This window comes from Saccostrea cucullata, unplaced genomic scaffold, assembly GCF_032062105.1.
Source record: "Saccostrea cucullata isolate Sc308-1 unplaced genomic scaffold, CSIRO_AGI_Scuc_v1 ctg3623, whole genome shotgun sequence".
In the NCBI taxonomy this organism is placed as follows: domain Eukaryota; kingdom Metazoa; phylum Mollusca; class Bivalvia; order Ostreida; family Ostreidae; genus Saccostrea; species Saccostrea cuccullata.
The window spans coordinates 1-53,334 of NW_026932618.1; the positions used below are offsets into that span (position 1 = coordinate 1).

At 34.5% G+C, this 53,334-nt stretch overlaps 2 protein-coding genes across 2 annotated transcripts; one reads left to right on the plus strand and one right to left on the minus strand.

The window, feature by feature from the left end:
• Positions 1-2,563: 2,563 nt before the first annotated feature.
• Positions 2,564-16,342, plus strand: LOC134235600 (attractin-like protein 1; the record flags this gene model as incomplete). Its single annotated transcript, XM_062717738.1, has 27 exons — positions 2,564-2,764; positions 2,928-3,056; positions 3,335-3,507; positions 3,754-3,913; positions 5,541-5,634; positions 6,142-6,370; positions 6,827-7,010; positions 7,138-7,292; positions 7,536-7,620; positions 7,743-7,819; positions 8,016-8,159; positions 8,495-8,616; positions 9,250-9,412; positions 11,731-11,931; positions 12,093-12,290; positions 12,490-12,564; positions 13,011-13,076; positions 13,266-13,359; positions 13,513-13,565; positions 13,772-13,866; positions 13,995-14,064; positions 14,164-14,318; positions 14,610-14,668; positions 14,873-14,951; positions 15,112-15,237; positions 15,395-15,548; positions 15,889-16,342. Coding segments are annotated over 27 exons (3,439 nt in total), but the record flags the coding sequence as incomplete, so codon positions are not given.
• A 3,821-nt stretch (positions 16,343-20,163) lies between these two features.
• Positions 20,164-29,154, minus strand: LOC134235599 (E3 ubiquitin-protein ligase MARCHF5-like). The gene is made up of 3 exons (XM_062717737.1): positions 28,902-29,154; positions 22,448-22,611; positions 20,164-22,155 (listed from the first exon to the last, which is right to left on the minus strand). Exons 1-3 carry the CDS (start codon positions 29,152-29,154, stop codon positions 22,027-22,029), a joined length of 546 nt encoding a protein of 181 aa, XP_062573721.1. The 3' UTR covers positions 20,164-22,026.
• Positions 29,155-53,334: the final 24,180 nt, after the last annotated feature.

A 53,334-nucleotide genomic window follows, 5' to 3' on the forward strand; every position in this document is an offset into this window, starting at 1 on the left:
TTTTAAGAAAGTTCATCTGTGTAAAACCATTTATTTCATGCACTTTATGCTCTTGATTGCCGTATACGTCTCTGAAATTTACAGCCTAGACCCTATATTTCATAAATAGTGAAAAAATTACTGTAAACCCTATATTGATCACATGTTTATCAAAATGTTGTTTTTCTACGTTTTTATCACTCTCTGTCATCCTGCAATAATTGAAGACAGATAGAGGATGTCAGAGAAATACATCTGAAGATGTTGATTTGGTACGTTATGTACCTTTTGACCAAATGACTTCATAATTAGGTATTTTAAAAAAAAGGTATAAAGAGAAGAATCCATAGGTTTTAGGCCACTTAATCAAAATTCACTTGCAAAATATGGAGATAATTCTGTTTGCTGGATGATAAAAAAGAACATTTATATTGATGTTATTTTTTTTTAATTTAATATGATCATGTATATGATCAAGGGGCTCAGGGATGGTGTGACCGGTCAACAGGGGATACTTACTCCCCTATGACACCTGATCCACCTGTGATGTTTTTAGAGGTCCATGTTTGCTCTGCTCCCATTTTGTATTGCTTCAGTTGGCTTTTTGGGCTATCAATTGTCAATACTTTTGGCTATGAAAGGCCTCATTCCAATCCTAAATTGAACATTCAGGGCTCTCACACCACTTTTTGGGACTGGGGCCGGGGCCGTTCAAATTGGGAAAATTATCGTCATTTTGGGAAAAGTTGGATGACCAACATTCATTTTAAAAAATTCTCCAATTTTCCTTTTCTAGCATTTTGTCATCAATTTAACTCTAGTTTTGAATAAACAGTTAACAGAACAAACATTAGTAAGGCAATTTATGAAAGTACATTAGCTTTGTCATAACTGTCTTTGAGCTTTGATATTGCGGTTATTTGTCATTCTGAGTGACAGTCGCTAGTCACATAATCCCGAATTTCCTCAATCACATGATCATCGTTGCTTACCAAATTCAGCACAATAATGAACATGCTGAATCGTGGGTATGTTTCTAGGTGTAGCTTACTAATGTTTAAATGAAATGTCTATTTTTGAAACCAAAATGATGTTTTTTTGTTATACATAGTATAACATGTATATTCATAGTTATACATTTCTGTAATAACACTAACCTGGTTCCCCTAACCAGTTTACGAATGCACTTGGCGTGGACTAATTGATAGTCGTACATAGAACTAGTTTGTTTCACTTTCATTTACAAGTGTGTTTTGTTTTGGGGTTTTTTTTTGCAATTAAGTTTCATGGACTTTTATTTTTTAATTAATATTTTGCTATGGAATTTTGGAAATTTACACCTTTCTTTTGGGAAAAAAGGTACCTTTTTTGTCTTGGGAACGAGCCAAGTATCGAACCATTTTAGAGAATCGAGAGCCCTGGACATTTTTTTCCAATTGAATGCAATAACTCTCCAATAGTCATTATCCATTAAAATTTAAAAAATAATATTTTGGATAAAAAATAAACATGGTAAATTAACCTACTACTCAAGCTTCTGCATGTTTCAGAATGTAAATGTTGGTAAAATCAAACAATAGAATCCCCAATAATTTTGTAATAATATATTATGTTGTTTCTCCCAAAATTCTCAAAAAGTCACCCTGGCCCTGTATCAAAAAGGATGTGAAAGCCCTGACATTGGAGCTTGAGTTTTGCTTATTATCTCCATATTTTACTGAAATATGTCGACATTTTTCTGGAATGTCAGTAAAAGTATATCTGTCAACACTTTATTCTCGTTTAAATGTGTACAACATTTAATGGTAATATTTCTGACCATAAAAATTGATTTTATCATTGCCTTAAGAACAAGGGTAACGGGGAAATATACTACCTGCTATCTACTACATCTCTTATTTATTGAAATCAACAGGGTAATAAGCGATCAACAAAGAACAAGGAAAAATAGCACCACACACTTAAATTCTTCTTACAATTGAGGAAAGCAGCTCCTTTTTTTACTTGAATTTTTAATCAAATTTTTACTTAAACTTGAAATTCAGGACAATTTTTTATTCCTCCAATAAAACTTAACATCAGGTTGTGTAAATGACATGACATTTATAACGTTGTAAATTCTCTGATAAAACATCTGGAGATCGCTGTTTTTCATAGCTGTCATTATTTAGCTGTTTAAGGACAAATAGTATTTGTCTCAGTGATTAAGTTAACATGGTCTGTTTAATTGGATCAGGACTGAATAATTCAGTGTAGACCTCTGTCAAGCAATATTGATTTTCAGGTTTTATTATGAAATTTTTCATCATATGTTTACCTGAGAAGATCTTTATTTGTACTGTCAGCTTTTATGATTACCATTACATGCTGTATATTGAGGGAAAAGTCATCAATAGTGCCAAGATATTAATTTACATTTTGGGATCATCAAGAGTTCCTATATCTAATTATGTTAATTAATTTATTACCAAAAGATGATGATAAATAATTTTTTTTTTTTTTTTTTATGTTAAGTTTTTTCTACTCTTACTTGTATTTCTCATAATTATAGTTTTTTTGTATTTTTCAAATCTTCTATTTGTAGATTACAAAATACGGACGGGATAATCTCGGATGGTCACGGTAATTACTCGGAGGACAATAAGTGTACGTGGCTCGTGGACACGGGGCGGGAGAACATCTCTTTGTGGTTTCAGTTCCATCAGTTCTCCACCGAGTGTGGCTGGGACCACCTCTATATCTACGACGGAGACTCTGCATTCTCTCCACTACTGGCAGCTTTCAGGTAATGGAACTATTAAAGTTTTTAATAAATTTTGTTTCCTTGTTTAAAAGGGAAGAAAAAGCTTTTTAGAATAATTTTTTCCGTGTCAAATATAAGGGATATTTGACTTGTATATGATAATTCTCTACCATTCTATGTATTTCTTAATGAATTATTGTTGTAGTGGTCTAATACATAAGGATTACACGTCCACCACTGAATTACAAGAGATCCGTACCAGCTCAGGCAAGGCTTACCTGTACTTCTACAGCGATGCGGCGTACAACATGTCGGGGTTCAATATTACCTACAGGTACATACACTCTCAAGATTGTCAGGTCTGCTTCATTTCCTGACTTAAATTAATGCTTCTCTGTAGGAAGCCCTCTTCCCCTCCCCCACCACAACAACAAAGAAACTATGGACACAAATAATCACTGTCCAGAATTTATACTATAGGAATAAGTTTATGAAACATTGCATATCTAATGATTGAACAATTATTTAATCTGATAAAAGCCTGACAAAATCTTGATTTATTAACAAAGTTTTAAAACTTCCAATTGTTATTGTGATTTTTTTTATTCCTAGGACTGGTGGTTGCCCTAAGAACTGCTCCGGGCGGGGGGCCTGCTCAGGGGATATTTGTGTTTGTGACGCGGGGTACCAAGGGGAGGATTGTGGTGACATCATCTGTCCCAGTAACTGCTCCCTCAATGGGGACTGTGTCAACAACCAGTGTCAGTGTCACGCGGGATTTACAGGTTTGTTATTAATTTATTCCGTCTCGCCTTTGTTAATGATGGCAAGGTAACATGTCTGGCATTTTTGAATAGAAACTACAATAAATGAAATGAATGTAGTACCTAACAATAAGAAATGCAGAATAATTGAGGTTCCATCTTAATTTTTCATAAAGCACATACATATGCTTTGTTTATAATATCATGCACATGGTATATAAAACATATAAAGCAGTTTTTTAGATATACATCCAATTGAATTTGCAGGAGCTGACTGCAGTTTGACGGCTGATAAGGCCTCCTGGCAACTGAGGTATCTGGAGAATGACCTCCTGGCCCGAGTGTCTTCGGGGGTGGCAGCCATCGGGGAGGATATTTATCTAGTCGGGGGATACTTCTTCAACAAATCTCAAGAATTCCTTGTTAAGTAAGTAGAGCAAATGTACTAGTGAAATCAAGTCCATGAAATAGTCCCCCTGATCTGATTTAGTGAATGATTCCTTAATTTAGTCATCATCCCGTTATATTGGACTTCAGATTAATTTGTTATACCCCCGCAAACGAAGTTTAGGGGGGTATATTGGAATCAGCATGTCCGTCTGTCGGTCTGTCTGTCTGTCTGTAGACAAGATTTTGTCCGGACTGTTACTCAGAAACTATTGGATGGATTTGTCTGAAAATTTGTACACTTATTATTCACCATATGAAGTTGTGCACCTGGTGTTTTCATCATGATTGGGTAATTTTTCTGCATTTTACAGGTGTTTTTTCTTTTTTATTTTATGGTTTTGTTTGGCTCATAACTAGAAAACTATTAGACTGAAAATCATCAAACTTGGACAGTTTATGCATCTTGGGTAGAAGGTGTGTCATGACCTATTTTAAGGTCACCGTGACCTTTAATTTAAGTGAAATTTTAAAAAGAAACCTGTCTTTTACTATTGAATTACACAATCCCAAAAATGTAAGAGTGTTTCTGTATCCCTGTTTATAAAATGTTAGATTAAGAAAATAATATTTTTTCATTATATACTTTACAGCAATCCATATCAAGTGTTATTTTATAAGAGATAATCTACCTCTCCCAAGGGTATAATTATCAAGCACTGGTCAAGGAGAATTTTGATAACAGAAAATTGCATCCCTTGGCATTTATCGGTGGACATGCATCCAGTCAAAGATTAATTAATGAGTTCAATGTAGGAAAGATAGCTGTCTCAATCATTTCTGTTAGCTGTTATCTCTGATTAAGGTCCTTTGGGAATTAGACAGAGGAACTGCTGGTCAGTTTAAATAGCATATGTCATTTGATGGCCAGCCTTCTATTTCTAAAATCAATTTGTTATAGATTAAGTTTTTAATACTAATTAGTTAAATTGATATATTAAAAAAAAAATTAAAATATCAAGTAACAAATTTCAGAGCATCACCCCACATGAAAGATATATGCATATGTGTTTGTTTGTGGGGGAGGAGCATTTGTCAAGCTATAATGCAACCATTTGATGATTTAATGCTTTCACCACAGGAGATCTTTAAACAAATATCAAAAGAAAAAAAAAATTATGGAAATCCTTTTAAAGGTTGCCATGATTTCCTCACACTCTAAACTGTTTATATTAATTGAATGAACAATATTTGACTGGAGTATCATGCTGTGTTTGGTACTTTATTATTTTTAAAATGAATTTAATATAAAGTTATAAAGATTAATTTGATTCTGTATAATATTTCTTTTTTCAACAATTATTTTTCAGAGTAGCATGACAAATAATTGCAATTTCTTTTTTTAATGAAATTAAAAAAAAAAAAACTGTTACAGTGTATTAGTATTGATGTTTTATTTGGTTGCACCTTAGATTCATAAATTGAAAAAAATTAATGAGCATGCAATTATATTTTCACTGCAATTATATTTTCACTCGATTTGTTTTAAGACAATAGTGAACACCTCTTAATAGATCCATAAAATATTTGTGAATTGGCACCTACTCTGAAAAAACACAGCGGGGGTATTTGTCCCTATTGGACAGTTCTAGTTCTTCCTGTTACAGGTATAAAACATCCTCCAAAGATTTAGAGGTTGTCAGTCCGGTATCATTACTGAGCCCCCCTCCTCGGTATGGACACTCAGTGGTGGCATACCAGGTATGTTGTTCATAGTTAGGTCTCTCAACACAAAACATTTGACAAATTAGTCTCTGTAACATCTCTTTTCCTTACAGAAATTAATGTAGATTTTTATGTTTCAGTCTGTTTTGAATTTGCAGAATTTAGTTACATGTAAATACAAGTTTGCTAGGAAATTGTTTTACCGTATAAGTGGAAATATTAGCAAGATGCATATTTAGCAATTTCTACCTAAAATCTGGTATTTTATTTTTAGCGAGAAGTAATTTTAGCGATTTTAAAATGATAACTAAAGAAGCTATTACAAATAATACGTAATTAATTTTTTGCGATATTCAATTTTAGCGATGTCAGAACCCTCACTAATAATGCCAAAATTAAATCCTCGCTAAACATTCTACTTATACAGTAATTGTTTACAGCTGTAGTTTTGATTGAAGGTTTATGATAAGTTAGTAGAAATGAACAGTTTCTTGGTTGAACAGGAAGATAAAACCCTTTCATGTAATATACATACATTTACAGAACAAGTTGTACGTATTTGGGGGAGTGGAGGGCAATGTAACGTCCCGCGATCTGTGGATATTTAACACGACAGCCCTGACCTGGTCCGTACAGCATTACAACAGTACCGTACCCATACCAATGGGGGTGGCAGGCCACACAGCTCACATTGTCAGGGGGGTTATGTATGTCCTCTTTGGTTACAGTCCAATCTACGGCTACCAAAACAGGATCCAGGAGTACAACATAGGTAGGCAGTATGGAGGTACAGATACCTCTGTCTGTGTGTGGGCGTGTATCTGTGCAGGGGGACATACCTTGTAAATTGGGTTCAAAATCTAACATACAATGTTTTGAAAATATTTCATCGTTAGTGTGGAATTGAGTTATAAAACTTAGCTGGTCATCTTCCAAACCGGTTATTCATACATACATGTATGGCTGTTTGGGGAGTGCACCTGTTCATATGTAGAAGTTGAATGTTGATAAGGGCACCTTAAAGTGACCGTTGATTTTCTCTTGTTTGAAACTTATGGGAGCATTGTAAAATATCTGTTATAAACTTTTGTAAATGGCATCTAATTCATGATGATAACTACATGTATATTTGTCAGTGTAATGTATCTCATGGTTAAGAAAATAAATTTCACTGTTTATAGGTTTCTTTCTTGTATATAGAATATTTATTTATTAAAATTAATTGTAGCCAATGAGAGCTGGAGCGTTCCCCGGACACGAGGAGCGCTGGTCCAGGGAGGCTACGGTCACTCTAGTGTGTACTACCCCGCCCTGGATAAGATCTATATCTACGGGGGGTATCACGCCCGCAGCACCTCAAACTACGACCTCACTGATCAGCTGTACTCGTTTGAACCCGCTACAAGAACCTGGTAAGTTGGGTTCCTTTTTTGGGGAGGAGGGTTGACAAAATAGGTCATTCATTTTCAAATTGTTATTTTCAATGCTTTAGATTATGTCCAAGTATGACTACTAATTAAAAAATATGTTTTAAAACAGGATAAAATTACGTCGTAATCAGCTTCCCCGATACCTACACTCGGCGGTTATTATTGACGGTATGATGATTGTGTTTGGGGGGAACACCCATAATGACACGTCTATCAGCCTCGGGGCCAAGTGTTACTCACCGGACGTGTTACAGTACGACATCAGTAAGTCATACGGACATCAAGAAATGAATAAAATTACTTTGTAAATACTTGATTCTGCATTTTGCAGAACAGTGTATAATAAAACTTGTGTACACCAGTGTTTACTATATCATCATTACTTTCTGCACTAGTGATATTAACTCATTGTTTATGTATAGTTGAATTATGACTTATTTCTCTTAAAAGAGATCACAGTTAAGATATGTAATGTAACTGGGAAATATATCTCTTTTCTTACTTCAGAGTGTAACACATGGTCCCAGCTAAACTCCTCTGTCCTGGCGTCACAAGGGGCTCGTTATGGTCATTCAGCGGTCACAGTCCACAGGTCAGTGTAGAAGTAAACTCAAGATTAAATCCCAAAGGCTATGTTGTTAACACTAATGGAAATAAGTTTCCTGTTGATATAATTGAAATGTGAAATTCAGGACACTTGTGTATTGATTATAGGAATGGTAGGACAGAGATGCTGGTACTGGGGGGATTCAGTGGAATCATGGAACCTAATGCTCTTCTTCTATCACCAGGTAAACCACAGTGTATATTAAACACCAGAAATCGTAGGAAATTCAAGATCATATATATAATTATTTAAACCAGTACTTGAGACATTCTTTTGAGAGTGCCTCCAGAAAATTATGTGATTTTTACCTGTACTTCTTTAATTAAGTTTTATTCACCTGTATCCTATAAGTTTGGTTCAGCTGTACTTTTTTACTGCAGGGAATTGCTCCTATTACACAACAAGAGAGGACTGTTTGGGGTCGGTACAGGGAAGGTCATGTGTGTGGGCAGGGGGACTGTGTGTCTCCTTGTCTGACCCCAACGCTGGCGGCGCCGAGGAGAAGCAGTGCGATCCCACGGAGGGTAAGTAACAAATTAGGGATGATATTAATGGGCAGAAGGGCTGCGGAAAAATTTCTCTTATGAAAGAGGAAATTTTATAACAACTTTCTGGGTAAATTTTTTTTATAGTTTCAGGAACTTCAGTTTGCATAATGATGTCTTGTTTTACATGTATAGTGATATTGTTTTGTACTTAATAAAAGTGTATGAATTCATGGACAAATAAATCAGTAATAAAAAGTTGGTTTTCAAACAATCGTCAGTCATTTGACTCTTTTGCTAGAAAAGGTTTAAATCAATGTTAATGCAGGTGATGATAATGTACAATATATATTGTGGCTGTATACTGTATATAGGTGGTGATAAGCAATGTGGTTCCTTCACGACGTGCCCCACCTGTCTGTCCACCGCCTACAACTGTGTGTGGTGTGTTCATAACTGCACTGCGGCAGACCAGTGTACCAACACCAATCAGATGGTAGGAAAATATATATACACAATTGAAATAATTATCATAGAGGCTAAAATTTAATTTTTTATATTTGACAATTTTAAGTTTTCTTAAAATGATCTAAGTGTATATGAAACCAAAGTTTTACTATTGATATTTTATAAGTTATCTACTGCGTAAAGAAAGAAAAATGCCAATTTTTATGACTTGTGAAATTGTAAATAACATTATGGACTCTGATCCCTGACTTGAGAGGAGTAACACTCAGCCTAGCTTTATGTTGTACATGTACTTATTTATAAAATTATATACACACCGAAACTTCACTACTTTACAGTCAAGGGGGAAAACCTGTCTCCATACATCCATTTAAAAAAGCAATGTACTGCACATGAACTTTTTTCATCAAAAGGAGACCAGCACCTTTTAAAATTTTACAACATTGTCAATCTTTATTCACTTGTTATTCTTCATTTGCATCAAATAAAGCTCCTTCCAAACAGAACACCATTTAGATACCCCCCATAGCCTTGAAAACATATATCTTGCTTCATTAGCTGTATGTTATTTTGTTGTTGCACATTTGAGCATGTTGAGTTTGTGTGGCTGTATTTTTGTTTTTTGGGTTGCTTTTTCTTTTTCTTTTTATTGTTTCTATAGAAACCCGAGTCAGCCAGCGACCTTTCCCAGTGCCCCATTCAGGGAGAACCACCCTGCGCTGAACAACACAAATGTCAGGGGTGTAACTCCTTCCCTGACTGCCGGTGGGGGGCTAGTGGATGTACCAAAAATGACCAACCCAAAAATGAGAAAAATGACACCGGTTAGTATTCTAAAGGACCAATTTTTATCTGTGTGGATCATTAATGTTGGTGGGGGACCAAAGTTTGTGGATTTGGTGGGGTCATCCTTACCCACGAATTTATATCCCTATGTTGTAAATATATTGATTCACTGAATTTACTGGTAAATGAGTAACCCACAAACAAGTAAAATTTTGATTGTCCACTAGCATTGGGCAATCAAATTTTACAAATTAAAATAATTCTACTGTGTTTCACTATCATTTAGAATAATTATTGAACCCTAGTTTTCTTTTGTAAATTATTAGTTTTGTAAACCCTTGAAAATAATTATGAAACTTTTAAAAACCTCTTATCAATCATACTTTTCTATGGCTAATTTTGCTTCTGGATTGAGTCTTCACAATTGGTTAATTTCAAATATGTAGGTTAATTTGACCTGAAGATATAAGAATGAATTTTTGGCCCAATTTCTTCTTTACAATAGGTCTTGATCTTGACCTACTGTAAGGTGTAATACTCTGTGACTGGTTGTCAGTATATGGTATGGGAGATAAGAACAGTTTCTGTTTGCTGTTCTGTATTTACTTTAGTCATTTTTTTCCATGTTATGTGTAGACGATCATAAACTTTTTGTGCAAATGGAAAATCAAGTAATCTGAATAATTGTATACCATGGATTGAGCTTAAATTGTGATTTCCTGGAAATATACCATATGGGGAAAAAGTGCATTTACAGTGGTTTAGTTGCATATCATTTTTCTCTTTCTTTAGAACCCCAGTATGTTTCTTGATTAACTTCGGCCAGTATCAGAAGTTGACCCATTTTATCACAAGTCTTAGTTTATCTGGGTTTTTTTTCTGTAAAAATATCAGCCTGCAAACTTATGATAGTCATAAATCCTCATATTTCCTTTTCAAAAACTGTTTAAATTGACACAAACCATCCTGATTTAAGAAGGATTTAAATTTATAAAGTGAAGGGTCAGAATCTAAGGGACATAAGTTTCAGTTTTCCTCGGGAACTAATATATGCCGAAAACTTCCTATGATTAGTTCTTCAGTTTTCCTAAAGATAATGCACTGAAAGCCTCTACCTGATGTTTGTCAGCCATGCCTTAAGATTTCTCAGACATTTGACTTTTCAGTGAGGAAAATACAATAACCCTAGTCAGTGTAAAGCTAAAAAAAAAGTCGTCCAAAAAGTTTTACTAGGGGGATAGATGAAAAAATGTCTTTAAAATTACTTCAGTACAGTGTGTCAGAAAATTATGGAAGTATGTGGTACAATGTGTATGTAATACGGTTTAAAATTCTTCAAATCTGAAAAAGTGAAGTGTTTCATACTTCTATTATATTAAATATGCTCTCTTCTTTGTATATATCACCAACTTTTAAGTTTTGTCACAGTTTTTGTCTCTTTCACTTTGGTTTAATTGCTTTTGATGTTGTGTTTTTTTGCATGATTTTTTGGAACAATTATTTTGTGGTGTTAGTGAGGAAAAGTAAAAATTATCTTCTGAATTAGAACAAAAAGAAAACTTTGGGTTTGTCCAGCATAAAGTCTGAGATCGCAGTGTTACTCCTCCCAGGGATTTAACAAGATCCCACACGGGTGTTGTTAGTTCCGCTTGACTGATTTTTAGATCACTTCTGCCCACACTGGCCGGTGTCCCTCTAAATACAGCAGTGTCTGTTCTCTCTTCCACAACTGTGTGGCCTGTGTACAGTCCAAATCCTGCAAGTGGAATCAGACCGTCAAAGAATGTCAGAAAAGATCACATACAATTGGAACTCACTGTAAGAATGGGTAGAGGTTTCAGTTTGAAGGGGGGATAAATCTTTTTAAAGGGAGATAATTCTCTAAGTTGAGAGATAAGTCTTCTGTGAGTAAGGTTTCTAGGAATCATTTATTATCCCATTCCTCACTAAGGACATACGCAAGGTACCTTCCCTACTGATAATTTTTCAAGATATTCTAAATTTAAATTTATAATACCATTACATTTTCTTAGACAAAAAATCAGCATGCGTTACCAGGGGTTTTGAAAAGATATCAAATTATGAAAATGTTTGCATTATTCAAAGAAAAATAAACAAAAATTTCAAAACATAATTTCCAAATATTTTTTCCATCAAAATTTATATTAGAAGAGGTGTACAAATTCTTGTATAAGGGCATTAAAAGTATTACACACAGGTCCTTCATTTAGTGGAACTCTTCAACTCCAGGGAAGAACCTAATAAAGTCCAAACTACATTGGGTATGACCTTAATATTAAAACACTTGAACATTCATGAAATTTATTTACCTTGGTTTTTTTTTCTGTTGACTCAGATACATTCAATGACTTTGATAACCCCGAGAAGACACCATGTCCTACGCCTTGCTACATGAACACCACATGTGAGTCGTGTACATCACAGAAATGTATGTGGTGCAGCAATCAGCAGAAGTGTGTAGAAACCAATGCCTATGTGGCCACATTTATATATGGCCAGTGTATGGAGTGGACCACAGACAAATCTAAGTGTCCAGGTAAATTTGGTGATGTCAAACCTAGAAGTTAAAGATAATCATTGAATTTTTTGTTCATTTTGAAGAAACAGATTTTCTGAGCAATGAAAGTACAAGAAATATGTTGAATACAATATTATGAATGCCACTCCAAAGTAACACATTATAATTTCTCTTTATAGCAACCCGCTGCTCTGATCTTCACTCTTGTAAAGATTGTCAGTCTAACCCTCTGTGTGGGTGGTGTAATGATCCTAGCAACACAGGGATTGGTCGATGTATGGAGGGCGGAGCCTCCGGGCCTGTCAATCAAACTAATTCCCACCTCACTGACCTTAGCAAATGTCCAGCCAGTCAGTGGTTCTTTATCAACTGTCCAGGTAAGAAGACCAAAGAATAATTAGAATCTTTCATTAATTGTAAAAATTAATTCAAGTCTCCTCCATGATCCTTGTGCTAGATCTCAGATCCTTATTTGAACGCATTGTATTTTCAAGGGTTACATACTTGTATAGTGTAATTATTGAATATGAGATTAATTGTCAAAGAAATAATTTTTAAAATCTTGTTTCAATTTAGATTGTCAGTGTAATGGACACAGCACATGTCTGAATGTGACAGGAGTGTGTGACAGTTGTCAAAACATGACGGAAGGTAAGAATGGGAGAGAGCTGAGGAAGAATGGGAGGGGTGGGGTAAGAATGGAAGGAGGCTGGGTAAGAATGGGAGGAGGCTGGGTCAGTTAAACTGACACTGAATACAGAGGGTAAGTATGGGAGGGGGTGAGTAGGAATGGGAGGGGGTTCATTAAAACTGACATTGGAGACGTGAGAATTGGAGGGGGCTGGGTCAGTTAAATTTACACTGAATACAGAGCATCAAAGGGAGGGGGATCTATCTGAATACTATAGTAATGACAGCGTCTGGTTCAGAACTATTCAGAATTACTAATGACAGTAATTCTGACATCTTTATCTTGTAAATTATTTTAGAAAATGCCCTTTTCATCTAAATTCTCCTAAAAGAATAAAGTTTGATAAGACTCCTGGTAAAGTGTGAAGAAAACAACAAAATTACAATTGATTGTTTAATCCTTTTAGGCAAGTCCTGTGAGAGATGTGTTGATGGTTACTATGGTGATGCCAGTAATGGAGGCAGTTGTTCTGGTAAGTGTATCACTATTAGACATTGTAATATGTCAAGCATGTATGGATTTTCCTCCTGAAAAGTTTCAAATTATTAAATGAAACACAATCTAAACAAGGATACCAGACAGTGAAGCATTGGATTTACAAATAAAAAGATCAAGAAACATGAACCATGTCACCACTTGTAAAGTTTGTGTTTATTTTTAGCTTGTCAGTGTAACGGCCAGGCGGACTCGTGTGACAGGAAGTCGGGGGCGTGCTACTGTAGAACCAGGGGAGTGATCGGGGATAAATGTGAAAAGTTAGTATGGAGGGACAATACAGTTCAGAAATCTTAAGTTCTAAATTCAGAGTCCAGGAAAAATACTGACATGATACGTAATTTGAATAAGAGCCAAAAAAAAATTTTAAGACCAAAATGAGCAGGTATGCATTATTTTGAATGTATTTTTAGGTGTGATGAACCCCATAAATATTTTGGAAATCCCAAAACAGGAACCTGTTATTGTGAGTATTTTAAGACAGCATTGTAGTTGTGCAAGATTTATAAAATACATTGATAATTTGTGTTTTATCCTGGTGTAATAATAATATTCCATCAATTCGTAATACTTGTAAATCAGTTATGTCTTAATTAATACATAATTTGTAATGTCCTTTATAAGAAATTAAATATTTATTTCCATAAATACAATAAGTGATTTAAATTTCAGATAACTTGGTGACAGACTACCAGTTCACCTTTAACCTTTCTAAATCGGAGGACAAATCGTACACCCAGATCAACTTCATGAACATCCCGTCCTCCGTAAGGATAACGACGCTGAATTAAGATAAATGTCTAACAATCTGCCAAAAAATGTGCACAATTTGAAATGATTTTTTTCATAATAGCGATTTTAAAAATATTTATAATGTATTCTGTTTATGTTGCAGAGTGAACGTGATGTGGATTTTAAAGTAAATTGCTCTGGTGTAGCCTACTTAAATATAACAATGAAGAAAAGTAAGGATTTAAATTAAAAAGCAATTGATTATCATTGCAATTATAGAGTCAGTTGCTTTACTTTAAAAATAATGATGTGTTTACTTTGCCTGTTTGTAGAATCTCAGGGTGACCGGGAGACGATGATCGTCAAACAACACTCGTGTAATTACTTCAGGGCTAAGTTTGATCACGGGGAATATTCCTTTGGTCCCTCAGAAAACACTACATTCCTTGTCTATGTCTACGGGTTTAAAACCCCATTCTGGCTACAGGTTTGTCAAATTTGTAAATTCCAATGTTGGAACTTTTTGAAATGAAAGCTACTTTTAGTACCTGAGTCACGTGATAAAGAAATAGAAAAGAATATGTATGAGAAAAGATAAAAAAAATCCAGATATTAGTATATGGTACATGAAGAAAGAAAAAATATGAGTTGGACATAAATTTTGAATTAAATGATACAGAATATTTTTTAAAGGCTTTTCTATGATTGTTGTCCATCAATTTTAAATTATGCCAATTTTCTACAAGCACAGGTGAACACAGATTTGTTTTCCTTTCAGATCTCTTTCTCACAGTTTCCTAAGATAGATTTAGTTCACTTCTTTGTGACATTTTTTAGGTAAGTACACTCTCTATAATTTGACATACTTCACATTACCTGAGTGTATCATGAATAATTAAAATGAGGAAAACCTCTGTAGAATTTTGTATTTTACCGCAGCCTGGGGGTAGGTATTAAATGTCCTCTCAATGTAATGCATTCCAGAAGGTTCTTAAACAGATAGAAGTCACACCATGTAATGAGTTGATATTTCCATTTCAGTTGTTTCCTATCGCTGTTAATTATAGCAGCAGTTTTATACAAAATCAAACATAAGTATGACATCTACCGTCGCAGACAGGTGAGTGATGATTGATTCTTATTTACTCTTTATAACCCTTGGTTGAAATAATTTTGTAATTGTTTGAGAGTGAAGGTATACTCGTAATAACAGTTTTCAAGCAACCAAGGTTCAATTGTCTAATAATTTGTACCTAAATCAGAATTTTCATTGTTTTCAGCGTATGATGGTGGAGATGGAAGAAATGGCGAGTCGGCCATTCTCCTCAATCACTGTGGAGATCGACAGAAAGTATGATCCAGTCGGAGCAGAGAAAAAAGAAACAGATCTCAGAAAACGGAAAAAGGTCAGAAATCTCAGTTAATGATTAAACATTTAGCTTTTATTAAGGATAGAACTTCTCAAATAATTTACAAACTAAAAATAAATTTTTAGTATGTTATTAATACATATTAGTAGTTATTGGGTGAAATTACATTTACTTTTTTGGTTGTCCTTTTCAGACTAATACAAAACCCAGTCAGATTGCATATGAGCCATTAAATCACCAGAAGGCTGCAGTTATATCACTGATAGTCCAACTACCAACAGGGGATGATGAGTGGACCCCTAATGGGGCCTCAGGGGTAGCCGTAGCTAGTGCTTTGGTCACAGTTGGTAAGTTTATACCCCTAACGGGGCCTCAGGGGTAGCATTAACTAGTGCATTTGTTACAGTTGGTACATCTAGACCCCAGTGGGGCCTCAAGGGTAGCCATAGCTAATGCTCTGGTAACATTTGATAAGTGTAGATTCCATATTGGGCCTCAGTGACGCTAACAGCAATTGTTCTGACCACAGTTTGTCTGGACCATGAAAGAGATTTAGACAGCAATCACTGTTTCATTAATACATGTATACAATGAATATCCTATAGGGTGTAGCTGTGAATCGTACTATTCCTTGTATGAGTTGCAAAATTTTCACTGACTTATGAATTTGAATTGTTATTTCTTCAGGCCATCATCGAAAGCAAAGCTTAGAACACGGAGGAAAAGGGGACAAAAGTAAACATAAAAAAGTGTTGTTTCCTGGGAACCAGGATATGTGTGTCTAGTATCCGGAACACTCCCAGGGATCCACCCTTGTGTTCACAGGGAGTGATTATTGTGTGTGACTGAAAGGGAGAGGTTATTATTCAACCTTCCTTCATGAATCTTACAAAAAAATCAAGGTGCTAATGTGAAATTACAACAAAAAAACATACTTTTTTCATCACTTTCAACAATGCAGTTTTACTTACAAATAATTACTTACTGATAGTGTATATTGTGTAATATATTTAAAGATTTTAAAATTTGTTACAAAGACATATTCCAGTGTAGGACAGTCTTTATTTCCTTTATTTTTTCTTTAAATGGAGTCTGACTTGTGTCGGAAACATTAAGGGCGAGTTTGTTTCTCAAAAACTGGGTTTAATTTTGAACCGGTTTTGTAAACTGTTCATTTGTTCCACAAACTAGTTTTGAACTAGTTTAAACCCAGATCTGGTTTTCCATTTGTTTTTTGCTGTAACTGAAACCAGTTCGTTAAACCAACCAAACCACCTCCGGTGGTGGTTTATTCGGTTTACGAAAGGGCGAGAAGTACTCCAGTATGGCGGAGATGAAAGATTGTGACTATTTTAATAAAGAAAAACAGATATAAATAATTGTTGACTAAATGCCACATTCTGATATTTGATGTTTTATATATAGGGCTTCAGAGAATAGATAAATGCTGCATATTGAAAATTAATAGTGTTTGTATAATGAACAGAATATGTTAAAATTTTCCTTTTCAAAAATAAGTTTTGAATCATTTGGACAAACTTCAACATGTATGGTAAATTGTAGAACATACTGTAAAGACAGCTTAAGTATTGGGAATCTAAAGAGCAATTATAAATACTCGGGGTTTTTGTATTTCCATGTGTTAAAAATGTGGAAATTGTTCATTTGATTAATCTTTGAGACATTAAAAATATAAATACTGCACTTTAACTATAAGTAAGATAATCAAAGAATATAAAAACGTCATAATTTCTTAGATTCTTTTATTACAAAAAAGATTTTAACAAATTGATTTGCATAACGCCATCTTGTATAAACTGTTCATTTGTTTTACCGAGGTAAACCGGATTGAAATTTAAACCAGTTTGAAAAACTAGTTTTAAACCTTAAACTAAAACCTCAGCCAGTTTATGTGCAACAAATTCGCCCTAATTGTGTATCTGAATGAGCATGGTTGTTTTCTAGAGATGAGTCAAATTCTCACTAGTCATTTGATCTTGATTTTTCACAATGCTCATTATTTCAGTCATGTTTTAGATGTATTTTTTAGAATTGACAAACTTTAACACTCTAAGTTACCATAAGTGCTATCAGTTTCTTGTACTTTTAGTCAGTCTAGACATGGATTGTAAGGTTCAGAAGTCGATTGATTCTTGTTACGTTTAAGTGGCATTTGATACGACCACCCTCAACACATTTTACCCTTATCATCGTCCCCATGTCATCTCCGTAATCCTATTTTTCTGTGATATTTTTCCCATTTTATTTTGTTTTTTATTTGTAAATACTTCTTCACAACATTTCAAAGTATGATTGTTGTATAATATGTAAATAACAATTAACTTTTGCTGTCTGTTGTACATAGAGACATGTTTTTTGACTCGATGGCTTTGTCACTATTTTCACAATTATTTGTATGGTACTTAATTATGAAAAACAAATATGATTTACAAAACGGAAACTGAATTCCTAAAATTAAACTCTACATGTAAGTAATATCATGTAGTAATGATCTGTAATGTTTGAGCCCGTTCTATGTATTTACTATCTGTTGAGAGATGCTTGATTTTTTACAAGCCCTTATATTCAATCTTGTCCTCAATTTTTTCATCGTAGTCATTGATTTGATAGCAGCCAGCAAAGCATTCACAATCCTGTGTTTGTCAGGTGGCCAGATCTACCAAAGTCCTGTACAAAATTCTGTATAATCAAACACTGTAAATACTGATAATTTATTGATTTTATTGATTATTGATATCTAATGTTTGTGAATGTGAGAGAGAGAGAGAGAAGGGAGAGAGGGAGTTGCACTTGAAGTGGTGAGTAATATGATGTTGTTTACATATCTTAATTGTGATAAATGATGTGATTTTTTTCCGTGAATTTTACATGCATTCCACTCATGGATTATCTATCTATTTTTGATGTTTTTACAAACTCAAAAAGATGCATTATTAAATTGGAATCAACATTTATCAAACATACTAGTACATATATTGAAACAGACTGGAAAGGAAATGTAAACTGTAAAGTCATGTTCAAAAAGTGTCAAGTTTTTGTTATAATTAGAAGTATTAATAAATAGAATTTTTCAAAAGTTATTTTCTTTTTGAGAAACTGTTTTAAATGGTCCTTAGAAATATATCATTTTGATCTACTATGTTGTTTATATATGTTTCCTTGTAATGGGGTCATATTTTAATGACATATTATTAATGTTTTTGTCGTGTACCGGACACCGGGGTATGTGTTAACTAAAATTTTCCTGTTGTGTTAGGGCCCATTTTTATGGTTCAGCGTGATATTTTTTTCTTAATGCTAAAGTTCTGCTTATTTACATTTTAAATTTGTCATTCGTGAAAATGTTAGACATTAATTTAATAATGAAGTCCATTCTGTCTTTACTTTTAACAGATTTTGTTATGACAATGGCAGTTTAATCGAAAACAAATCAAAGTAATATAAAGGATTATCTACGTTTGATTTGAAAATTATATCCTGTTCATTTTATGTTTACTAAGAAATTCCATGTAAATTATTTATTGATTGCGAATGATGAGAATGCCTCCTGGCATTACATGAGAAATGATCTGCAAGTTTTCACCAACATATGACTGCGTGAGAGAGAGAGAGAGAGAGAGGGCTGTACATGTGTTCTTTGCTTATCTGTATGTTGTAGTTGATCACGTCGGAGTACACATGTAGTCTATGGAATGGTGGAAATAAACAGAAAAACAGATATTTTTGTCTTTTTCTTCGCATTTATGTTCCAGTCTTATTTGCCTACCAGTGAATGAACTCTACCTGCTGAAAATGAGATGAATTTTTTTTTTCATATTAACCACTGGAATTCCACATTGGCTTTGGTGTTCCTGAAAAGAGGAGTTAAAAAAGATTTTTCCTTTATGAATGTGTGAGCATCCACTGTCTTGTGTATAGAGGGATCAGCAAAAAGCAATCAAAATATTACACAGGAATACATGTATATTGGGGGGGGGGGGAACAGCTGGGTCAAAGTGACTCAGATGAGCATTGTGATCCATGGACTTCTTGTTTATAAACAGTACACCTTAGGTGGCATATGATACCCCCATAAGAAAAACTGGTGATTATCAATTACTTCAGATGCACTATGTCTGAAGACTTCAATGAATTATGGACAGATCCAGATGTTTCTTAATCACATACTGAAAGATCCAATCAGAACAAGCTCATACTATAAATAGCGAAATTGCGGTTAAAGTGAACTGTTTTAGTATTGATACAAGAATTTCATGCAATGATCAGGAGTCAATGTTTGATGATTCTAGGTCCAACATTTTTCTAATGACACTGTCCACCAGCCAGCTCTATGTCTGTATCAGTTTTGTTTTCCACTGACCAAATCACCATTGATTCACTTGCAAGCCAGACAGCCTTTATCTTCTACGAGAAAGTAAGACTTCCAGATTGCATCCACAGAAACATCATCCTTGCACATTTTGTTGCGGATGAACTTGCAGCAGCTACAATAACTGGGTCAAATTTTCGAGGTTTAAAGGGAAAAAGAATATTGGTTTGTGGGAATTTGATTTTATTGTTGGACAAGGTTAAGTAGTAATGCATATAAAATATTACATTTCGTGGTGGACATAAATTCATGGGTCTTTCCATACCTCAAAAAACAACAATAATTAACCCCCATGAAAGTTAGTGATTTTACAGTACTTAAGAACTAACCCTGCCTTGTAAAATTTCCTTGAAATACAGACATATGCTTGTGTCATGGCGGGGTTCTACTCAAAATACCTAGGCATGTACATACATGTATAGATCAATTGCTCTTTTGAATTGAAAAATCTCATACCACAATTCAGAAAAAGATCTCATTATAATTTAACTGTTTATTGAAAATAAGCAGATTTCATATAAACATTGATGCAGCATTGTATAGTTAGAGAACTCTATTTGCTGCCAGCTCAACATAGCAATGTCACCTAAGATCCAACTTTTTTAAAAAATCTATCATAACCATTGAATAAGTTATTGCTTGATGTGGCATATAAATCTTGCTATAGATTCAGATATGTAATAAATATACACACTTTTCTGTTTGACATTATGACACGAACCTTAAGAGGACCAACTGAGGTTCCCTGTACTATTCCATCTAATGTAATTGTATTCTGAGATGGTCCATAAATATACCCAGACTGTAAATCCTGACACTTAACATGTGCACGGATGTCAGTGTAGGTTATACCTGGTGTAAAAGTCAAATTTTTCTACTTGACTGTTTTTAAAACACAAAAACCCCAGTTCGCTCTCTTACAATTTACAATGATTACAGTTTTCATTAATTCACACACTTCTTTTGATTACAAGCAAAAGCATGACAAAAATGTCACAAAACTAATGCTTCATGAGCTATGTTTCTATTCCAGAATTTAGACAGAAAATCCTATTGTTAAAATGATAAAACTTTCCTTTGTAACAGCAAAATCACTAAAAATAGTAGCAACTAAGTATCTTTATGTAAGTACTCATCAAACTATATATGAACAAAAGGCAAATTTAAAATTAAATTAATTTTATTATAATGAACATGATACATATGAACTAAATGAGCTAACCTGAGTAATAATGTTCAAAGTGGGGCTATAGAAATGAGGTTTAAGGTGCCCTCCCCCTTTTTTTTACTCTTCTTTGGGTCACACTTAAAGAAACTTTGTGTTATTAAAATCTAACACATCTCAAGTCGACTGTAGCTCTTACATTCTATTCAGTTCCCTTCCCATTGTTTTCCCCTATATGCTTCTCTTGACAGATTATACAAATTAAATAACACATTTTAAAATGGAAAAAAAAAATGGTTAGCCTCCTGGGGAATACAATATTCACCAAGCCAAAAGGTCGAGGTGAATATTGTTCTTAGAGAAAGCCTAAATCATCATATTGACTTCAAAAACAACAATAATTGTAAATTATATGATTCAATAATTATTAGTTATAACAAACCTAGCAAGCAAAGTTTTTTTTTAACCTTTCCATTTTTCTTGACTGTTCACATTTGTGAAAGTCCTTATTAAACACAGCATTACAGAGATGCAAGAATAAGAATAACATAGTCTATTGTATTAATTTGAATTTCTAAAATTAGAATTATAGACCTAAGGAAATTTTTGCTAGATTTATGTCCCAATCAAAAATTAATTAAGACGTGGTTGCCAGTCATGATCAAAAGTGATGCTAGTTTAATTTACAATATTCAGAGTTGTTCACCAATTTAGGCAACATATTATTGTATGTTTTATACATTTGACCTTCATCACTTAGAAAAATTTCAACAAATCTATAAATATACATATGAATTGCCAAATTGTTAGCATTAAACGAGACATTGATATAAGAAGCTAATTACATATTAAGACTTTACTCAGTTTATCCTGAAAATACTGAGAAAATAAAATTATTACAGTATCACTGGTCTGAAAAGTGAATACAAATGAATTAACACAGTTATAAAAATACTGAGAAAATATCAGACAATGGTATCATAATATCACAATGTCACCTATACTTGTCACTTTCTACAGTAACTTTATCAACCAGGTGCAGATTTACAGGACACATCACAGCAGAGTTATCTCCCTTCTGCTCATTCTCTACTGTACGAGATGATCATGTGACCTTGCTATTTGTATCCTGTATAGTTTACAATAAAACTGTTGGGATAAACTTCTAAACACTAGTTAAATGTTTTTCTTTTTGTTTGATTTGTTGTTTTTTTCTGTTGGCAATGTTAGGTCCAGATAAGTCCACGCATACATGTATTACTATCTATAGTCACACAGACGATGCCGTGTTTTCCTCGGTAGGGTAGTCTTTGATAACGCGATTTGCCTGGCGTAGATACTGCTGTTGTTTATAGTAAATCTTCAGTGCTCCTTTAAGTATTGTGAAAGCTACACCACCCTAGAAAAGAAAAATTGATAATTTACTTTTTTTTCATTAATGAATAGTGAAATTTCATGTTGTACTAAAAACAAATTGATTTCAGAGTGTTATGAATGTGCTTAACATATTCTGCCTTTGTTAGTAAATGACATTTGTTTCAACTCTGATACAGCAATGTACTTTAGAAAGAACGTTATAGAAAGAAAATGAAATGTCGATTTTTTTCTTTTTAACTTTTAGAATGTAGAATTCTGGACTGTGTTTCTAATGTTTTACTGGTATCTATTTTTGATTGAGTGTTTCTATCTACCAGTAGCGTGCGCTGGAAGTTGGAGTGGACAGATCCAAGCATGATTTTCCCCATGATGGTGGCAATGGTTGGCATGATGAGGGCGCCACACAACATCCTTGTGGCGGAGATTGGATCTGAGAGTGGTACTGTCTCCGCAGGAACACGCAGATTTCTGGCACCGACTTAAAATAATATCCAATAATTAAAATCTACCCAAAATAACATCCAATAATTAAAATGTACCAAAAATAACATCATTAAATTAAACTTCCTAAAATAAGAACCATTTATTAAAACCCACTACATGTAAAAATAACATAAGTATTTCTTTTTTGTCTATTTTTACCCTACTGAAATTAGGAATGTTAAAAATCATGAAAATAGAGCTAAGATCTTTACATTGTTAAACTAAATCCATGTCTTTAGAAGAACATATGTGCAATTACTTTTCTAAAATAAATGTTCATGACCCACATTAATTAACCTAATCTTGAAAGTGTCTATGATCTCAATGCAAGTTATGGTTATAGTATACATTGTACATGTATTTGCAAATAAAATGGTTTAAAATGTAAAACTTTCCCCTAGTGAGGTATGGGGGGTGATACACACTGTGGTATGAAAGTCCACCAGCTCTCTCTCTCTCATCAGCTGTATATAATAATAACCTAGATAATCTGACCCAAAGTTATCTCAGTAGTCTAGACAAGCCTGTCATCATCAGATGTGTATGACAAAGTCTGTCCTTTATAATATCACAACTATATTATAAGTACTTCATATGTACTTTGTACTTCTCTTGGTACCTATGGCTATAAATTAAATACTGCAGTGCCTATAGTTATAAGTACTGCAGTATGTTACTTGACACTCTGTATCAGTTGATCATAAGTCTAAATCACAGTACTTGTGCTTAATTAAACAAGAGATGTTTGTAAAACACTTATGCCCCCTCCCCCCCAAATAACTGGAATTTTTCTAAGTCCAAGGGACATAACTCTGTCAAAAATGGCCTGATTGTACCCAAAACAGAACTTCACCTAGATATTTTTATGATAAATCTGTAAACTGATTTTCATTTCAGTATGTGAAACCTCTGAAGAAAATGCATGGAAACTGCAAATAATTGGAGTTTTTCCAAGTCCAAGGGGCATAACTCTGTCCAAAATGGTCCGATCATATCCAAACAGAACTTGATCTAGCTATTTTTATAATCTGTATACCAAATGTGCAACTTCTGCCAAGAAAATGAATGGAAACTGCAAATAAATGGAATGTTTCTAAGTTCAAGGGGCATAATTCTGTCCAAAATTGCCCGATCATACCCAAAACACAACTTGATCTAAATATTCTTATGATAAATCTGTATATCAATTTCATTTCAATATGTGCAACTTCTGCAAAGAAAATGAAAGAAAACTGATGGTGGACTCACAGACAGGCCAACAAACAGACAGATTGACAGACAGCAGCAAAGTAATATTCCCTCCCTTCTTCGAAGAGAGGCAAAACAAATCTTGCATGAAAAAGTTAAACTATGAAAGTGAATGGAAGCAAAATCTTCATTTCCACTAAAAACAGAATACTTCAGAATTCCCTAACTCCTGACACATTGTACTTAATATGGTTAATATTTCAGTAGCTTACTAATATGTAGGGGACTGGATCAGGCTACACCAGAAATAATTCATATCTTCTCACACATCTGGGAAATGCAGACTTTTTAAAAGCCCTGTTATTTTTTCTCCGTTTTTCACAAGCTGACTTTTACTGTACTTTAAAAAAAAATGATTACTTTGTAAAGTTTGGAATTTAAAAGAAGGTTAGTGTAGTATGAATATTTACATAAATTACATTATTATAATGGTGACTTGATCCAAGTTTGACAGTATAAGCTCTTCAGAACAAGTTACTGTTATATAGTACTTCTGGTTACAGCTAAATTTATCATATAACCCGGGCCCATATTATAAGCTAAATATCATTAATTAAATTCTAGATTATTGTCATAATTCTTATGGGAAATGTAGGGGGGGGGGGAATATTTTAATTACGTACTGTTAGTAATACATTATCAAACAGTTTCTGAGAGTGATATGGATTTCGTACAAACAGAATGTAGTGCTTTTGGAAATGATTGCCAGAAATCAACAGTAAAATTGGGTGATAAGAGTTGGGTATATATAGAAGTGATGCTGAATTTATCCATTACAGAACAAATAACTGCACGGCCTCACTGCTAGCGAATGAGCTGATCCCTTCAGAATCTCCTGATATTTGTCTTAGTCAGTCAGACCAATCATTAACAATAAATCAACAGATTAAGATGTTCAGTGGTGCACTTAAGCACCTTAGTATTGTGTTCCTCCTCAGTCCCCCTTGAACTGGAATCAAAGAATGTCTAACACCCTTAATTCAGCTGCATGCACCAACAGAATCTGTACCATGCTGGGTCGAGGAAAACCTCTTTACAAAATTAAAATTCCTTCTCAAAATAGCTAAACAAAGTGGATAGGAAGATGATTTCTGATTATCTAAGCATGATTCCCATTGTTTACTTTAGACTGATTCTGCACTTTCTAATTTTTCTTTGTTGCAGCTGATCAAACTCTACTTAGAACACTGAATTCCAGACAAGCCCAGCTGCTGAGCTAGGATTACCTCCCTTTGACATGCTATCACAGAGCAGTGAGCAAAAAATAGCATCCTAGCTAAGCTTAAGCACAGTCACTGCTTACATGACATGTGATTATGAAACATTTTAAAATCAAACTTTTTATAATACTTTATTGGAAAATTGAGGTCAATTGGATAAAATACACTTGTATATGGCAATTATTGTAATTAAAACAATATACATATACACAGTCCTGCTCTGTAATTTCATATTACTCTATATTCAAACTTATCACTAACTGCATGTGTAGTCAGTTTACTTCACACCTTAAAATTATTGATACCCATAAAATTCAGTGCAAATCAAATGAAATCAATACTACTGCAGCTGCCAACTAACATTAAGTTTATTGCACAGATGCACTAAGTAGCAATCTGACATTACACTTCATCAATGGGTACTTTTTTTTACTAAGATAAGGTCTGGATTCCCAATTCTAGGATATACCAGGTTGTACATGAATTTGTGACCTTGACCTTTGAGTGACTTCCCGGCAGTAAATTAAGCAGACTGTTACCTTTAATTCATAAGACTTGCTTGATGTATCACTGAGAAACGCTCCCTGTCTGGAGACTAAGAGACATAATATCTGAATTTCCCTCTATAAGGAATTAACTGAGAGATAAGTAAATGGCCTGCTTGTACTGCCCTCTGGGGGATGATAATTCTGCAGCACCTCTTATCTATCTCTGATCTGTGAACAATCTCCTGTCACATGCCACTGAAAACTATACCCTCTTGAAGTCTACATATCTTTAGCTCTGACAATGCCATGATTTGGTTTCTTACAAACACTAAAACTCCTATTTGCATTGTCCAATCTTTTTTCATTAATAGGTATCAATTTGGTGAGTTTAGTGTGTTTTTCTAATATAACCTATATAATGTTGAAAAGAAGGTAGCAGCAACTTTCGTTTTAAATACAGTTAAACTTGCTTTCATAGAACTTTCTTATAAGGAAGCCTCAGTAATAGGAAAACATTAGATGAATCCCATAGAATTTTCCTTATATGGATATAAAAATAGATCTCCCAATGACTTCCTTATAACCATGTTTTACATAAGATGGTACTGGATACCATCATTTTTATCTCTTGACTTTGACCTAACAGTTCAACTTGCATTTTAGAAACTTCAACCTTTGCTATAAGCTGCTAACCCTTGGTATATATGTGTCACAAACATATTTTTTGTTTATAAAGGGTAGGCAGCTGAGGGTGGGGTGGGTGATCAGGTTTATGATTGCTCCCAAAGTCACCCCTGTTCTGACGGCATCATTTAATTCCTGTTTGTCAGGTAAGCTATTCAAATTACCGGTACAAAATATCTCTAAGTAACTGCTAGACAATATATGGCAATTCATCACAATTGATCTATCATTTAGTAAACTTCTTTGACTAAAATGACTGTGGTAATGTTTTCTTACTACAATATACCTTTTACAGTTTCCTTGTCATTTTTTTCAGATAAGGAGAATATTTAACCCAGGTATTATTCTTAACAATTCTTCTGTATAACATTTAACTACACTTTGTAATCTAAGTTGTAACTCTGCTCTTGATTACTTGATCAATCTATTAATCAATTGTTCTTGGATTAAAAATGAATATTGTATGAACTGCATGTATATCACTCTGAGTCCTCTAGATGCTCTTTTCCTATTGTTTCTGTCAGATGATGATAAAGAGTTTTACAGACTTTCATTTAATCACCCCGACACTGGGAGAGCTGACTATGGCCAGGGTAAGGATGATGAAAATGTTCGTGTCACATTCTGAAGGTCACAGCAGATCAATGAACCTCAGAAGAAGAATATTGATGTCTGAAGCCCAGGGTCGTAACAGACAGCATTCTGTGAATGAAACCTAATAGAAAGGCTTCATTCAATGTACCCTCACTTTTATACTGCACTGAACACACAAATTGATTTATTCATATTGACTACAATATCAGATACAAAAGACTCTCCTTTCAGAATTCTAATGTAGAGACTGTATATGTTAAATGATATGACTTTATTTTTAATGTTTACTGGTGGTATAGAAAAATATATCAATAGCATGAAATTTCTCCTGAGAATACAACACAGAATGGAATGAATGAGAACCATGCTTGAAATGCAATAAAAAAACATTTTAACAATAACATGTACATCTACTGAACTATCTATTTAAGTAGATTACTATGCAGTATCTCCTCAGTTTTAAATACTTTTTGTCACAGATAGAATTCAAACTGATGCATCACAAATAAAAGTTGCTATAAATAATAGTTAACTTACAGTAAATAGTAATGTCAAAGGTCACAGTAAAGGTCAAGGTAAAAAAATTGTCTAATTCTGAACAATATATATCAGGTAAAACAATGATGCTTTAATAGCTCTTACCTACATGCATCAGCAGAGGAAGTTTGACAAAATACTTAGAATAGTTTCTTTGAAACACAAATTCAAGATAATAAAGGTCAAGGTCATAACCTTTGTTGAATAGTTCTTACCAATATGTATCAGTATGTGAAGTATTAAAATAACTCAAAGACATTTTTTCTGAAACTGAAGTGTGATGGGTGGAGAGATAAATAGATGGAAAGATGAAAAGACAGAAGACCAAATGGATGATAGACAGACATGACTCTGTCCTAGTCTTATTAAAAATAGGTCTTTAGTTTAATGATATGAACTGAAATTCTGAGGAAGGTGCCAGTAGACATGATGTAGGGGATGGTCAGTTAAATGTAGGTAAAACACTTCAGTTATATACAAAGCATAAATGGAGAGCATGTTACAATACACTCCCAGAAATGTTCACAGACAATAAAAACACCCAATGGAATTTGGAACTCAAACTCTTATTCTAAGGAGTGGGTATTCCAAAAATCAATTTATAGCGATTTGCCTACGTGTAATAACTAGTCAACTAAGGGCCTCCTCAGCCTTTATTAATTTCCCTAGTGAAGAAAACAAAATAATTAGGTGTCAAAGTGCCGTTTGTGGTTAAGACTATAGCTGCAGTGTTTTATGGGACTGCAGTGGTAGCACTGGGGATAGTATCATTAAGTTATACTGAAACAGACACTAAGTGGTAAATATACACCTACACCCACAAATGTACATCTCTATACCTAACAGGTACCAGTAATGAAAAATACAAAAGAGAATGACCATGGCTATCTATTTAACACAAGTCTACAGGTAACAACATATACGGGTATCAGTCCAACATGTAAACAAATCTAAATGTAACAGTCCTACATGTATCCAACACTACAGGAAACAGTCGGAGGCCTAACTAACAAACTAACCTAGGTACCAGACCTACCCATCTATAGATCTACAGGCTTACATGTAATCATATCTACAGGTACAGACAACATCAAAAGATCTACAGGTTTAAACAATCCTACAGGTAAAATATCTACTGGTAACCACACCTACACCTAACCACTTTTACATGTAATAGTCATATAATTATGTAACCACTCTGACAGGTAACAGTCCTACAGGACATATTACATAACACATAACTTACCACTGGATAAGATGATGGTCACATGACTTACCACTAGATAAGATGATGGTCACATGACTTACCACTAGATAAGACGGTGGACATATTTCTTACCACTAGATAAGATGGTGGTCAGATGGCGGTCACACGACTTACTACTAGATAAGATGGTGGTCAGATGGCGGTCACATGACTTACCACTAGATAAGATGGTGGTCACGACTTACCACTAGATAAGATGGTGGTCACATGACTTACCACTAGATAAGATGGTGGTCACATGACTTACCACTAGATAAGATGTTCTGTAGGAAGGGGATTTTGGCCACATGCTTCCTCCACAGTCTGAGAACGTAGTCCTCCCAGCGACACATCTTACCCAGGATAAGCACCACGGGGATGATGGGAAGGCAGATCAATAAAAAGATTGGATCCACTCCCTCCATTACATTTAGACCCTCCTTGTGACCCAAAACCTGCAAAACACGAATGTATATTTTGAAGAGAACATAATTAAATATAATACAATGTACAGACAACATTTTGAGAGCAATCAAAAAAATAAATGTGTAGCATTGAAGACAAGGGTCAAATAACTGGCCAAATGTCATCACCCTGTCCTACAATTACTCCATAACATTCAAGGAGAACATTTACTCAGTTCCTTATCAAGAGTCAATAAGTTTTTTCCTTTCTTTATTTAATGCTGGGGAAAGGGGAATGGGGAGGGGGAATCCAACACCAGATACTCCTTAGATAACATCTAAATTTTACGATCAATACATGTATTCTATGATCTGTAGTCATTATCATGAAATGACATGTTGAACCTTAAGCCACATGGATGACATGTAATGGCTGATGGCCTTGATGCTTTGTTTGTGTTGATTTGGGGATCATAAACATTTTCAGAATTCCAGTCAGACTGATTTGATAGTGGCCACAAAAGGCCCTAATAATCCCCTACAATAGCTGGACAAATACGCCTGATTTGTAATACAATCAGGGATCTTTTCTACTAGCCAGCCATCTTGCCAGTGTAAGCTTATGAATCCCTTATCCCGTGAGCAACTGAAAGATATCAGGAATCTCTTCTGGATGAGCCACTGTCTTTACAAACAATAGTATCTGCATTTTGATCAGTGAGAATCAATACTGTTTAACATATCTGACACTAATTACTGCCCTACCTCCTAATCCATAATTAGATGTCACAACTTGTTAAAAAATTGGGACCAAAAATTACTATCAGTCCTTATATAGAATTCATCAGAAACATCAAAAACATGACTTTACCACATTTACACAACACTCCCCAAATCCCACCTCACCCCCTAATCAAAATACAACCTTCATAAACACAAATGTCAAAATCAAAAAAATAACCTATGCTTTATAGAGGTCCATGGGTCACAATGCTCACCTGATTATACATGTATAAAGGTCCCTCTGTTTTTCATCGGTGAACTCTTTTTCCTGTACATTCTTAATCAAGTAAAATATGGACCACATGTTATGACCCAACTCTGAATGGACCAGTGGTTCTATTATGTAAAATTACCGCTATATAAATTTTAAAAAAAATACCATGACTCTTTCAACAATGGTGGTGACAGACAATTGACAAATGTTGCTCAGAAAAGCTTACTTGTGCCTTCAGCTAAAAACAAGAGGCCCATGGGCCACATCGCTCACCAGAGAAGCTTTGACCATTCCATTCTTTACCAGTTTTCACCCTTGTAATACATATTGTTATACCCTTATAATACATATTGTTATACCCTTATAAATAGCCTTCTATATATTTATTATTAATAAAAAGTCCAACAAAAGAAATGTTTATTACATTGGTCTAACAATATCACTGTTGACTGGCCTGCCGGTCCAACATAAGAATTGTTAGACCGCAATGTCACTGCTACGTCACAAGTAATTGATAATCGTTCAATATCGGCAACACAGAAATATCCAAAGTTAAGAGCTGCAAGAGTTGTTGCAACCAGCAAGGTAAGGAAGGAAGGAAGAGTATGTTTTGTAATAAATAATATTTGTGATAAAATAAAAATATAATTAATTTTGTTCTTTCTCAGCTATTGTTATTATACTTACTGTCAGATTAAGCCATAATATTCCATATAAAGTAATTGATAATATAGTGTGTATTGATAATATCTTAAGTGAGCAGTGAAGGGTATAACAAAACAGTTACAGACAGGGATTCGGGCAACATATGATTTGTTGGACCTGAAGGTGAAAATGTTGCCCATGGCCTGCGGCCTCGGGCAGCATTTTCACCTTCAAGTCCAACAAATCATATGTTGCCCTCATACCCAGTCCATAACTGTATATTGTGACCTCACCCTACCCCACTGCTCATAATTAAGACAATTTGAAATATACACTACCCCAAGATGCTTCCACATAAGTTTCAGCTTTTCTGGCCCAGTGGTTCTTGAGAGGAAGATTTTCAAAGATTTTTCCTATATATTTCTATGTAAAACTTTGATTCCCCATTGTGGCCCCACCCTACCCCCAGGGGTCATGATTATTTAGAATCTACACTATCCCAGGATGCTTCCACATAAGTTTCAGCTTTTCTGGCGCAGTGGTTCTTGAGAAGAAGATTTTCAAAGATTTTTCCCATATATTTCTATGTAAAACTTTGATTCCATATTATGGAACCGCCCTACCCCCAGGGGTCATGATTTTTAAAATTTAGAATCTACATTACCCCAGGATGCTTCTACTTAAGTTTCAGCTTTTTTGGCCCAGTGGGTTTTGAGAAGAAGATTTTTAAAGTTTTTTCCTATATATTTCTATGTAAAACTTTGATTCCCTATTGTGGCCCCGCCCTACCCCCGGGGGTCATGATTTTAATAATTTAGAATCTACACTACCCCAAGATGCTTCCAAATAAGTTTCAGCTTTTCTGGCCCAGTGGTTCTTGAGAAGAAGATTTTTAAAGTTTTTTCCTATATATTTCTACGTAAAACTTTGATTCCCCATTGTGGCCCTGCCCTACCCCCAGGGGTCATGATTTGAACAATTTAGAATCTACACTCTCCCAAGATGCTTCCACATAAGTTTCAGCTTTTCTGGCCCAGTGGTTCTTGAGAAGAAGATTTTCAAAGATTTTTCCCATATATTTCTACATAAAACTTTGATTCCCTATTATGTCCCCGCCCTACCCCCAGGGGTCATGATTTTTACAATTTAGAATCTACATTACCCCAGGATGCTTCTACTTAAGTTTCAGCTTTCCTGGCCCAGTGGTTTTTGAGAAGAAGATTTTTAAAGTTTTTTCCTATATATTTCTATGTAAAACTTTGATTCCCTATTATGGCCCCGCCCTACCCTCAGGGGTCATGATTTTTAAAATTTAGAATCTACACTATCCCAGGATGCTTCCACATAAGTTTCAGCTTTTCTGGCCCAGTGGACCTTGAGTCGAAGATTTTTTAATGACCCCATCCCTATTTTTGTCTTTTCTTGATTTAATCTCCCCTTGTGAGAGGACCTGGCACTTCATTTTTACAATTTAAATTCCCCTTTACTCAAGGATGCTTTGTACCAAGTTTCGTTAAAATCGACCCACTGGTTCTTGAGAAGAAATTGAAAATGTGAAAAGTTTACAGACGGACGGACGATGGACAAAGTGTGATCAGAAAAGCTCACTTGAGCCTTCGGCTCAGATGAGCTAAAAATACATGGAAATGATAATGAACAATTTAAAGCTTGCTAAATATCAAAAAAACAGAAAATTTCATTCTGTTTATTATTATCTCCCCTTTAGCATCCAGACTGCTGTGGGAGTCTAATGACTATAATTAGGATCTTAACAAAGTTATATGAAAATGTCCAATCCTTTACTTCAGTCTTTTGAAAAAACTAAAAGGTTGAAGTCTGCAGAGAGAAATATGAAAGGCTAAATTATCTCCTTGTGTATTGATGAGGTAAACAATCCAACCTGTATTTTACAACTTCTTACAGGAAACTGAGATCATTGTAATTTATGGGGTCAACCCCCAGGTTAACCAAAATTTTACTTGTTCATGGAAATATATTTTGGTAGCTAATTTGCATATATCAAAGATTCAAAGAATATGTACATTGACAAAGTCAATGCTCAAGTGGTTGTAAATTCATGGGTGACCCCAAAAATCTAACAAGGGGCCCATGGGCCACATCGCTCACCTGAGCATTGTGGCTGGGAAAAGAATAAATGGGTTCATTATTGAAAAGTTTAAATCCAAAAGCAGTCCCATGACCAATCATGGCTACGCTATTCTTGAGCAGATGATTTTGTAAAGAATTTTCCTATATACTTGGATTGGCCATTTTGGCCCTGCCCTTCCCCCGGGGGTCATGATTTGAACTATTTTAAATCTACACTACCTGAGGATGCTTCCATATAAATATGAGCAATTATGGCTTTGCTATTCTTGAAAAGAAGATTTTTGAAAAAATTTTCAATATATTTCTATGTAAAACTTGGATCGGCCATTTTGTCCCCGCCCTACCCCCGGGGTTCATGATTTGAACAAACTTGAATCTAGACTACCTGAGGATGCTTCCATATAAATATGAGCAATTATGACTTTGTTATTCTTGAGAAGAAGAATTTTCCTATATATTTCTATGTAAAACCTTGATCGGCCATTTTGGCCCCGCCCTACCCCGGGGGTCATGATTTGAACAAACTTGAATCTACACTACCTGAGGATGCTTCCACGTAAATATGAGAAATTATGGCTTTGTGATTCTTGAGAAGAAGATTTTTAAAGAATTTTCCTATATATTTCAATGTAAAATGTTGGTCTGTCATTGTGGCCCCGCCCAAGTCGGCCCGACCCCCCGGGGTCATGATTTGAACAAACTTGAATCAAAACTGTCTACCTGAGGATGCTTCCATATAAATATGAGCAATTATGGCTTCGCTATTCTTGAGAAGAAGATTTTTAAAGAATTTTCCTATATATTTCTAGGTAAAACTTGCATCGGCCAGTGTGGCCCCGCCCTACCCCCAGGGGTCATTATTTGAACAAACTTGAATCTACACTATCTGAGGATGCTTCCATATAAATATGAGCAATTATGGCTTTGCTATTCTTGAGAAGAAGATTTTTAAAGAATTTTCCTATATATTTAGGTCTTTCCACCTTTCTGTGGAAAGACCTATTGATTTCCTTCTGTTTCTTTTTTTCCTTTTTATTAGGTCTTTCCACCTTTCCGTGGAAAGACCTATTGGTATTCTTCTGTTTCTTATTAGGTCTTTCCACCTTTCTGTGGAAAGACCTATTGATATTCTTTTTTTTTTTATTCTTTTTTTTTATTATTTTTCCGCAGCATGTTTTTGAGTTTCAAGATTTATCGAAAAGATTTATAGACCAAAAGAATGTACTTCGTAAATGATTTTCGCAGTTGACCCTGCGTATATGAACCTTGACGTCTCAAGGAGTTATGACCCCTTTCGCAATAAATGTTTGTTATCGTTTCTTCTCCGAAACCATAAAACGTAGAGTCACAAAACCTTTATTAATGTCTACGACTAATTTAGTAGATGCTTCAATCTGTCTTTTCGAAAGAATTCGTAAACTCCTATTATGAATTATTGCCCCTGAATGTTTGCGATGTTTATGAATGTCAAGATCTTTTCTTAAACGACAAGTCGTAGAGACATGGGACCAACTGCAAAAGGTTCATTGACCCTTGACCTTGAAATTTAGGTCAAGGTCAAAGGTCAAGGTCATTCAAAGTATGAAAAATTAAGCTCTTTTAATAACTCTTTTGTTCTTCACCAAATTCTTAACATCTTTGCATCTTTAATATGTACTCTTAAAACCATTTTAAAGATTTCAGTCTTGTCCCCTAGGATTGAATCCCCTAAAAGTTAGTGCCTCTTTCAGTGTAAACCCTTGTTATCGCTACTCCACCGAAACCGTAAACCGTAGAGGTACGAAACCTTCAACAATGTCTGCGACTAATTTAGTACACGTTTCATTCCATAAGTGCGAAAGAATTCGTAAACCATTTTAAGCAGTTTTTGACACTGACAGTTTCTCATGTTTACGAAGAACTGAAAACTTCTTAACGACAAGTCGTAAAGACATGTGGACAATGCATGAGATCTTTCGACCTTTGACCTTGAGGATAAGGTCAAGGTCAAAGGTCAAGGTTATTGGGAAAGTATCCAAATTGCTTATAAACTTTTTTTTTGGGGGGGGGGTGTTTAAATGATCTTGACCCTTGATCTTTGATCTTGATCCTAACTCAAATTTATTTCAATTTGATTTACATTTAATATCAATCGAATAATTAAAAAAAAAAAAAAAAAAAAAAAAGCGAATTTTCCTCTCAAATAAATTTCCACGCTCTCAGTGACACAGTTTTCTTCATGAAAAGCATGTTTCAAGTTTAATTTATGCTGATAACTATTAATACAATCCAAATAGAGATGATTATTTAATCTTACCTATGAGTTCACCATATCTGTCAAAACGAACGCGCCTATATTTTCATAAATAGTAAACACATTGCCGACACGGAAGTTCGAATGTATCATAAGCTCTGTATGATTAACTCAATCTATTCAAAGTATAAACAAACTCAAATGATTTTTTTTAATAGGAATTCGGCATTTCCATTATACACCAATCGTGTTTCTCAGAACTATTCATTATTCCTCTCTATGTTCCATCACAAACAAATAAATACACGTGTTTCTGTACTATTTAAAAACGCACGTGTGTCTATTTTTGTTTAAATCCATGTGCTTTCAATTCGCCTGCCAATCTGAAGCTCCCGAGTTCGAATCCGGCGGGAGGCACATTTTACTTTGTTTTTTTTTTTTTTTTTTTTTTCCAAACCAAAGGACACGGGAACACATAAAAAGGTGGAAATACGTATCATTGTTCTCTAAAACAATTAGTTTACTAGTCTTTTTATTAGGTCTTTCCACCTTTCTGTGGAAAGACCTATTGATATTCTTCTGTTTATTATTATTCTTTTTTTTTTTTATTATTTTTCCGCCGCATGTTTTTGAGTTTCAAGATTTATCGAAAAGATTTATAGACCAAAAGAATGTACTTCGTAAATGATTTTCGCAGTTGACCCTGCGTATATGAACCTTGACGTCTCAAGGAGTTATGACCCCTTTCGCAATAAATGTTTGTTATCGTTTCTTCTCCGAAACCATAAAACGTAGAGTCACAAAACCTTTATTAATGTCTACGACTAATTTAGTAGATGCTTCAATCTGTCTTTTCGAAAGAATTCGTAAACTCCTATTATGAATTATTGCCCCTGAATGTTTGCGATGTTTATGAATGTCAAGATCTTTTCTTAAACGACAAGTCGTAGAGACATGGGACCAACTGCAAAAGGTTCATTGACCCTTGACCTTGAAATTTAGGTCAAGGTCAAAGGTCAAGGTCATTCAAAGTATGAAAAATTAAGCTCTTTTAATAACTCTTTTGTTCTTCACCAAATTCTTAACATCTTTGCATCTTTAATATGTACTCTTAAAACCATTTTAAAGATTTCAGTCTTGTCCCCTAGGATTGAATCCCCTAAAAGTTAGTGCCTCTTTCAGTGTAAACCCTTGTTATCGCTACTCCACCGAAACCGTAAACCGTAGAGGTACGAAACCTTCAACAATGTCTGCGACTAATTTAGTACACGTTTCATTCCATAAGTGCGAAAGAATTCGTAAACCATTTTAAGCAGTTTTTGACACTGACAGTTTCTCATGTTTACGAAGAACTGAAAACTTCTTAACGACAGGTCGTAAAGACATGTGGACAATGCATGAGATCTTTCGACCTTTGACCTTGAGGATAAGGTCAAGGTCAAAGGTCAAGGTTATTGGAAAAGTATCCAAATTGCTTATAAACTTTTTTTTGGGGGGTGGGGTGTTTAAATGATCTTGACCCTTGATCTTTGATCTTGATCCTAACTCAAATTTATTTCAATTTGATTTACATTTAATATCAATCGAATAATTAAAAAAAAAAAAAAAAAAAAAAGCGAATTTTCCTCTCAAATAAATTTCCACGCTCTCAGTGACACAGTTTTCTTCATGAAAAGCATGTTTCAAGTTTAATTTATGCTGATAACTATTAATACAATCCAAATAGAGATGATTATTTAATCTTACCTATGAGTTCACCATATCTGTCAAAACGAACGCGCCTATATTTTCATAAATAGTAAACACATTGCCGACACGGAAGTTCGAATGTATCATAAGCTCTGTATGATTAACTCAATCTATTCAAAGTATAAACAAACTCAAATGATTTTTTTTAATAGGAATTCGGCATTTCCATTATACACCAATCGTGTTTCTCAGAACTATTCATTATTCCTCTCTATGTTCCATCACAAACAAATAAATACACGTGTTTCTGTACTATTTAAAAACGCACGTGTGTCTATTTTTGTTTAAATCCATGTGCTTTCAATTCGCCTGTCAATCTGAAGCTCCCGAGTTCGAATCCGGCGGGAGGCACATTTTACTTGGAATTTTTTTTTTTTTTTTTTTTTTTTTTTTTCCAACCCAAAGGACACGGGAACACTTAAACATAGGTAATCAGAGATTACAGAGCTCACCTCAACGAATGTTGTCTTTAAATAAGGCAAAGTCACACAATTAACCAACAAAAAATGTACATTCCAAAAATGAAAATATCTAAGCAATTTTGATCTGATACTTTGAAGTAGACCAACATAAAAAATTTAAAGTAGTTCTTCATGAAAATGTAATTCAGCATCTAAAGCAAATTTGAGTTTTCATCTCTTGATGCAACATTTGTGCAAGTTTGGTTTATACAATGTTATAAAAGCCTTAAAGTTTTTTGGTAATAGACCTGCAACCATAACTTTAACCTGGTCTATTATCTGAAAAATATATATGTCGAATTCAGCATCCGAAGCAAGTCCATTAGTGTGCATCCTAAGATGTATCGTCCATGCAAGTTTGCACATTATAAGGCTCATAGTTAATTGGAAATGAAACATACATCAAAAACTAACATTTTCACTCATCCACAAAATGTAGGTCAGATTCAGCATCCGAAGCAAGCCTGGTAGTATGCATCCTAAGATGTATCATCCATGCAAGATTGGTCATTAAAGAACTCATAGTTACTTGGAAATGAAACCTGCACCAAAAACTTTTACTTGTTCACTCAACCGGAAAATGTAGGTCAGATTCAGCATCCGAAGCCCGGTAGTGTGCATCCTTAGATTTATCATCCATGCAAGTTTGGTCAACATAGGGCTTAAAGTTACTTGCAAATGAAACCTGCTCCAAACACTTTAACCTGTTCACTCAACTGGAAAATGTAGGTCAGATTCAGCATCCGAAGCAAGCCCGGAAGTATCCATCCTTAGATGTATCATCCATGCAAGTTTGGTCAACATAGGGCTTATAGTTACTTGGAAATGAAACCTGCACCAAAAACTTTAACCTGTTCACTCAACCGGAAAATGTAGGTCAGATTCAGCATCCGAAGCAAGCCTGGTAGTATCCAGCCTTAGATGTATCATCCATGCAAGTTTGGTCAACATAGGACTTACAGATACTTGGAAATGAAACCTGCACCAAAAACTTTAACCTGTTCACTCAACCGGAAAATGTAGGTCAGATTCAGCATCCGAAGCAAGCCTGGTTGTATCCATCCTTAGATGTATCATCCATGCAAGTTTGGTCAACATAGGACTTACAGATACTTGGAAATGAAACCTGCACCAAAAAACTTTAACCTGTTCACTCAACCGTAAAAAGTAGGTCAGATTCAGCATCCGAAGCAAGCCCGGTAGTATGCATCCTTAGATGTATCATCCATGCAAGTTTGGTTAACATAGGGCTTATAGCTACTTGGAAATGAAACCTACACCAAAAACTGCACCAAAAATGTTAACCTGCTCCAAAAACATTAACCTGGTCATTCCTTTGCTAAAATTGCAGCATCTGAAACTTTGACTGGTACAATGAAACACACTAAAACCATCTTCCATGCATGTCTAATCAATATATGACATAGAAGTACTTAAAAAGAAAACTGCTCCAAAAAACTTAACCTTAACCCGGGACGCCGACGCCGACACCGACGCCGACACCGACACCGACACCGACGCCGACGCCGAGGGTATTACATAAGCTCCCCCAACTTCGTTGAGGTGAGCTAAAAAGGTGGAAAGACGTCTCATTGTTCTCTAAAACAATTAGTTTACTAGTCTTTTTATTAGGTCTTTCCACCTTTCTGTGGAAAGACCTATTGATATTCTTCTGTTTATTATTATTCTTTTTTTTTTTTTTTATTTTTCCGCCGCATGTTTTTGAGTTTCAAGATTTATTGAAAAGATTTATAGACCAAAAGAATGTACTTCGTAAATGATTTTCGCAGTTGACCCTGCGTATATGAACCTTGACGTCTCAAGGAGTTATGACCCCTTTCGCAATAAATGTTTGTTATCGTTTCTTCTCCGAAACCATAAAACGTAGAGTCACAAAACCTTTATTAATGTCTACGACTAATTTAGTAGATGCTTCAATCTGTCTTTTCGAAAGAATTCGTAAACTCCTATTATGAATTATTGCCCCTGAATGTTTGCGATGTTTATGAATGTCAAGATCTTTTCTTAAACGACAAGTCGTAGAGACATGGGACCAACTGCAAAAGGTTCATTGACCCTTGACCTTGAAATTTAGGTCAAGGTCAAAGGTCAAGGTCATTCAAAGTATGAAAAATTAAGCTCTTTTAATAACTCTTTTGTTCTTCACCAAATTCTTAACATCTTTGCATCTTTAATATGTACTCTTAAAACCATTTTAAAGATTTCAGTCTTGTCCCCTAGGATTGAATCCCCTAAAAGTTAGTGCCTCTTTCAGTGTAAACCCTTGTTATCGCTACTCCACCGAAACCGTAAACCGTAGAGGTACGAAACCTTCAACAATGTCTGCGACTAATTTAGTACACGTTTCATTCCATAAGTGCGAAAGAATTCGTAAACCATTTTAAGCAGTTTTTGACACTGACAGTTTCTCATGTTTACGAAGAACTGAAAACTTCTTAACGACAGGTCGTAAAGACATGTGGACAATGCATGAGATCTTTCGACCTTTGACCTTGAGGATAAGGTCAAGGTCAAAGGTCAAGGTTATTGGGAAAGTATCCAAATTGCTTATAAACTTTTTTTTTTTGGGGGGGGGGGGTGTTTAAATGATCTTGACCCTTGATCTTTGATCTTGATCCTAACTCAAATTTATTTCAATTTGATTTACATTTAATATCAATCGAATAATTAAAAAAAAAAAAAAAAAAAAAAGCGAATTTTCCTCTCAAATAAATTTCCACGCTCTCAGTGACACAGTTTTCTTCATGAAAAGCATGTTTCAAGTTTAATTTATGCTGATAACTATTAATACAATCCAAATAGAGATGATTATTTAATCTTACCTATGAGTTCACCATATCTGTCAAAACGAACGCGCCTATATTTTCATAAATAGTAAACACATTGCCGACACGGAAGTTCGAATGTATCATAAGCTCTGTATGATTAACTCAATCTATTCAAAGTATAAACAAACTCAAATGATTTTTTTTAATAGGAATTCGGCATTTCCATTATACACCAATCGTGTTTCTCAGAACTATTCATTATTCCTCTCTATGTTCCATCACAAACAAATAAATACACGTGTTTCTGTACTATTTAAAAACGCACGTGTGTCTATTTTTGTTTAAATCCATGTGCTTTCAATTCGCCTGTCAATCTGAAGCTCCCGAGTTCGAATCCGGCGGGAGGCACATTTTACTTGGAATTTTTTTTTTTTTTTTTTTTTTTTTTTTTTCCAACCCAAAGGACACGGGAACACTTAAAAAGGTGGAAAGACGTCTCATTGTTCTCTAAAACAATTAGTTTACTAGTCTTTTTATTAGGTCTTTCCACCTTTCTGTGGAAAGACCTATTGATATTCTTCTGTTTATTATTATTCTTTTTTTTTTTTTTTATTTTTCCGCCGCATGTTTTTGAGTTTCAAGATTTATCGAAAAGATTTATAGACCAAAAGAATGTACTTCGTAAATGATTTTCGCAGTTGACCCTGCGTATATGAACCTTGACGTCTCAAGGAGTTATGACCCCTTTCGCAATAAATGTTTGTTATCGTTTCTTCTCCGAAACCATAAAACGTAGAGTCACAAAACCTTTATTAATGTCTACGACTAATTTAGTAGATGCTTCAATCTGTCTTTTCGAAAGAATTCGTAAACTCCTATTATGAATTATTGCCCCTGAATGTTTGCGATGTTTATGAATGTCAAGATCTTTTCTTAAACGACAAGTCGTAGAGACATGGGACCAACTGCAAAAGGTTCATTGACCCTTGACCTTGAAATTTAGGTCAAGGTCAAAGGTCAAGGTCATTCAAAGTATGAAAAATTAAGCTCTTTTAATAACTCTTTTGTTCTTCACCAAATTCTTAACATCTTTGCATCTTTAATATGTACTCTTAAAACCATTTTAAAGATTTCAGTCTTGTCCCCTAGGATTGAATCCCCTAAAAGTTAGTGCCTCTTTCAGTGTAAACTCTTGTTATCGCTACTCCACCGAAACCGTAAACCGTAGAGGTACGAAACCTTCAACAATGTCTGCGACTAATTTAGTACACGTTTCATTCCATAAGTGCGAAAGAATTCGTAAACCATTTTAAGCAGTTTTTGACACTGACAGTTTCTCATGTTTACGAAGAACTGAAAACTTCTTAACGACAGGTCGTAAAGACATGTGGACAATGCATGAGATCTTTCGACCTTTGACCTTGAGGATAAGGTCAAGGTCAAAGGTCAAGGTTATTGGGAAAGTATCCAAATTGCTTATAAACTTTTTTTTTTGGGGGGGGGGGGTGTTTAAATGATCTTGACCCTTGATCTTTGATCTTGATCCTAACTCAAATTTATTTCAATTTGATTTACATTTAATATCAATCGAATAATTAAAAAAAAAAAAAAAAAAAAAGCGAATTTTCCTCTCAAATAAATTTCCACGCTCTCAGTGACACAGTTTTCTTCATGAAAAGCATGTTTCAAGTTTAATTTATGCTGATAACTATTAATACAATCCAAATAGAGATGATTATTTAATCTTACCTATGAGTTCACCATATCTGTCAAAACGAACGCGCCTATATTTTCATAAATAGTAAACACATTGCCGACACGGAAGTTCGAATGTATCATAAGCTCTGTATGATTAACTCAATCTATTCAAAGTATAAACAAACTCAAATGATTTTTTTTAATAGGAATTCGGCATTTCCATTATACACCAATCGTGTTTCTCAGAACTATTCATTATTCCTCTCTATGTTCCATCACAAACAAATAAATACACGTGTTTCTGTACTATTTAAAAACGCACGTGTGTCTATTTTTGTTTAAATCCATGTGCTTTCAATTCGCCTGTCAATCTGAAGCTCCCGAGTTCGAATCCGGCGGGAGGCACATTTTACTTGGAATTTTTTTTTTTTTTTTTTTTTTTCCAACCCAAAGGACACGGGAACACTTAAAAAGGTGGAAAGACGTCTCATTGTTCTCTAAAACAATTAGTTTACTAGTCTTTTTATTAGGTCTTTCCACCTTTCTGTGGAAAGACCTATTGATATTCTTCTGTTTATTATTATTCTTTTTTTTTTTTATTATTTTTCCGCCGCATGTTTTTGAGTTTCAAGATTTATTGAAAAGATTTATAGACCAAAAGAATGTACTTCGTAAATGATTTTCGCAGTTGACCCTGCGTATATGAACCTTGACGTCTCAAGGAGTTATGACCCCTTTCGCAATAAATGTTTGTTATCGTTTCTTCTCCGAAACCATAAAACGTAGAGTCACAAAACCTTTATTAATGTCTACGACTAATTTAGTAGATGCTTCAATCTGTCTTTTCGAAAGAATTCGTAAACTCCTATTATGAATTATTGCCCCTGAATGTTTGCGATGTTTATGAATGTCAAGATCTTTTCTTAAACGACAAGTCGTAGAGACATGGGACCAACTGCAAAGGGTTCATTGACCCTTGACCTTGAAATTTAGGTCAAGGTCAAAGGTCAAGGTCATTCAAAGTATGAAAAATTAAGCTCTTTTAATAACTCTTTTGTTCTTCACCAAATTCTTAACATCTTTGCATCTTTAATATGTACTCTTAAAACCATTTTAAAGATTTCAGTCTTGTCCCCTAGGATTGAATCCCCTAAAAGTTAGTGCCTCTTTCAGTGTAAACCCTTGTTATCGCTACTCCACCGAAACCGTAAACCGTAGAGGTACGAAACCTTCAACAATGTCTGCGACTAATTTAGTACACGTTTCATTCCATAAGTGCGAAAGAATTCGTAAACCATTTTAAGCAGTTTTTGACACTGACAGTTTCTCATGTTTACGAAGAACTGAAAACTTCTTAACGACAAGTCGTAAAGACATGTGGACAATGCATGAGATCTTTCGACCTTTGACCTTGAGGATAAGGTCAAGGTCAAAGGTCAAGGTTATTGGGAAAGTATCCAAATTGCTTATAAACTTTTTTTTTGGGGGGGGTGTTTAAATGATCTTGACCCTTGATCTTTGATCTTGATCCTAACTCAAATTTATTTCAATTTGATTTACATTTAATATCAATCGAATAATTAAAAAAAAAAAAAAAAAAAAAGCGAATTTTCCTCTCAAATAAATTTCCACGCTCTCAGTGACACAGTTTTCTTCATGAAAAGCATGTTTCAAGTTTAATTTATGCTGATAACTATTAATACAATCCAAATAGAGATGATTATTTAATCTTACCTATGAGTTCACCATATCTGTCAAAACGAACGCGCCTATATTTTCATAAATAGTAAACACATTGCCGACACGGAAGTTCGAATGTATCATAAGCTCTGTATGATTAACTCAATCTATTCAAAGTATAAACAAACTCAAATGATTTTTTTTAATAGGAATTCGGCATTTCCATTATACACCAATCGTGTTTCTCAGAACTATTCATTATTCCTCTCTATGTTCCATCACAAACAAATAAATACACGTGTTTCTGTACTATTTAAAAACGCACGTGTGTCTATTTTTGTTTAAATCCATGTGCTTTCAATTCGCCTGTCAATCTGAAGCTCCCGAGTTCGAATCCGGCGGGAGGCACATTTTACTTGGAATTTTTTTTTTTTTTTTTTTTTTTTTTTTTTTTCCAACCCAAAGGACATGGGAACACTTAAAAAGGTGGAAAGACGTCTCATTGTTCTCTAAAACAATTAGTTTACTAGTTCTTCTTATTTTTCCGCCGTGTGATTTTGAGTTTCAAGATATATCTAAAAGATTTATAGTCCATAAGAATGTACTTTGTAAAAGATTATTGCAGTTGACCCTGCGTAAATGAACCTTGTCTCCTTTCGAAGTTATTGCCCCTTTTGCAAGAAATGCTTGTTATCGCTACTCCTCAGAAACCGTAAACCGCAGAGGTATGAAACCTTTATGAATGTCTTCGACTAATTAAGGGGACTCTTCAATCTATTCATTGGGAAAGTATTCGGTGACCCCTTCAATGAGTTATTGCCCCTGAAACTTTTTGAATTTTACAAGAAATTAAAAATTTTCAAAACTAGAAGTCGTAGAGACATGGGACCAACTGCATAAGATTCATTGACCTTTGACCTTAAAATTCATGTAAAGGTCAAAGGTCAAGGTCATTCCAAAAATGAGAAAATTAGCTCTTTTTGTATCTCTTTTGTCTTTCAACATATACTTAAAGTCTATGCATCATTAATATGTACTCCTAAAACTGTTTCAAAGATTTCATTCTTGTCCCCTAAGATTAAACCTTTAAAAAGTTATTGCCCCTTGTGCGAAAAACCTTGTTATCGCTACTCCTCCGAAATTGTAGGACCTAGAGACACCAAACCTTCACTAATGTCTTAAGGGTCTTTAGACCTAACTTCACTGCATAAGTGCAAAAGAATCTGATGACCCCTTATATGAGTTATTGCCCTTTAACTTCTTTATACTAACTATTAAACCTTGTATTTTGAAAACTATAAATGGTAAAAGCATGGGGTCAATTGCATTGTGACCCTTGACCTTTGACCTTAAATATTTTGTCAAGGTCAAAGGTCAAGGCCATTCCAAAAATAAGAAATTAAGCTCCTTTAATATATCTTTTGTTTTTTAACATATGCAATCAGTCTTTGCATCATTAAGGCCACAGTTTTTATATCTTTCGGTTTACGGATCCGCCGACCCGATTTTTTCAGGGTCCAGAAAATAAAAATAATGGATTTTATCACCACTTTCGATAATTTTCCGGAAAATTCATGCCTGATCATCAGGGTTTTAATATTTAAAATGCGTCTGAGTCCCAAACATGTAATAAAACGTCTCATTCTTTCAAACGTTTCAGTGACTATAAACAGAAACGTGTAAACATGGCGGCAAGCTTGTTTTTATTTTAAAGTGCAGTTAAAATGTCTTGGAGATAGCACGATGTTCAGAAACTTAATTTTCACAGAGAATGAAGGAAGAACAAACAATAGGAGATGCAATATTTCTTTTCCCCAAAGAGTCCTGTTAAAAACGTAATCTATGATTTTTTATGGAAATAAAAATAACCAGCAAATATCAGCTGTTTCAATGACATAACTTCGCTATTTTTTCCCGAACGGTAATATTTTTCTTCCAGTTCAAAAGTAAGGAATTAATACGTTGAAACTGGACAAAAATTGTAGAAATTGCATACAAACACTATGTACGTTTTTTTTTATTTGAATTTTATTTCCCAAACCCAGACACATGCTAAATTTTGTGTGACAAGTGTATGAAACAATGAAAAAATCAATATAATCAGATAAATAGATCGTTTTCATGGTTATTATATAGGTCCCAGATACATGCCTTGTTATTACAATTTTACTTTGACCGCCATTGGTAGCTATAAGGTCATGCTAATAAAAGGAAATAGGCAACAGTGTAGGATTTCACTAAAAGAAGTAAAGATAATCTGTGACTTTGTCTTGATAATTAATATAATATTGTTTACAAGATTATGAATCTAAATCAAAGCAAATTAGCTGGTTTTTTGTTAAAAAAAATGAATGTGGCATGTTCCCAATATTCTATCATCAACATCTTTAATATTTTTTTAAATGATTTCAAATAAGATCTGAAGTAAACCTTCAGTAAAATCATTTGTAGTTCCTTTTATTTGATTCTCATTTTACTAAAAATAATTTTTCCAAATTTCAGGAAATGTTTCTAATTTTTACCAATTCAAAAGAAGGGTGGTGGTGTTTCTTGTTTTTTTAAATCAGCTATGTTCCATTTGAAAGAAGTTTCAAATTATTTTTATTTTTATTTTGTCGCCACCCAATGGACATTTTGGTTGAAAAAATCCGTAAACCTAAAGATAAAATAACTTTGGCCTAATATGTCCTCTTAAAACTATTTCAAAGATTTCGTTCTTGTTCCCCAAGATTGACCCTATTAAAAGTTATTTCCCCTTATGTGAAAAACATTGTTATCGCTACTACTTCAAAATCGTAGACTGTAGAGGCATGAAATCTTCACTAATGTCTTAAGGGTCTTTAGGCACACCTTCATTGTATAAATACTAAAGGATCTAATGACCCCTTATATGAGTTATTGCCCTTTATTTTATAACTTCTTTTCACTTAATATTTAAAACATATAACTATAGAACTAAAAGTCGTAGAGGCATGGGGTCAATTGCAATGTGACCCTTGACCTTTGACCTTGAATATTTTTTCAAGGTCAAAGGTCAAGGTCCTTCCAATTTTTTTCTTTAATTTTATTTTTTCTGTGCTTTAAGACAATTCTGGTTTCTTTCTCATGGAATATAATTTTAAGGAGTCAGATATAAAACAAATTTGAAATTCAAAGAAGGTGGAAAGACGTCTTATTGTTCTGTGAACAATAAGTCTCCTAGTTATTTTTTATTATTTTTCCGCCGTGTGATTTTGAGTTTCAAGATTTATCGTAAAGATTTTAAGTTCATAAGAATGTACTCCGTAAGAGATTTTCACAGTTGACCCTGCGTATATGAACTATGACCCCTTTCGGAGTTATTACCCCTTTCGCAAAAAAGCTTGTTATCACTACTCCTCCGAAACCGTAAACCGTAGAGAAATGAAACCTTCACTTATGTCTTCGACTAATTTAGTAGACACTTCATTGATTCATTGCCAAAGTATTCATTGACCCCTTCAATAAGTTATTGCCCCTGGAAGTTTTAGAATTTTACAAATCATTAAAAATTTTCAAAACGAGAAAATGTAGAGACATGGGACCAACTTCATAAGATTCATTGACCTTTGGTCTTGAAATTTATGGAAAGGTCAAAGGTCAAGGTCATTCCAAAACTGAGAAATTTAGCTCTTTTTATATCTCTTTTGTCTTTGAACATATACTTAATGTCTATGCATCATTAATATGTACTCTTCAAATTGTTTCAAAGATTTCATTCTTGTCCCCTTAGATTAACTTCTTTAAAAGTTATTGCCCCTTGTGCGAAAAACCTTGTTATCGCTACTCCTTCGAAACCGTAGACAGTAGAGACATCAAACCTTCACTAATGTCTTAAGGGTCTTTAGGCCTAACTTCACTTTATAAGTGCAAAAGGATCTGATGACCCCTTATATGAGTTATTGCCCTTTAACTTCTTTGTAGTTACTATTAAACCTTATAACTTGAAAACTATAAGTAGTAGAAGCATGGGGTCAATTGCATTGTGACCCTTGACCTTTGACCTTGAATATTTTTTCAAGGTCAAAGGTCAAGGTCATTCATTTTTTTTTTTTTTAATTTTCATTTCTTCTATGCTTTAAAGAGAGTTTTGGTTTCTTTTTCATGAAATTTAATTTTTAGGAGTCAGATATAAAACAAAGTTCAAAGAAGGTGGAAAGACCTCTTATTGTTCTGTGAACAATAAGTCTCCTAGTTCTATGTAAAACTTTGATTGGCCATTTTGGCCCCGCCCTACCCCCAGGGGTCATGATTTGAACAAACTTGAATCTACACTACCTGAGGATGTTTCCCCATAAGTTTCATCTTTCCTGGCACAGCGGTTCTTGAGAAGAAGATTTTTAAAACATGTCACCAAATTTTCACTAATTCCCAATTATCTCCCCTTGAATGAGGGCGTGGCCCTTCATTTGAACAAACTTGAATCCCCTTCACCCAAGGATACTTTATGGCAAGTTTGGTTGAAATTGGCCCAGTGGTTCTTGAGAAGAAGTTGAAAATGTGAAAAGTTTACGGACAGACAGACAGACAGATGGACAGACAGACAGACGGACTCCGGACAAAGTGTGATCAGAAAAGATCACTTGAGCCTTCGGCACAGGTGAGCTAAAAACTGTGGTTCCCTAATAACAATGATGATTCCACAGTTTTAGAAGTGTAACGTATATCAATCAGATTGATTGCAAGATTTCATAGTCATATTATCAAACTGTATTAACAAGATACAATAAAATAAAGTACAAATTAATTTCCATTGTATTAATCTGTCCAAAGTTAAATCTATGATTCTATATTGCTTTTAAAACCCCGTAAACAAAAGTTTCTGGGGTATATAGTTTTTGCCCTGTCTGTCTATCTGTCTGTCTGTTGGTCCACAAAAATTTTATCCTTGCCTATAACTTTTGAGTGGGTGGAGCTATGGCTATCACATTTCACAGGTGTATACCTTGTGACTAGACCTTTCTTTGGGTACCACCAAATTTGACCTCTTGACCTTGGATTTTGATCTACTTTTACCAAAAATATACCACGTTTACCTTGGCCATAACTTTTGAAGAGTTGGAACAAAGGCCCAAATACTTCACGTGTATTTATTGTGATAAGACCTTTCAATGGGTATAAATATTTTTTACCTTTTGACCTTGACCTTAGAGTTTGATCCACTTTTTAAAAACTTTAATCTTGGCCATAACTTTTGAACAGGTTAGAACTAGGGCTTTCATAGTTCATACGTGTATTCCTTGTAACAAGACCTTCCTTTGGGTACCAACTCTTTTGACCTTGACCTTCTGGAGTTTGACATGCATTTGAGAAATTTTCAACCTTGCCATAAACTGCCATATGGGGGCATTAGTGTTTCACAAACACATCTTTTTTTCTTTTCCTATGTTACCATATTATGAAGAAAATTAATATAAAAATCAGTGACAGAATTATAGAGTTAGGACACAGGTTTAAAAATTGTATGTATAATGTGCATTTTGTTACTGAGTTACAGGCTATCACTTGTAAAGACACAAAATAGGTGCAGAATAAAAACTACACCAGGGTAACTTATAAACCAAACAAAATTTGTTACTGTTCTAGAAAACTCAAGATGACAGCTAAGCATACATAGTGATTTATTAGGTAAAGGATTTCATTTCTGTGATATAAAAAATGTGAAGTCATGCCGCCATGTGCCTGTATGTGATAGTATAAAAAGTTCATGTAATCAATTCATCGTGTCCAGCAGATTTGTACACATAATCACATCAGACTTCAGATCAATATAGAAAATTACCGGTAGCCAATAATCTTCTCTGATTTTAATAAATTAAAACAATAAAATTAAGCAAGTGCAGTGAGCTATGAATAATTTTTAATTAGACCAGAGGATGTATAGTTGTTTACATTTCTCAAGCAAATTTTTGTGTCAAACATTCCCAGAATATTCTTTTTTTTCCATAATTCCATGTGATAATGTCAATATTTAAATAGGTCTGCAGTTATCTGTGCTACGTTTAAGACCATAGCAGCTTCATACATCTAGGTACCCACTACAGTCTTCACCTATAATGCTAGCCTAGGCACAACAGGCATAAAATCTCATTCATCTATTGAGCAGCAGCTAGGTTATTGTGAACTGGCCCAGATTTAGTTCTTTAGCTTAAAGACGTATAAAAAATATAAATACATTTAAGTCCATCTACTCTACAATGCCTTTCACTTAAAAAAATTGTTCTATTTGGACTTTGTTATGAAAATACAAGTTACATATACAGTGGACCTTCAGATATCCGGACGCCAGATATCCGGATGCTTCAGTATCCGGACGATTTTTCATCGGAACGAAATTTTAAAATGTTATACTGTCTTGTTTAACTGGTGATTCAGATATCCGGATGCTTCACATATCCGGACAAATTGACTGGGAACCAAAGCGTCCGGATAAATGAGGGTCCACTGTACTCCTGGTAATGCCGTGGTTTCACAGTTTAGAATGCACATCTTGTGTGGTTTGAATTATTTAGTCATATCAAAGATGATGTATAAGCTGTGTAAAGGCTGTTGATGCTACAACTGCACTATAGCCCAAACAGTCATATCACAAGACATTATGTCTCAGATGGTTTTAAAAAGTAAACAAGAGGCCCAGGGGCCACATCGCTCACCTGAGCAAATCGGCTAGGAAAAAGCAAAAATCAGATCAGAACTGAAAAGTTCACTGAAGGGGGGGGGGGGGGTGAATTGGGGCTTGAATTTTAATACTTCTTGAGATTGTCTTCATATTAATACAGCATATGACTTTGCTGTTCTTGATAAAAAGATTTTTTAAAAACATTTTCTTCCTATATATAACTTCATAATTTGAATTTGATTCCCCATTGTTTCCCTCCCTATCCCAGTGGCCATGATTTGAATAAATTTAGATCTTCAATACATGAGGATGCTTAAATGTCAATATGACTACACATAGCTTTTCTGTTCTTGGGATTTTTCCCTTTATTTTTCTATGCTAGCTACCCTTGGGGGTTATGATTTGAAAAATTTAATTCTAAACTACCCGAAAATGCTTCCATATAAATACTAGTATTACTAATCATGGCTTTGCTATTCTTGGGAAGTTTTTTAAAAAAATATTTTAATGTAAAACTTGGATCCCCCATTGTTGCCCACCCTATCCCTGGGGGTTATGATTTAAACAAACTAGAATTTACACTACCTGATGATGATTCCACATAAATATCATGGCTTTAAAGTACTTGAGAAGACGATTTTAAAAGATTTCCATATCTAGTCCTATGTAGAACTTTGATCAGCCATTTTGCCCCCCCCCCAGGGGTCATTATTTGAACAAACTTAAATCTACACTACCTGAGGATGATTTCACATAAGTTTCATCTTTCCTGGCCCTGTGGTTCTTGAGAAAAAGATTTTTAAAGATTTTTTCCTATACATTCCTATGTAAAACTTTGATCGGCCATTGTGGCCCCACCCTACCCCCAGGGGTCATGATTTGAACAAACTTGAATCCACACTACATGAGGATGCTTCCACATGAGTTTCATCTTTCCTGGCCCAGTGGTTCTTGAGAAGATTTTTTAAAGATTTTCCCTACATACTCCTATGTAAAACTTTGATCGGCCATTGTGGCCCCTACCTACCCCCGGGGGTCATGATTTTGAACAAACTTGAATCTACACTACCTGAGGATGCTTCCACATGAGTTTCATCTTTCCTGGCCCAGTGGTTCCTGAGAAGAAGATTTTTAAAGATTTTCCCTATATACTCCTATGTAAAACTTTGATCGGCCATTGTGGCCCCACCCTACCCCCGGGGGCCATGATTTATATAAATTTGAATCTACACTACCTGAGGATGCTTTCACATGAGTTTCATCTTTCCTGGCACAGTGGTTCTTGAGAAGAAGATTTTTGAAAAAAGCCATTAATTTTTCACTAATTCATAATTGTCCCCCCTTGGAAAAGGGCTTGGCCCTTCATTTGAACAAACTTGAATCCCCTTCACCTAAGGATACTTTGTGGCAAGTTTGGTTGAAATTGGCCCAGTAGTTCTTGAGAAGAGGATGAAAATATGAAAAGTTTACGCCAACGACGACAGACAACGGACAAATTTTGATCAGAAAAGTTCACTTGAGCCTTCGGCTCAGGTGAGCTAATAATGTCATTTCAAAGATTTTTCCAGATTTACTGATTACTGATCCATATGCAACAGTTCTTGTCAGCTGCCCCCACAGACATCCCCCAGCCTCCAGAGGCCATTTTTAAATATTGTACACAAATGAAGTGATTATCATCACTACAGGTTTTAAAATAAAATTGTCCCAGCCATGTACAGGAGCTCCTGGCTTTCTTTGGGTTGACATGAATATGATACACAATACACATAATGTATACAGTTTGCTTGTGACTATTATTTTCTATACAAGTTTATCTTTTAAAAAAGATAGATGAGCTTGCGCCATAGCAATTTTTAAACACAGAAAGGAAGGTCCGTGATGAAGTGATTTATTTTGCTGATTTTTTAAATGTTTATCGAGGCTGGGGTGTGATAAATTAAGTTATAATTTCTTTGTGAAGTGTATTTTATAGACAGGTTGGTAAAGAAACGATGGGGGGGGGGGGGGTTGAAGTTTTAGTGTGGACCCATTGGAGTTTGCAGAGAGTTACGAATATGAAGATGTGAAGTAGCTTGGCCCTTTGGGTCATCTTTGTCAAGAACTGTTAGGTTAAAAGCCATACACAGATTTTTTTTAATAAATAAAGGATTTGTTCGTAATTTTTAGTGTAAACCCTTGTTCATAGAATTTTTTGCTTGGCCTACATTGCCGTGATTGGAAGCAAATAGAATATATTTTTTTACTGTGATGAGGTAGAGACTTTGAAAATAGAGTCTATCTTTTGCTTAGACGTAAAAAAAACCTCCCTTGTCTTTGTTTAGAACAATCAGATAATGAATCGGGCTTTTCCGTCAGAAAAAAGAGAAATTTGAAGTATTACAATTATGTAGATATCTTTAAACTGTAAGCTATACATAAAATAATAATAGCTATTAAATGATACAACGAAATTGTTATCGTACGGTCTATCTATAGTAGTTTTTACAGTTTTCCCAGAATGCATGACCATGAAGCCGAGCATGCGTATTTCAGGAACTTGGACTAACGTAGTTGCTAGCACTCGAGAGCGCTAGCAACAAGGACTGAGTATGAATCAAGAAATCATGTATACCCTTTGAATGATGTTATACATAAGTTAGTTTATAGGTAGAGTAAGAAACATTTGATGGATTAATACACATGGTGAAAATTGCATCATTACTTTTCCTATGAAATGTGGATTCTTTTTGTCACATTTACAGACTTGAAGGCAGAAGGTCATAGACAACAAAACATTAATCAATACATCTGCATGTGGTGGTAATTATAAGGAATTTCCTAAAATTTTATATAAGTCTGTTACATTATAATTATCAGTCTAGAGTCTCTCTATTTTTAGTTCATACTGATGTGTATTTCAGTACGTTGACATTTCAGATTGTTATGTAATGGTGTCACGTAAATATCTGTCATACAGGTGCTGGTGTTATTTACATGTACTGTGTTACATCACTAGTGGAAAATCTATCTACTCCATGTACCTAACATATAACCTTTCAAATTGTTTTTATTTTCCATCATAGTTTAAATATTTTTTAAACTAGAACAAATGTTTTAAAACAAAAATACTTTAGCAAAATATGTGTAAGTTTGATGTCTGTCTAGCAAAAAGCCCTCAAGATACTGAGAAGATAATATCATTGTGTGAAACATTAACCTCTAACTTTTGACCTCAAAATTAATAGGAGTCATTTACTTCTGAAAACTAATGTACAAAGTCTGTCTAGCAAAGGGTTCTCAAGATATTGAGCAGACAA

Coding starts and splice junctions, on each gene's coding strand:
- LOC134235599 (XM_062717737.1), bottom strand. CDS start 29,154: ATGTTGTCTGTACATTGTATTATATTTAATTATGTTCTCTTCAAAATA. Junction 22,612..28,901: donor ACAGAACATCTTATCTAGTG/GTAAGTCATGTG, acceptor TATTATTTTAAG/TCGGTGCCAGAAATCTGCGT. Junction 22,156..22,447: donor ACTTCCAGCGCACGCTACTG/GTAGATAGAAAC, acceptor TTTCTTTTCTAG/GGTGGTGTAGCTTTCACAAT.